General features: G+C 39.1%; 3 protein-coding genes and 1 long non-coding RNA gene across 4 annotated transcripts; 3 read left to right on the top strand and 1 right to left on the bottom strand.

The window, feature by feature from the left end:
* The first annotated feature begins 17,231 nt into the window (after positions 1-17,231).
* LOC141592382 (small ribosomal subunit protein eS17w-like) lies at positions 17,232-17,949 on the top strand. Its single transcript, XM_074413012.1, has one exon. It carries the CDS (start codon positions 17,368-17,370, stop codon positions 17,803-17,805), a length of 438 nt encoding a protein of 145 aa, XP_074269113.1. The 5' UTR covers positions 17,232-17,367; the 3' UTR covers positions 17,806-17,949.
* A 13,192-nt stretch (positions 17,950-31,141) lies between these two features.
* Positions 31,142-32,619, top strand: LOC141590383 (uncharacterized). Its single transcript, XM_074410980.1, has 2 exons — positions 31,142-32,317; positions 32,452-32,619. The coding sequence occupies exons 1-2, from the start codon at positions 31,142-31,144 to the stop codon at positions 32,617-32,619; spliced, it is 1,344 nt and encodes a 447-aa protein (XP_074267081.1).
* A 1,687-nt stretch (positions 32,620-34,306) lies between these two features.
* Positions 34,307-36,780, top strand: LOC141592381 (uncharacterized). The gene is made up of 3 exons (XR_012521146.1): positions 34,307-34,521; positions 34,612-34,735; positions 36,404-36,780. It is a non-coding gene; the product is annotated as an uncharacterized LOC141592381 (long non-coding RNA).
* Positions 36,781-53,064: 16,284 nt separating this feature from the next.
* LOC141592380 (uncharacterized) lies at positions 53,065-70,970 on the bottom strand. Its single transcript, XM_074413011.1, has 18 exons — positions 70,733-70,970; positions 68,995-69,475; positions 66,898-66,989; positions 65,463-65,624; positions 64,968-65,361; positions 62,793-62,911; positions 62,636-62,708; positions 62,318-62,538; positions 62,158-62,202; positions 59,811-59,892; positions 59,396-59,587; positions 59,018-59,118; positions 58,505-58,589; positions 56,877-57,023; positions 56,151-56,255; positions 54,105-54,275; positions 53,619-53,678; positions 53,065-53,548 (listed from the first exon to the last, which is right to left on the bottom strand). The coding sequence occupies exons 1-18, from the start codon at positions 70,771-70,773 to the stop codon at positions 53,429-53,431; spliced, it is 2,691 nt and encodes an 896-aa protein (XP_074269112.1). The 5' UTR covers positions 70,774-70,970; the 3' UTR covers positions 53,065-53,428.
* Positions 70,971-72,089: the final 1,119 nt, after the last annotated feature.

Here is a 72,089-nt window from a genome sequence, read left to right as displayed (position 1 = left end):
TCTCTCTCATTTTCCGATTTCATAAACCTTTGTCACCATTTATTCAATTCATATCATTCCTCAAGGCAAATCTCACACCCTCCAAAAATTTTTTATCAACTCATGTCATCACTCTCTTTTACTCTTGGTACCAAATTATTCGCTCATCATTCCATAAATCCCAACTCAAACATATGTTATCCCAAAATACTCGAGTTATACTCAATAAGGTCACTCTCACTTGTCCTTTAAATTCCGTTTGCTAACTATGAGTCCGAATAATCGCTAAATATCCAACCTCGGTCGCACTCCACTCCTTATTTATAGGTTGTCTCTCATGATCGACTCACTCAACTCAAAACTTTGCATAGGCTAGCATACCTTCCTAGGTTTCCCAAATTCTTAAAGTCGATGACTATGTCCAATTTCACACATCTAGTCGAAGACATATGCCTAAGGATTAGGGTGAGAAAATAATTCTATTAGGCTCACACAAAAACTCTATGCTCGGAGATCCCGGGAGCTTAATCACCGAAGGTACCACCGGCTCTTGGCGAACTTCCCTTACTTGGTTTCTCCTTGCGTTCCTTGATGGCTTCAGCACGCCGCAGAACCATTTCACATGTCAAATTCCGGATAGGAGTGACAAGAATTTAAACAATCCGGAACGGATACGGAGGAGGTAGGAAATCAAATAACTTGGAAGGGATAGAAAATTTTCCCAACGCTCGAATCAATGACCGACACTTTAAAAATAAACTTTTTACACGAGCTTGTCATTGAGATGAAGTTTACTTAACCCAAAGAATGGAATTACAGAAATTACGGCATGTCTTCCTTTGTGTTTAACCAAATCAAAACTTGTCTTAATTCCACACTTGAAATATGATGAACTTTGTAAAATGATGCAACTTTAAAGCTCAACTCTAGCAACTTTAGCAACTTTGTAAAATGCTCTTCCTTATTATGCAAATTTTACTCAAATTTGACTCAAATGTGAATTGCTATATTAAACTTTAACATAACGATCATTTGTCTGGAATTTCTTGAAAATTTTATGATGGAAAATTCCAACATAAGAGGAAACATGCTATTACAAACCAAGTTACATTATTAAGAAGCAATTAAGACGAGATTTGACTTGACAAAATTAAAAATCCGATAAGTATAATAGTCATTTCCAACACTTTAAGGTCTTTAAGACAGAAAAAGTTTCGATGTAAAGCTTCCCCAAGTATCATGGTTTGAGATTCAAGGTAATCATGAGTAAGTGAAACATGAGTGAGCATAAAAATCAAAATTTTGACATGGTCAGTACCAAATTTTTGAAAATTGGTCACATTTTTAAGACGAAAATTTCTTAGTTTACCTCATAGTATAACAATAACCATCAAATTCTTAGCTTAACAACATACTTAAACCATTTATAAGACATAAATTAAAATTTGTCAATGGTATATAGGGATTTCGAAAATTTTACCACGTTTTAAGACGAAATTCGTTTCGTTTTAAAGCAATATACCACATTACTAACAAAGAGGGTAGTCTTATATATAAGGCAAATAAACCAAGTTTTACTCATGAAAAATCAAAATTTGGGCATGACTTACCTATATTTCGAAAATTTAAGACGAAAATTTAAGACGAAATTTTCACATACTAAACAAGATCCATCAATAACAACAAAGGCTAAGCCTTTGTTGTTCAATTAAGCTCAACAACAAGCACCAAAAATCCACATACAAGCTCACTTTACCAAGCATTTTCGTGTTCTTCGCTTTAGGTGGAAAAAAATTGACACAAAATTTTGATATTTAGCAACAATAATGGTGTAGAAAGCTATTTATTACTATGAATTAAGTAAAAATATGAAATTAATTGACAAACCTTGAGCACATTAGTGTAGATCTAACTAATTAAGACGGAGAAAACAAGAGGAAGGATGGTCTCCTTACATTGTTAATTAGGAGAGATTTGAGACGGAAAATTCGAGTAGAAAGCTTAATCCAAGTAACAAATTACAACAATGGAGTTTTGGAATGATTTTTGTAGGAATTTTGGTGGTGAATAAATGAGGTGAAAGTAAGGCATGAAGAAGATAAGAAATGAAAGAAAGGGAATTAAACCCGTGTAAATCCCAGCCCAGCTCCACTCGGTAGAGTGGCGAGTTCACTCGGTCGAGTGAATTTTTCCACTCGGTCGAGTGCCCTATTTTTCAAAATATTTCCATCTTGTGGAAAATGGTCCACTCGGTCGAGTGTTAGGGTCCACTCGCTCGAGTGCACTGTACTCGGCCAAGTGTGAACTCGTACTCGGTAGAGTGGTTGCTTATGGTTGAGATTTTCGAGTCGAATTAGAATGATGAAGTCCTTGCAACACAAAGAGAAGGTTCGGGAGTCCACCGGCTATCGGTGACTCACCCAAGTTAGTTCATACGTCATCCTACTTACCGTCTTTGATACACAACCGTAGTACTAGTAACTACTCTACCAACATGTTTCACCAATCGTACACCATAGAAACACTAACATGCACTTAATTAACACACAGTGCAAAATTTAAAAAGCAATATCATTATTCGTATACCAACACATATTAACCATTTCTAAACATACTACTCATATTAATCTAGCATTCAACTTCCACACACATTCACACATCATGGACAATAACTAATATCATACAAGAACTTAACGCAATTCACATATTCATGCAACCATACAACTTTCCACATAGCGTTCACCCATACTCTTAACCACCCACGTAGTGACCAACCGAGACAATAGACACTAGTTTTGATATGAGGGCGCCTACTCATCCAAAACCGATATCCCATTAAACTCAAGTTGGGTTCAATTTATTAGACACACCTAGGTTCATTTTGATTCATTAATTTAGGTTGCAAAATCGTCGCTTTGATACCACTATGTAACACCCCCTTCTTACCCGACCAAGGTAATTGGGAGATTTTACCATCTCCGTTTCCCGAGGTGGTGAAATCGGAGTCGCAATTAAGAAACAATTAATATAAATAAAGTATTTAGTGGATTACATAACCATAAATGAATAAATGAAATAAATAATACAACTCTTGACTACTATACTCTTCTAATGAAATGACACTCGGCTTCAAGTCTAAGGCTCGTCCCGTCTCCCACGTGACACCAACTAAACTTGTACTCAACCTGCTCCCCATATGATCGAAAATATCATATGGATCGATACAGGCCATCCCGGAAATAGGTGACAATTACACAAACACACAACACGCCAGTTTCAATAAATAAATATAAGACACAATATGACGATTGACTGTGCAATATGCCAATGATGTGAATGAGATACTATCGAACAACCCTACCACGGTACCGGGTCACGCCCAGACATACTGACAACCACACTGGTACCGGGACACGCCCAGACATACCAACAACCACAAATAGTTACCGAGACACGACCAGACGTACCGGGTCTGGAAGCCAACCGGATCCCCTGCCAGACGTCATGTCTCAACTCTCAACCACACGAGTCCCTCTGTGACTCAAACCATTAATGTGCACATACCTCTTGGAGTGGGAAGTTCCAAGAGGCGACTCAAGCGTAAGACGGTTTCCCAACCGTCTTACGTCTCCTCATTAACAATCCATCCTCCGCATACACAATAATAACAATTACATGAAATGCAACTCAACATATCATAATCACCTTCTTAATGATACGATTAACCACTAAACATGTTATAATGCAAATGCCCTAATTATGTAAAACTAATTGCAACATCAACCTAAACAATATCACATCATTGAAACCGAGTTGGATTAACCTACCTTTTAGCTTTCTTCATGAGTTACCCGAATCTCATACGATTCCGTCTCGCAAGACCGTCTTAATTCTATACAAATCATGTAATACCATCACAAATACTTCCTATTCTATTATATAATATAAAACGCCTTATTATTATCCACTTATTACCCATATTACATATACTAATTGCTAATTAATTACCTAACCCAAAACCCCCAAAATTTAGGGTTTAAACTAATTCAAGAAGGGTAGATCTTAGGGTTATTTTCACTTTGGGTGCCCAAGGTTTCGTAAAATTCCAGTTTAGGTACCTCACATTTACAAAATTCAACTTTGGGTGCCCAAGTTTATAAGCAAATGTATTTTAGGTGCCCAAAATTTGAGTAACCCAGTTTTAGGTGCCAAATTATCCTGCTTGTGTGATTTTGCTAAGCTAACATGCCCAATTAATTACACTAATAATATAGAGCAAAATTAGGAGCCAATAAATAACAGTACTACACTAATAAGAGAAATGGAGTTACAAAATGGAATTCGTCTGTTGCCCCAAAGTCAAAGGAAATGTGTGAGCGGGCGTGGGACGACGGATACTATTGTATGTTAGCTATATATTTATTGGCTCCTAATTTTGCTATATATTATTAGTGTAATTAGTTAATTTGGCATATTAGCTTAGCAAAATCAAACAAGCAGGATAATAAGGCACCTAAAATAGAGTTACTCAAATTTTGGGTACCTAAAATACATTTGCTTATAAACTTGGGCACCCAAAGTGGAATTTTGTAAATGTGAGGTACCCAAACTAGACTTTTGTGAAACATTGGGCACCCAAAGTGAAAATAACCCTAGATCTTAACTTACAAAGGTTGAGGAAGATAGTAAAAGGATGAACATGTAACACCCCCATACTCCAAGTGCCTTACCAGGACCACTCAGGTATGAAGATATCACCATCTCGGTTACCCGAGGCAATGATAATCAAATAAACGATAAAGAAACAACGTTTAAATAGAAATACTTAGTGAAGGGTTACAATTCTCAAAACCAAAACCAAAAGTACAATACATGTTCTCAAACTGACTGTTTACTGTTCTAACTGAAATGTAAAGAACTACTAAGCTACAGCGGAAGACTTCTATCATCATATCGTGGCAATCCCACTATCCCAAAGACTCATCTCATACTGCTCAATATCCGCTCACCATCCCCGAATGGATCACCGCAGTTTACAAAACAACAACCGGGTCGACTAATCACACAACTCAATATATATCAACAATAAGATAAACAGACATCTTAACCGTCACACACACACAATCACACCAATCCCAACAATCTCAATCACCGATCGTCCCACGGACCACGACCCAGATGGGGGACCGCACCGTACCCACCAAATCCCCGCTCCTCATAATGAGCGATAACCCTGTCCATTAATGTGCACATCCCTTTTGTGGCGGGTTCCATAGAAGGCGAAACTAGTGCGTGAAGCCACTCCCGCAAGTGACCCCACTCAGCCGAGGACACGCCTCGAGGACCATAGACAACAATCACAATCACAATCACAACCGTCATAATACAATTACTACATAAAACAATCAATCTCAACACATCAACAATCATCCCATTATGGGACTAATACTGAGTAGGAAATCCTACCTGGAAAGCACACTATCAGACGGTCTCTACTGCTGTATCAAAAAGCTTCCTCTACGAAACCTCCTCCTATCATACAACATACAAATGCTACCAAATCACATACTACTCAAAAACCCCCAAATCCCTATACTAGGGTTTAACCAAATCAAAGGAAAGACAACAAAAAGGGTACATAGATCTTACCCTCGACGCAAGGATCTCAACGGTATAACCAACGATGAGAACCGACCTTCCAAACTCCGGGATTTGCTAATGATGCGATTAGGATTAAGAACGTACTTGCTTTCTCTCTTTAACAGTAAATTAGGTTTTGCAAAAGTGTTTAGAATAATGACGACGAAGGTTATATATCTTAATCGCATAATTAACAAAACCCGAGAAAACTCCCCGTCAGAATGGCTTACTCGATCGAGTACCCAAGGTACTCGATCGAGTACTCCCTTACTCGATCGAGTATCCTAGTTACTCGATCGAGTACCCAACAGGTCAGAAACTTTTCTAAAACGCAACTTACCCTTACTCGACAGAGTAAGGCCTACTCGATAGAGTACCCGAAGACTCATAAATACGGAGTATTACAGTCTTCCCTCCTTAAAAAGAACTTTGTCCCCGAAGTTCAAACCATTACTAAACAAAGGTACTCCCTCAACGCTTCCGACTCACTACCAAAACAAAACTCAACATAAAACATGTTACTAACCCAACTCATCCCAACAAACATACCGACACAACATACAAAAAGGGTATAAAACGGTTAAAAACTCTTTGCGATCATCTCCTACCCCCCTAAAAGAAACAAGGTTACGTCCCTGTAACCATACATACCTGATCAAACAGAAAAGGGTATCGCTCTTTCATAGCGTCCACTGGCTCCCATGTAGCTTCCTCAGTCTCGTGGTTAGACCAAAGGATCTTAAGCAAAACTGTCTCACCACTCCTAGTCTTCCTAACCTTTCGGTCAAGAATCTGCTTAGGCACCTCAAGATATGATAAGGACTCATCTAGCTCTAAGCTCTCTGCCTCTAACACATGTGACGGGTCACTCACATACTCCGATTCAGCGATTGCGATACATGAAACACATTATGCACTCTCTCTAACGCGGCTGGTAAAGCCAGACGATATGCAACTTCCCCAACTCGCTCTAAGATCTCATAAGGCCCTATAAACTTCTGACTTAGCTTGCCTTTCTTCCCAAATCTCATAACCCCACGCATAGGAGACACTTTCAAAAGAACCTTGTCCCCAACTTGAAACTCTATGTCCCCTCGCGATGTAGATCCGCATAACTCTTTTGCCTATCCCGAGCCGCTCTCATCCGTTCCCCGATCATCTTAACTGTTCCACCATCTCATGCACCATCTCTGGTCCTAAAACCACTGCCTCAGCACTATCGTCCCAACAAATCGGACTCCTACATCTCCTCCCATACAAAGCCTCAAACGGTGCCATACCAATACTAGTGTGATAGCTGTTATTATAAGAAAATTCTATCAAGTCTAACCTCTGTTCCCAGCTACCACCAAAGTCCATCACACAAGCTCGCAACATATCCTAAAGAGTCTTGATTGTTCTCTCAGTTTGTCCGTCTGTCGCAGGATGAAATGCTGTACTCATCTTCAAAGTTGTTCCCAACGATTCCTGCAACTCTTTCCAAAACCTTGATATAAATCTCGCATCTCTGTCAGACACTATGTCCTTAGGGACTCCATGTAACTTAAGCACGTTCTTTCGATAGGCCATAGCCAATTGTGCTTTAGTCCATGTATCTTTCATTGGAACAAAGTGAGCTGACTTGGTCAGTCGATCCACTATTACCCAAATCATGTTGTTACCTTGTTGACTCTTTGGCAAACCCACGATAAAATCCATGGAAATGGATTCCCACTTCCACTCAGGTACCTCTAAAGACTGAATCTTACCCTGTGGTCGTCGCTGTTCCCCTTTAACTCTCTGGCATGTCAAACAACGGGACACAAACTCAGCTGTCTCGTTCTTCATCCCAGGCCACCAAAACGTTTTCTTCAAATCCTTGTATAGTTTGTCACCACCTGGATGTACTGAATATGGTGTACAATGCGCCTCTGTCATGATTGTCTTTTTCAACTCCTCATCATTAGGAACACACCACCTACCATCGAACCTCAAACTACCATCAGAGTGAATGGAGAATCGAGACACTGTCCCTTTCTCTACTCCAGCTCTCCACTCAACTATCTTAGGATCCAACGCCTGCTTACCTCGAATGTCATCATAAAACTCAAGCTGCACTGTCATATCACCCATGGCATCTCCTTTCTGCATCATATGTATCCCAAACCTCGCTACCTCATCTCTCACCCTCATCAAAAATAGAGCTGTACACAGAGAATGTACACTCTTCCTACTCAAAGCATCAGCAACTACATTGGCCTTCCCTTCATGGTAGATAATTTCCATATCATAATCGCCAATCAGCTCCATCCACCTCCTCTGTCTCATGTTCAACTCCTTTTGAGTGAAGATGTACTTGAGACTCTTGTGATCAGAAAATACCTTAAAGATTGCTCCATAAAGGTAATGTCTCCATATCTTGAGAGCAAACACTACTGCACCCAACTCCAGATCATGAGTAGGGTAGTTCTCCTCATAAGGCTTCAATTGCCTAGAAGCATAGGCAATCACTTTACCGTTCTGCATCAACACACATCCCAACCCATTCTTTGAGGCATCTGTATAAACCTCAAAGTTCTCGATCCCTTCAGGCAATGCTAAGATAGGAGCTGTGGTCAAACGCTCCTTTAATGTTTGGAACGCCGTCTCACAACTCTCATCCCAACGAAACCTGTTTTCTTTCCTCATCAACGTTGTCATAGGTCTAGCTATCTTGGAGAAATCCTTCACGAACCGTCGTAGTAACAAACTAAACCCAGAAAACTCCCGATCTCAAAGAACATTCTTTGGGGCTTCCCACTTTGTTACTCGCTTCAATCTTTGCCGGATCCAGACCACTCCATCTTTAGAGATCACATGCCCTTAAAAGCAACTTTCTCTAACGTAACTCACACTTGGACAAATTTTTTAGCATACAACTCATGCTCCCTCAAAGTCCGCAACACAATCCTCAGATGCTCCTCATGCTCCTCCTTAGTCTTGGAGTAGACTAAGATATCATCGATAAACACCACTACAAACTTGTCCAAAAACTGTCTAAAGATCCTATTCATCAAATCCATAAACACTGCCGGTGCATTAGACAACCCAAACGGCATCACCACATACTCATAATGGCCATACCTCGACGTGAAAGTTGTCTTTGGTATGTCCACCTCTCTAATCTTCACTTGATGGTACCCCGATCTCAAATCAATCTTAGAAAAGACTGATGCACCACTCAACTGATCAAACAAGTCATCTATCCTTGGCAAAGGATACTTGTTCTTTACTGTCACTCGGTTCAACTCTCTATAGTCTATGCACAACCTCAAACTCCCATCCTTCTTCTTCACAAAAAGAACTGGTGCTCCCCACGGCGATACACTAGGTCTAATGTATCCCTTCTCTATCAGATCATCCAACTGTTTCCTAAGCTCCTCCATCTCCTTATGACCCATACGGTACGGTGCTTTAGAGATTGGCCCCGTCCCCGGTTTCAACTCAACCGTGAAATCTATCTCTCTCCTCGGTGGCAACCCCGGAATCTCCTCCGGAAACACATCCTCAAACTCTCCCGCCACCGGTATCGATCAACTGCTTCGGACCCTCGATCCGGTCATCTCTCACATGGCACAATATCAAAGGATATCCCTTCCTCATATATGACTTCAAAGTAACAAATGTAATCAACTTAACTCGGGTTTGACTAGAAACCCACGATAAGACACACTAACACCCTTAGGACCTCTTAAAGACACTTTCTTTTGATGACAGTCTATCTTAGCTTTATACTTTCCCACCAGTCCATCCCAACTATCATCTCAAAACCGTCAAAGGAAACTCTAGCAAGTCTACAGGGAAATCAACTTGCCCAACTATCATAGGTACATCCCTATATAACCTCCCACAAGATACGGACTCACCCGAAGGTATAAAAACTAGCTCACTTACAGACTCATATACCCTCAAACCCAACCGTTTAACATGACTCGAAGATACAAACGACCGAGAAGCCCCCGAATCAAACAAAACAAAGGTATGAATACCATTAACAAGAAAAGTACCGGTGATAACGTGTGCATCCTCCTCACCTGCTTTCTTCTCCATCATGAATAACTTTCCATGATCGGTCTTCGTCCACCTCCCCGGACAAGATCTGGGTCGATGTGGTCGGCTTAGCACCGACCCTTGGTTGTTGTTGTTGTTCGGTGGTGGTTTATGATAAGAATTACCGCCGTTGCGGTTGCCTCCACTCGGTAACTCGACTTCCCGGTTTGGCCATGACCCGGCCCCGGTCTATTGCTCGCATAGCTCTGCGCAGGTCTCTCGGAAAGTTCGGTGCACTTGTGCACTCATGTCTCTTGTGGCCTACACCACCACGGCTATAGCAGGTCACTCCCCAACTACCACTAACACTTCCACGGCCACGCCCAAAGGAAGCCCCAAAGATCGAACCCCGACCTTAAGAAAACCCTTTAGATCGATTGTGGTTGCCTTTCTTGTGATTAGATTGGCCACCACCCTCGCTCTCTGACTTCCTTTTCTCACCACCTAACCTCTTCGAGCCATCTCCACCAACCTCTCGCCTCTCCCATCCCTCTCATAAGCTTCCTTAACATCGTAAGGACTTCCACGGGTAACTTATCCATAATCTTAGGGGTCAACCCCTCTCAAACCTCGCCGCGATTCTCCTCACTCAAACCCATATCCTCATCATACCTAGACTTGTCATTGAATCGTAGTACTCGGCCACGACATCTCGGTCATCTTAAAATGTCAAACTCTTCTCTCAACTTACTCCTCACATGCTCCGGCACAAACTCCTTTCTCACAGCCCTACGAAACTCCTCCCAAGGTATAGCAGGTAAACCTTGGTTTGTATATATCTCCTTAGCACTCACTTTCACCGTATCTCACCACTTACCAGCTGCCTCCCTCAGATAGAACGCAGCTTGTTCCACTCTCATCTCATCAGGACAGTGAACCAAATCTAATATGTTCTCCATCTCTCTAAGCTAGCCATCAAGAAGGTTAGGCTCCCCAACTCCCTTGTACTCTTTCGGGTTAAACCTTGCTATATAGAGGCTGATTTTAGAGTGATCAACCTCTTTCTCCTTATCCTTATCCTTATCTTTCCCCACAGTCTTTAAAGCCTCGGTAAGAGCATCCTGATGCTCCAACATCTTAACGATGTCATCTATGTTCATAAGCTCAGCTCTCGCATACAACGCATTCTTCTTAGGCGGCATCTTGAAACTATAACAGAAAAAGGGGTGGATATAAACATACGCGCCAAACCTCAAAACACGAAAACAAACTGTCCAGACCCTACTCGATCGAGTTTTCAAACATACTCGATCGAGTAACAGGCTACTCGATCGAGTGCCCAACATACTCGATCGAGTGCCCCAAATCCAGACCCTAAACAGACCTTCTGATCTCTAACATACTCGACCGAGTAGCTACTCGATCGAGTGACCCCCTACTCGATCGAGTGCCCGAGGTACTCGATCGAGTGCCCAAAAACACGATTCTGGACTCAAAATCGTCAAAAACCCACCCGATCAAGTCAGTCCCACTCGATCGAGTCATGCTAACTCAGAAACGCTACCCGCATGCTATATCATATGCTAACATGCTAAAAACTTTATAAAACCAACATTATATCATAACTAAGCATATAATGCTACGCATCTTTTCATACGATCTACGAAATTATTATATCATGTTATTAAACACCACATTGTAAACATCCAACATGTTTTCATTCCAACAACGAGTCTACATATATCATCAACCTTTCTTTCATATTCTCAACTTCTACTGCATACATCCAACAGTTACACACACTTCATCACATTCACACACAAGTTAACCAAACAACGCATACGACCTTGACATACACCCTCCCATGTGACCGGTTCAAAATTGTAGGGCGAGTTCGCGACTTCAGGACGTCTCCCAAGCCTTTGCATTAGCTCCTACAACCTTTACCCCGGGTTTATTTTAATTGACTCCCTATGTTCATTAGGTTCATTGGTTACAGGTTTCAGGATCGTCGCTCTGATACCATTTGTAACACCCCCATACTCCAAGTGCCTTACCAGGACCACTCAGGTATGAAGATATTACCATCTCGGTTACCCGAGGCAATGATAATCAAATAAACAATAAAGAAACAACGTTTAAATAGAAATACTTAGTGAAGGGTTACAATTCTCAAAACCAAAACCAAAAGTACAATACATGTTCTCAAACTGACTGTTTACTGTTCTAACTGAAATGTAAAGAACTACTAAGCTACAGCGGAAGACTTCTATCATCATATCGTGGCAATCCCAAACTATCCCAAGACTCATCTCATACCGCTCAATATCCGCTCACCATCCCCGAATGGATCACCGCAGTTTACAAAACAACAACGGGGGCCGATTACTAATCACACAACTCAATATATATCAATAATAAGATAAATGATACTTAACCGTCACACACACACAACCACACCAATTCCAACAATCTCAATCATCGATCGTCCATGGACACCGCGCCGATGGGGGACCGCACCACCCACCAAATCCCCGCTCCTCATAATGAGCGATAACCCTGTCCATTAATGTGCACATCCCTTCTGTGGCGGGTTCCACAGAAGGCGAAACTAGGGCGTGAAGCCACTCCCGCAAGTGACCCCACTCAGCCGAGAACACGCCTCGAGGACCATAGACAACAATCACAATCACAACCGTCACAATACAATTACTACATCAAACAATCAATCTCAACACATCAACAATCATCCCATTATGGGACTAATACTGAGTAGGAAATCTTACCTGGAAAGCACACTATCAGACGGTCTCTATTGCTGTATCAAAACGCTTCCTCTACGAAACCTCCTCCTATCATACAACATACAAATGCTACCAAATCACATACTACTCAAAAACCCCCAAATCCCTATACTAGGGTTTAACCAAATCAAAGGAAAGACAACAAAAAGGGTACATAGATCTTACCCTCGACGCAAGGATCTCAACGGTATAACCAACGATGAGAACCGACCTTCCAAACTCCGGGATTTGCTAACGATGCGATTAGGATTAAGAACGTACTTGCTTTCTCTCTTTAACAGTAAATTAGGTTTTGCAAAAGTGTTTAGAATAATGACGACGAAGGTTATATATCTTAATCGCATAATTAACAAAACCCGAGAAAAACTCCCCGTAAACCGGCTACTCGATCGAGTACCCAAGGTACTCGATCGAGTACCCCCTTACTCGATCGAGTATCCTAGTTACTCGATCGAGTACCCAACAGGTCGGAAACTTTTCTAAAACGCAACTTACCCTTACTCGACAGAGTAAGGCCTACTCGATAGAGTACCCGAAGACTCATAAATACGGAGTATTACAGAACAATCTATGAAAGTAAGCTTGAATCCCATGTAAAAGTGTTTGTGGAGGGTTTAGAGAGAAGGGAGAGCATTTGGAGTGAGAAGGAAGAACATACAATGAATGAGGATAAAGGGATAAGATTTCCTTATCCTGTGTTCTTATTCAGCGCCACTCGGTCAAGTGGCGAGCCCACTCGGTCGAGTGTCAGTCACTCGATCGAGTGCCGAGTCCACTCGGTCGAGTGGACCTCACTCGGTCAAGTGCGACGCAGTTCTCAGCAATGACCAGTTTTCTTAAAACAGTCATATCTCACTCGTTTCTTGGTCATTTTGGGCGTGTGACCTACCGTTGGAATCGTAAGAGGACAATATATCACCTCCAGTTGTAATCACATCAATATCATATCTATATCTCAAGTTATTAGAATTTTAAGATGATCCTTCTATAGGCGGACGTTATAACAACTCTACTAATTCTAGTATAGGTCATACTCGGCCCACTTTATAGTCATACTTCACTTCCGAGTGACCTCTATTCTAGTCTAAGGTCCTCTCACGCATCCAAAGTTCCTTTTTGTGTCCCACAATATCCGGGTATTACAAGGATAAGGGTTTGGATAAGATGAAATCCCGAAATATCATTTCTCGGGTACAACATAGTGTCACTCGACCGAGTAACCGATTCACTCGACCGAGTGGCACTCACTCAATCGAGTATACTCTTTACTCGACTGAGTGTCAATCACTTGGTCCGCGAGGGATTCTACTCGGTCCACTGAAAGTCTACTAGGTATAGTTTAGGTCTTACTTGGTCTAGTGGAAGGGCCATCCTTTATTTTCGAGTATGCGTGGGTCCCCTCACGTGTCCCTAGGTCTTTTGTTAGTCCCAAATTTTCCAGGTATTACAGTGTCCCTGTTCATGTCCCTTCCAGAATCGGCCTTGTGCTTGTGTGCGAGTGTGCAACTGAAGCGAGTGAAGGTCTAAAAGTAAACCAACCCCTTGGACTACTGCAAAAAACCGAGGCTTCGAGAAAACTTGTGTTTTCTGAATTATATCAAGCCAATAGCTGCATGAATCAAAGCGGATACTGGAGTGGGATCCTCGCGCGCGGCCACCAACTTTCCATAAATAAGAGGATATTTGCTGCTTACTGCTCACAAAAACACAGAACGAGCAGAACATATGAAGCGAGCGTAGAGAAAATGCACGTTTCATTTTTCCTTCCCTTGATGTTCAAGCGGGATTGTACTTTATTCTGAGACTTGGGATGCAATCACTTCTTCCAGTAAGAGGGTAGGCAGAAAGAGAGATATCGTGAAGTTCCGTGATGATGCTATAAATGTTATCAGGGGGCTCTCCTGTAAATGGCACGACAGAGGGAGGTACGTTTCGATTACCTCCGTGAACTGGAATGACATTGTTACTTAATTATGTGGGTTTGATTGCTAATTGATCAATAATAGTTATTTTGGTAGGGATATTAGTTGTGATATTAGTTGTGGCTTTTACGCTTGATACTAAATTTGTAATGTTACGGAAAATAGAGGAGGTTCGGGTTTGATTATTTTTTGTAGTAGATTTTTTTTGAAAAGAATTATTATTGGCTTTAATATGGGAAGATTTATTATTTTTTTTATTATGATTTTGTGGAATAGATGTAGGGATTATACCATTATTCTGGGTGAAGGATTTTTCAATTGAATTTGAGTTTAGAATATCAAACCTTGATCCAGAATTATGGTTTCCGAAATTGAAGATTCGGTATTACCACTAGGATTTGTAGTGATATCATTTCCTGGTTTATCGGCCTTGGGAGCAGTCCTTTTACGCGGTGGTTTTTTACGGCCTTGGGAGCAGTCCTTTTACGCGGTGGTTTTTTAACGATCATCCAGTCCCCAAACTTATCCGTGACTGCTGGTAATTCACTACGGTTTTCCACCAGATTTATTTGACAAGCGGCATTTATCTCTGTATTGCCTTTTACTGGACCATTGATAGCATGCTCGTTGGTAGCTAAGGAACCCGGGCAATTCTCCACTACGTGTCTAATCTTACCACATTTGAACATATGGAGTTTATGGACTTAAGACCTTCATACTGAGTATGATAAATTTTTCCGTTGAGCCAAAATTTGGATAAGAGGCGCTTGCCAATGTCCACTTCAACACTCATACCTGTGAATTGGCCTCGTTCCGCGGATGCGGTATTCTTGTCAATTCTGATAACTTTACCAATTTTCGAACCTACCCGTTTGAGAAAGCCCTCATTTAAATTTTCCACTGGTTGATTAGGTATGCGTACCCAAGTCGTAGTGAACTTAATATTATCCTCTGATGGGATAAAATTTGGAACCCATTTTCGGATGGTAATATAGTGACCATCGATCAACCACGAACCTTGAGTGAGTACATGTTCATAGTCCTGCAAAGACGTAAATCGAGCCACATAATAGGAATCGGTAATGTCAATAAGGGTAAGCTTACCCTTAATTGGTCATTTAGTGTCCAGTTTCCGCATTTGCGATAAGTAGCCAAGCTTTTTGTCAAACTATTTTATAATTAGCGCATGCCTCCAAGGTTTGCGTAATTTGATTTTTTTCCTTTTTCGATACAAGAATTTTAGCACATGACAAGATTGATAGGGTATCTTCTACTTCTTCACCACTTTCAACATCCGAATTAATGTCTATATCATAATCCTCATATAGTTGATCCACTAAAATTGAATTGACATTCTGATATCCTTGAAGTTTGTCATGGATGCAGAGGCCTCCTTCGATTTCAGAGTTCGGGGGGTCAGTTGGAGAAATGGGAATTACTGCATTGATAGCCATGGAAGATGGTTGTTCCAAGTTTAGAAAATCGCTAATGGATAGATTTACATTTTGCGTTTTTTTGGTAAGGGTGGGAAATGATTGTCATTTGTTTCCGTGTTGGTACCTATTGGGACGTGAGTCTTGATGTTGTTTGTCTTTCTTCGGCCGATGACATGAGATTGGGTCGGGATCTTGCATTGGAGAGATTTTAGAGAGAGATATAATAGAACATTTAGAAACTAGTTTTAAATAGGGTTATTTGATAAGAATAATCCAAACTATCCCTCACCTTCTCATATTAATCTAAACTATACTTTAACCTAGAATAATCTGAATTATACCCTCATTTTTCTCATAATGCATCAGGTAACCGGCTACCTAATCTTCAGGTCACACATTTTATAATAAAATAAATCTAAAATCATTACATCATACTAACTTTCAAGACCCCTTCACCCATTCAACTTCTTCATCACCAACAACTAAACACCCACAACCTTCGTCACAACCATCTCCCTCCATCCTCCGCCTATCTACAACCTGTTTCTGTCTCTCTGCCGCCACCGCCAACACCCCTTACTCACTAGAAAACTCACTCATATGAGTCATATTCCGAGGCTAGAAAAATACATCCTCTCGAAAACCTAATCAAAGTTTGAATCTTTTATATTATAGCTATATGGCTGTTATTGGCGGAAGTGTTGGTGAATAACCGAGTTGAGGGGCCAATGAGGTGCTGAAAACAAAGACCAATGTTGCTGTAATTTTTGTTGTAATTGTAGTTGAAAATAATTAGGGTTCTGGGAGGGAATGTATGAATTTGAGGTTAGTGAAGTAAATTTGGGGGTGGGGGATCGTCATTGAAGAAGATGGTGAACCCAGATCTTCAATTTAGAAGTTGTTAGATGATAAGCAGACCACACAATTTTATGATTATGTCATTATGATGAAGATAATGGGTACATTTCAGTAGTGTTCGTGTGAAGTTTATAGCTTTCTAGACCTTCAGCTTATACAACCTGCAAAGTAGTGTTTGTTTGAATTTAGAAATTGTTGTGGTGAAAATGGGTTAAAGTATAAGAAAAGTAAGGTTGTACGAAGAAGAAGGAAGAAGACGACTTAAATAACCCACAAAGAGGTCATCCTTCACCTGTTATAACCAGTTAAAACAAGGCTGGTCTAATATTAGAAAAATGACTACAAAGATCAAATTAATATGAGTTAAAATATAGTTGGGATTAATCTGAGAAGGCGATCAATAGTTTGGATTATTCTCATCAAATAACCTTTTTAAATAAAGGTTAATTTGTAAAAAGATAAACTAAATAAAACAAAATTGAATTAAAATGAGTTGAAATTAAGTTCAAAATAAGCGTCTCCAATAAGAATGGTAAGGAAAAATGATGGAGGCAGTGGTATTTAACATAAGCCCAGCCCAATGTAATTTTGATCGAGAATGACAACCCTAAAGCCGCAACACTAAACCTGAAAACCCTAAACACAATAACACTTGGTAGTTGCTCCTCTACGGTCGTCCCTCAGTGTCGTCACAGCGCAGTCGCATCTTTTCTCCAGAAAATGGGTCGCGTACGGACGAAAACAGTGAAGAAATCATCAAGACAAGTAATAGAAAAGTACTACTCAAAAATGACACTGGACTTCCACACGAACAAGAAAGTGCTTGAAGAAGTAGCAATAATTCCTTCAAAGAGACTCCGTAACAAGATAGCTGGATTCTCAACCCATTTAATGAGGCGAATCCAAAAGGGTCCTGTTCGTGGGATCTCACTCAAGCTTCAGGAGGAAGAGCGTGAAAGGCGTATGGATTTCGTTCCTGATGTTTCTGCCATTCGTACTGATCATATTGAGGTTGATCGTGAGACTCTTGATATGTTGGCTGCACTTGGTATGTCTGATCTTCCTGGTCTCTCTGAGGTTGCACCTGAGTCTGCTGCTCTTACTCTCCCTTCTGGTGGCTTCGGTCGTGGTGGTGCTGCTGGTCCCAGGAGGTACTGAGATTGTCGCTTTGTGTTTCAATTTGGATTTATATATTTAGTTTTCAGATATGCTATGTTTTTAAGGATCTATCTATGCTACTACTCTTTTTAATCACTCTTGCTCTCATTATTCACTTTCAAATCATCTCTTTTTAATGCTTTATCTTTGATTGACTATGAATTGATTTGGTAGTTGGATAATTATATTGAATTGATAGTTAGGAAATTCTTAGTGACTGTCGTCATATGAGTCTTGCATGAGACGGTCTCAAATGTGAGACGAGGGGATTGTGTCATATGAGATCAATAAATATTTAGGTATTTTCATTTGACAGACCAATGATTAGTATAGACTATAGAGTAATACTCCACTAGTTAAGGTTTCAAATATGCAACCTCCCTCAACAGAATGCATCACTTATGCTCGCGCGTGTCCTTCACCACTGTTGAATATATCCGAAATATTGTGATTTGAGTAATTTTTGTTCATCTGGGCCGCATTGATTTTAGCTCAGTTAGTCAAACCTGAAGAGCGTAGTAGGTAATCAAATTCAAAGGATTGGGATTGGAGATTGAGTTTGAGATTGTATGCGCATCATTGTTGTTAATCTCAAAGCTACATTAACTTTGTATGTAAGTTTTGCCCATTATTCCTTTTATTGGCTGTGGTGTTCATACATCCCAAAGACCAAGTTTGTTGGTTGTAAATATAGTCCCTATTCGCTCCAAGAGCAGAAATGACTAATTAAGGCTACAAATATAGTCCCTATTCTCTCGGACGTTTGTTAATATATTCGAAAAATTGTGATCAGACTTAGACTTATGTTCGTTGGTCTGGCAGCGGTGACATAATTTCAGCCCAGCTCAAAGATTGTAGTAGATAATCAGTTTATAGACTAAAATAGGAAATGATTTTGAGCTTCTAATTCGTATGCATCATTGTTGGTATCTCTCACTGCGGCACAGCTCTCATTCATCCGCTTAATCGTTTTTGCCGATCGCTAAGAGGGGAATGAAATCGTCAACTGATCACTGTTCAATGACGATTCTCTTTTGATCAAAGCAACAGAAAAAACATGTACAATACTGTTTCAATTATTTAATACCGTGGTTGTCGGATAAAAGAGGTTACATTAACAAGTTTCTGAGCTCTCTAAACATCAAAGAAATCTGTGATATTTCTACTAAAATTTGTTTTAGAAATGCAAAATAAATGGCCGAGGGAGTGAAGGGCCCTTTGGCTTATTTTTATGTTTTCATAATCCGATGTTGGCAAAGAAAAGGTCAGTCAATGTTGAGTAATAGTAAGACTCTTTTAGCATGGTTGATTAGTTGTCAAATAAGAATCATTACATCAAAATGTCGTAAACTTAAATCAACAAAATAGGGAGCATTTGAAATAAATTATGTACATTGGTCCATGTTATCTTCGAACCTAGGCTTGTATTTAAGCTGCCTCACTAAGGGATCAAAATCTATGTGACTTCCGATTCTTTGGAACGGCCTCATTATTGCAGATAATCCTCACAAATCTTATAAAGTGGGGCAATACCAAAGAACCGAATGTAGTTGATGGGGCATATTCTGCACCGCTGACCAAGTCAACACATTGAGCAAGGTCAAGGATATCCACAGCAAAGTCAACGACTTAGACAGTCTAGCCGATGCAACCCATCGGCCTGTCACCTGGGTCTCGGCCTGGCAACTGATCAGCCGGGACACATATCCGCGTACTCATATCCAAGACCCTCGGCCGGCCTGACACGGGTCCATCGGCCGAGGGTAGAACGGTCTTTCCACCTGCTAGCCACTTGGCCACTTGGCCACTACGTGACAAAAGGTGAAAGTCTATAAATACTCCTCAACCTTCATTGAGGAAAGGATCCATAAATGAACCTAAGAATCACTATTCATCTGGTAATATCTTCCTTATCTCTCTACAATATATCCTTAGCCAAGTAACAGCAACTTATCCCACTAAGTTCACTGACTTGAGCGTCGGAGTGAGTACGCTTGGCACAAAGCCAAGCCCTCAGTTCGTTCATTGTTGCAGGAGAGGCCAAGAGGAACGATAGAGACGCGAGGAACCCAACTCGAGACATCATTCTACAAGCCACGGGTGGTAACAATACTTGCTCTGGAATTACACCCGGAACAATTGGCGCCGTCTGTGAGGATAGACACTAGAAGCTAGTCACATTCATTCCCAAACAAAAAAAAATACACACAAAAAACCCACCCCCAAAGCCAAGAAGATGTCGAAAGAACAAGAGGCATTCGTTACCGACGAAACCGAATTCTACCAAGATGATACCGTCCACAAACTGAGTTGTGCAGCCCTCACGGCCAAGTGATTCAACCGAGTACGGAATGCCAATAATACAGACACTCATTTGCTGTCGACAGTGTCACCATCATGGGACATGTGGTTGACGTAGCAAAACCGAAGATGCTCCTGGACCTAATTGGGAGTACGGCACACCGTCACGCCGACAAGAGCGGCGGAAACCGTCCAGGAGACTAGGGCCCAAAATGTGACCCCAAGAAACTTGAACGGAGCATTAGGAGAAGCGACCCGTCAAGACACCGGGGAGCCCAAAGTGGTCGTGGTGGACCTAAGTCCTTCTCGCACTCGTGAGAAGACTGCGTCGCCGCGGCACGAACGAGGCACACCCCGGAGGAGCGAGAGAAGCCCAACTCGTCAGAGTTGGAGAAGAAGCCCGACTCGCCATAGTCGGAGGAGAAGTCCTTCTCGCTACGAGGAGAGAAGCCGGACTAGGAATGCGAGGAGCCGATCGCCGCGTGTCGTCCGACATGTGGTCAGGCAACCCCTCAGCGCCTACGTCCTAGATACTCCGGTGCCGACTAAGCTGAAGTTACCACCTATAGCATACAAAAGGGAAGGTGACCCGACTGACCACGTCGAGGCTTACGAGTCTCACATGTCAGTATGGGAGCAACCTGATGAGGTCTGGTGCCGAATCTTCCCAACGACATCGCATGGGATGGCACGAGTTGGTACAAGGGGCTGCCCGACGGGTCGTGACATATGCGTTACGCCGACCTAAAGGACGCATTCCTAGCCCAGTATTCCTGCAACAAGAGGAGGGCCGTGGAGACCTCGGACCTCCTGACTATCAGACAGGAGGGAGGCGAGTCTCTCCGAAGTTATGTGAAGAGGTTCGACGCCAAGGTTCAGCAAATTCGTGAGCTGAACAGCGAACTGGCAGCCTTCGCGCTAATGAAAGGCCTCCCAAGGGGAGACCTAAAAGACGAGCTCATCAAACGCGGCGGCCTGACCTTTGATGCCGCCAGAAGATTGGCTGATCAAGCCATTAAAGTGGAGGACTACCACAAAATCTGGGTAGGCCCCAGCGGGGCCGACCACTCAGAGAAGAAGAGCCACCGGGAGAACAACCCGAATGAAGAGCGCCGTGACAATAATAGGTCACGGTCTGGCCAGTCTGCCAGGAAACAGGACTCGGTGGACGCCGGGGGGAGTTCGGCACCGTACTACGGCGCGACAATAATCACACCCCTCTGGTCGTATCCGCCGCCGAGGTCTTCACCCTGAGCAAAAACGAAGGCCAGAAGTGGGAAAGGCCCCCTAGGGCGAGAAGTGACGGTGACACGAGCCAGTACTGTGAGTACCACGGCCACACCGACCACTTAACAAACGACTGCCGGCATTTGAAAAACGCCATTGAAGATCTAATCCGAACGGGAAGTCTCGGCAAATACGTAGCCGGAGGCCGAAAAACAGATACCGACAAGTCAAATAAGAAATCCGTTTCTGAGCGAGTAGGAGTAGTCAATGTCGTCATCGGGGACAACGAGAACAGTGGGTCCGCTCATGGGCACAAACGGCACCTGAATGAACTATATCAGGCCATCAACTTTGTGCCCGACACAGCAACCCCCGCTTCCAACATCCCCGATATGACAATTGGGAAGAAAGACTACGAGGGAGTCATCGCCCCTCACAGTGACCCGCTTGTGGTCCACCTGGACATAGCCAACCACTTGGTGAAGAGATGCCTGATTGACACGGGCGCCTACACAAACATTATGTACAGAGAATGTTTCCTCGACCTGGCCCGAAGGTCAAGACTTGAGCCCCTACACCAAACCGTTGTACGTTTTTTGGGGCCGCCTGGTACCCCCGGGATCAATCAAGTGCCGCCAGTAATGTTCGGCGAGGGAAGTGCGGCGGGAATGTTATGTCCGAGTTCGTAGTTATTGACGGCTCGCTCCCGCCCACAACGTCCTCATAGGCCGGGTCACTTTGAGCGAGGCCGACGGTTGTGATGTCCATCCGGCCCTAACATTAGTGTATGTCTCGGACCGGGGGGAGGCGCATAAGCTCGTCTCGAAGAACGAGGAGGATCCCGCTTATGGGAGGTTTACGCTAACGGCCCTTCCACGACGAATAGCTCGAAGGCCGGCATCGTTATTATCAGCCCAAACGGAGACGTGTTTGAGCACGCCTTGAAGCTTACCTCATTGGCCTCAAACAATGAATCCAGGTACGAGGCGGTGATAACCGGAGTTGAGCTAGCTAAAACCGCCGGGGCAGAGCGTATCATGGTGAAGACAGATTCACTCTTAGTGACCAACCAGATCAGAGGAGAGTACGAAGCCCGGGACTACGGGACGATAAAGTATCTAGAGAGGGTGAGAGCTGGCGCTTCAGAACTAAAATCCTTCCAGATACAGTACACCCCCAGATACGGAAACGACCAGACCATCGGCATGGTCGAAGGAGCAGAGACCGAGGAGGTAGAGATTGATCCGGGCCGCACCGTAACTGTCGGTGTCAACCTGGAACCAAAATTCAGAGCCGACCTCCTGGACCTGCTGAGGAAGAATAAAGATGTTTTCGCCTACTCAGCGGCCGAGATGCCAGGCGTGAACCGGAAGGTGATTGTTCACAAGCTGAACGTACTCTCCACCGCTCGCCCAGTCAAACAGAGAATGAGGAACTCCTCGGCCGAAAAGGATGAGGCCATCAAAGCCGAAGTAGATAAATTACTAGCGGCGGGTTTCATCATGCCTTGTACTTATCCTGAGTGGTTAGCCAATGTTGTAATGGTGAAGAAGTCATCGGGGGCATGGAGAATGTGTGTAGACTTTACCAACCTTAATAAAGCATGCCCCAAAGATTGTTATCCCTTGCCTCGAATAGATAGTTTAATTGACGCCACGGCAGGCTACACCATGCTGAGCCTGCTGGACGCCTTCTCGGGGTATCACCAAGTATTTATGGCCGAGGAAGACATGCCTAAATGCGCATTTATCACTGCTAACGGCACATACATGTACAAAATGATGCCGTTTGGTTTGAAGAACGCCGGAGCAACGTACACAAGGCTGGTGGACAAAGTGTTCCAAAATCAAAAAGGACGGAACATTGAGGCTTACGTCGACGATGCTATTGTAAAAAGCAAGTCGACAAATGAGCACTTGGCCGATTTACACGAGACATTTTGCTCACTAAGGAAATACAAGATGAAGCTCAACCCAATGAAATGCAACCGGTGTCCGGCGGGTAAATTCCTAGGTGTACTTGTCGGTGCGAGAGGCATAGATGCCAATCCGGACAAAGTCCGAGCAATCCTAGACCTGCCGGAACCCAGGAATCGAAAAGAGGTTATGATCTTTGGCCGGGAGAATGGCGGCTCTCGCCCGCTTCATCTCTCGGTCAGCCGACAAAAGCACCCCATTCTTCAAAGTGTTGAAGGGGAATAAAGACTTGGGGGGAGGACAGAGCACGGCTTTCAAGCAACCGAAAGCTCATCTTCGACTCTCCCAACTCGTCGGGCGGTCTTTGGGAGAAACGCTATACCTATATATAGCAGATTACCTCGGCCACGGTCGATCTTTGTGATCATCGGGGAAGAGGATAAACAAGAACACCCAATCTACTTTGTCGCCCATACGCTGTTGCCGCCGAGAGAAATTACCCACCGATTGAAAAGCAGCCTTCGCCATCGTCGTTGCCGCGAGGAAGTTAAAACCCTACTTCGACGCACACCCCGTGACGGTCCTAACCGATCAGCCATTGGAGAAAGCTTTGGAAAAATTCGAACGATCTGGTAGGCTCATCAAATGGGCAAGTGGAACTCTCGCCTTCGGCATTCAAGACAAACCAAGGCCTTCGATAAAAGGGCAAGCACTTGCAGATTTCTTGGCCGAATGCACATATCAAGAAGAGCCAAACCCAGGTGTATGGGAGGTTTACACCGACGGCTCCTCCACGACGAACATGACTCGGGAGCCGCATCCTTATCATCGCCCAAGCGGGGACGAGTTTGAGTATGCCTTGAAATTCACCTTCTCGGCCTCGAACAACGAATCCGAATACGAGGCGGTGATAACCGGAGTCGAGCTAGCTAGTGGCTGGAGCGAGAACACATTGTGTTGAAGACAGACTCACCGTTGGTTACTAACCAAATCGAGGGGAGTTTGAGGCTCGGGACGACGGAATGGTAAGGTACCTGGAAAGGGTAAAGGCCGACATAGCGAAATTGAAATCTTTCCAAATCCAATGCGTTCCCAGATCCGAGAACAACCGGGCCGACGCTCTCTCAAAACTCCGCAGTTCAACCATCAAGAATATCACCGAACCGTGCTAGTAGATATCGGGACCGCTAAAAGCATCACCGACGCACTCGCACGGTGGGCAACATCGAGGCCGTGACAACGTGGATGACTCCCATAATGAAGTACAAACTTGCAAATGAGTTGCCGGAGGACCGCAATCTCTCGGCCAAGATAAAGAGGATCGCCGCCAGGTACTTGTTGTTTGAAGGAGAATTATACAGAAGGTCCATAATAAGACCACTCTTGAAATGCGTCGGCCCAGCCGACGCAGAGCTAATTTTTTGAGTAAATTCACGAAGGCATCTGTGGTCATCACATGGGGGCAAGAACGCTGGCCCACAAAGCTCTGCGAGCCGGCTACTTCTGGCCCACCATGCTTGCGGATTCCAAGGCTAAAACCAAGAAGTGCACGAACTGTCAAATGCATGCTCCGGTGATACACGCTCCTTCCCGGGACCTACAACCGGTGCTTAATCCCCTCCCTTTCGCACAGTGGGGGATGGATATGCTAGGGCCATTTCCAACGGCCTCCGGAGGAAGGAAGTTCTTGATCGTCGCCGTTGACTACTTCACCAAATGGGTTGAAGTCGTAGCGATCGGCAAAAACCACACGGCCGTCGAAAGGTAATGCGGGAAAATGTTATAACTCGTTTGGATTACCCCAAGTTATGGTATTTGACCACGGCCGGGAGTTTTGGAGTGACCGATAATGAATCGGCTAGAAGAGCTTGGCATCAAGTTTGCATACTCCTCCGTCTGTCACCCACAGAGCAACGGGCAGGCGGAGGCGGCCAACAAAACAATCCTCAACGGTTTGAAAAAGACAGTTGAAGACCTTAAGGGAAGGTGGGCCGATGAACTACCCGGTGTCCTGTGGTCCCTTCGGACCACGGAGAAAGAAGCAACGGGGTACACCCCCTTCCACTTAGTCTACGGCTCCGGCGATCCCCGCAATCGAAGCGACGGTGCCAACATTGAAGCGGCTACCTTCAACCCGGTTGAAAACGAGGAAGGCCTAAGAGCCTCCCTAGACCTGGTCGAAGAAAACCGAGATACGGCACGCCTCAACTTGGCAGTATACCAAAACCGGATGAAAAGAGCCTACAACCGAAGAGTCCACAAAAGGGACTTAAAAATAGGAGATCTGGTCCTAAGAAAGTCGGCCGCCACCAACAAAGGAAATATTCATGGAAAATTAACGCCAATCGGGAGGGACCCTACAAAGTAGTTGAAGAGATGAGGCCGGTACATACCGGCCGACGGACATGGGGGCGTGCCCTTGATGAGCCACCGGAACACCGACAACCTAAGAAAATACTTTGTATAAGCGGTGGAGGTGTCCAAAACCATTGTCGGCACCCCGGCGCGTGTTTATATCTAGTGAAGAAACATCCAAATTTTCCGTCAGTATTTATCTCCTCCGTCGGTCGATACGCTAGAAGAAACGTATACTCAGTGCAATTGAGACGCAAATCTAGCGATCAATACGCCTACGCGATTTAACGCTGTCAAAGCCGCAACCCGATTACCTCGGCCAAAGCCGAGAGCGACGGGAACACGTCGGTCGATACGCTAGAAGAAACGTATACTCGGTGCAATTGAGACGCAAATCTAGCGATCAATACGCCTACACGATTCTAACGCTGTCGAAGCCGCAACCCGATTACCTCGGCCAAAGCCGAGAGCGACGGGGAACACGCCGGTCGACACGCTAGAAGAAACGTATACTCAGTGCAATTGAGACGCAAATCTAGCGATCAATACGCCTACGATTATTTAACGATGTCGAAGCCGCAACCCCGATTACCTCGGCCGCCAAAGCCGAGAGCGACGGGAACACGCGGTCGATACGCTAGAAGAAACGTATACTCAGTGCAATTGAGACGCAAATCTAGCGATCAATACGCCTACACAGTTACGAACGCTGTCGAAGCCGCAACCCCGATTACCTCGGTCAAAGCCGAGAGCGACGGGGAACACGTCGGTCGATACGCTAGAAGAAACGTATACTCAGTGCAATTGAGACGCAAATCTAGCGATCAATATGCCTACACGATTCTAACGCTCGCCGGCCGCAACCCCGATTACCTCGGTCAAAGCCGAGAGCGACGGGAACACGCGATCGACACGCTAAAGACGTTAAACACGGTTGGGACATGCATTCAAACTGCCTCGGTCATGCCGAGGGTAAAAACGAAGGCACTCAATTAATAACGCAAAAAGACAAACGAGGAATTGTGATCGAAGCCCTGGCCAAGCCAAAGGCCGATAAGACGAACTTTATTGAAAACAATTACGAGAGAGTATCAGACGACGGCCGTCCCCATAGGGATAAGCCTAAACACAACCTACCAAGAGTTTTACTAACAAAACAAGGGAAAGAAAAGCAAAAGGTTACAAACATATCATTTGAAGCGCCAAAAGTGGCAGGGAGGAAAGGCTCAATAGTTGGCCCCGAACAGCCTAAAGCTATCCGAGATGTCGGGTGAGTCAGTGACGACCGCCCGTCTCCCTATGCCCTGTTCTTTGCCCTCCATCGTGGCGAAAGCATCTTCGGCGGCCGGCTCGAGAAGAGGGCTCGACACTTTCAAGTGACTTGACCTCTCACCCTCCTTCACCTTTGCATCGTAGGCCGCCTTGGCCTCGCCTATCCGAGCCGCCTTCGCTGCCTCCGCCTTCTCTGCAGCCGGCGCTTCAATGACCTCGACCATCTCATCCAGAAGTCGATCAAATTTGTCCCACGGGAAGGAGCCGTCGGGGACGAGCTTTTTATCGCTCTCCGGTCGCCTCCCGGCCTGGTCCCGTATTGGCGCACAGTTTAGGGAGGAGATCATCTTGAAGCATTTCGATATCCTTCTCCTTTTGAGCAAGGGAAGCCCGCGTATCCCTAAGCGCCTCCGCTTTCGGTTATGGAACAAATCTTTCCACTCGTCCCTCTTGCAACCACGGCCATAAGCGCCCTTGTACCGGTCTCGCTCCTCCATCAACTTGGCGGTGGCAACATCAGCATCCTCAACTTTGGCTCTCTCGGCCACCAGCAGCTTCTCAACTTCCTCCACACGCCTCTTGGCAAGAAAGAGGTCCGGCTTAGCCTTCCCGCTTCCCCCTTGAAGCGGAGAGATCAAGCTTGAGCTTCGCGATCGCCGGCGCAGATTGGGCCACGCTCTTTTCCGCTCCATGATGTGGGAGCCGGCTAGACGGGTCCACTTCGCCAACCTCTTATATATTTTCTCACCCTCCGCCACGAGCTCGTCGGAAGAAATCTTACGGACCGAGGAGTCAACGGTGACATTTCTATCGCCCGTCTTCTCGGTCGCTTCTCGAGCCGCCGCTCGGTGAGAACGGCTGCCGACGGCGGATCTACAAAAATTTACACGAGCATCCACGTCAACACGCATCGACACATCGAAAGTCGGTCATCGGGAATGTCCAACGAACCGGCTAGGTCTCGAACCGCAAGTTAGGTCCGTACCCGATCTGGACCCTCTTAGTCGGAGGGGGGTTGGGGGCGATCTTCTCCCAAAGAACGGTGGAAGCGGACGGTGGCACTTTCCTCTTCTTGAGAGAGAGGGGACTCGAGCAACGGTCACCACCCCACCAGTGATATCGACGACCTCCAAATGATCCTTCGGGACCGCTGGAGTCGAAGAGGGGCGGCACCGACGCCGCCGCCGTTTTGGACGCCGCCTTCTTCGTTCTCTTCGGCACGCCTCCGAGAACCGTGCGGGCCGCCTCCGGATCCAAAGCCTCACCACTCGTCCATCACTCGTTGGGAGCCGATCTGCGATCAAGCTTGTTAGCCGTAGGACGCCGTTGAACAACCTTCCTGTCCTTATCAAGCCCCAACCTCTTTAAGGTCTTCTCGGACAGATCCTGGCCAAACCGGTCTGCAAGAAATCAAGCAAGAATTACATAAAGGAAGCGAAACAAAGCTCTAAAACAGAATACAACAGTAAAGATGGGCCTCACACCGACCCCACTCACCCCGATTGAGGGCGGATGAGGCCGACGGGGCAAAGCGGCTCATCTGCAGATCATCCGAGTCGGGGCAGCCATCCCTTCTCAAAGATCAAACAAACACCGATCGCCCGTTCTTCCTCCACAAAGAAGAGGGACCATCGAAGCGTCCATCTTAACTTTACCCCGGGAGATACATTTCTCATATTCTTCCCGGTTCTCACACCGTAAGTAAACAAGGCTCTGGAAGGACCGAGGCAATGGGTAGTCCTCAGGCACTTGGACGTACACCCACCGCCGTTGCGGTCCTTACAAGAAGTAAGCTTGGACACGGATACAACGCGGCTCCGTCTCGCACGCTGTACCACCCCACTTTACCGGCGATCGAAGGCCGTAGATGGTGAAGGCGGCGGAATAAGTTTCTTGTTGGGATCTCCCCTAAAGAGACAAAGCCACACAAAGCCGACTATCGTCCTCATGGCCAACGGATGCGGTTGGGCCCGCGACGTTCATAGCTTTGATGATGGCCATGACGTATTCATTCGGAGGAAACGGAGCCCATACTCCGGTGCCCGATATACACGCCGATGTGACCGGGGGGAGGGCAGACCGCCCTGACCCTCCTCGGGGATAACGATCTTGTACTCATCACCGAAGGAGAAATGGCCTTCGAAAAGAGTCCCGCCGGAGAACAGTGGCGAATTTATTAGTCCAGTGCGATCAAGACCGATTGTGCAGGCAGCCTCGCCATGATCCGGGATAGACGGCCTCTCAACAACGAGAAAGAGTCCTCTCACCATCGAAGGAGTCCTCTCATCATCATCGCATCATCATCCTCATCCTCCCACTCCTCCAAAATTGGTGGATCAACTACGGGAGAGGGAGACCTAGGACCCCCAAACCTTATCGGAATGGCCTCTAGTATCCCCTCCCCATCAAGACGCGACGGGAACCCCCGGCAAGCGCTAGTCCCAGCGTCGGCGAGAAGACATGATAGCAATGATTATTTAACAAGAAGGACACGTGTCGGACATGCAACCACGGAATGTCAATCGTCGCAGCGATTAAACGTCAATCAACGCAACGGTGATCAAGCGTCTTCAACACGCCCTTTCATATCTCTCGCCTATCCATCTTCCTCAACAAATTCCTAGGTATCCGCTCTCCCGCCGCCACAAGATCAACTATGCTAGGGAGCACCGGCCTGGGGGCAATCAAAAACAACCGGCACTCCCAACCCCGGTCTCGGCCAGCGTCACTTTCTCTTCCACATCGGATGCCCTTTACACATCCATGCGAAGGGGGGATATATATGGTACGGCCTAATAAGAACCAGGCCGAGATAGAAGAAGCCGATACAGAAAAGTTTCAGAAGTTACTTTCGCAGAATATACGCTCAGCATACATCGGAGCCCATACCACGGCATAGACTACGCTGGGGGCAAATTGATGGGGCATATTCTGCACCGCTGACCAAGTCAACACATTGAGCAAGGTCAAGGATATCCACAAAGAAAGTCAACGACTTAGACGCAGTCTAGCCGATGCAACCCATCGACTGTCACCGGGTCTCGGCTTTGGCAACTGATCAGCCGGGACACATATCCGCGTACTCATATCCAAGACCCTCGGTCGGCCTGACACGGGTCCATCGGCCGAGGGTAGAACGGTCTTTCCACCTGCTAGCCACTTGGCCACTTGGCCACTACGTGACAAAAGGTGAAAGTCTATAAATACTCCTCAACCTTCATTGAGGAAAGGATCCATAAATGAACCTAAGAATCACTATTCATCTGGTAATATCTTCCTTATCTCTCTACAATATATCCTTAGCCAAGTAACAGCAACTTATCCCACTAAGTTCACTGACTTGAGCGTCGGAGTGAGTACGCTTGGCACAAAGCCAAGCCCTCAGTTCGTTCATTGTTTCAGGAGAGGCCGAGAGGAACGATAGAGACGCGAGGAACCCAACTCGAGACATCATTCTACAAGCCACGGGTGGTAACAATACTTGCTCTGGAATTACACCCGGAACAGTAGTATTTACCCGAGGTTAAGTATCATTACATTTCAGCATTCCCCTTTAAAAGCATTTTAGAGTCACATATCCATTATTATTTAAAAAGGAAAAAAAAGTTGAATTTTTTTTTATAGCATTTAACACAAAAAAGCGTGCACAACAAACGTTAAATTTGGTATTTTATTCTCAAAAAGTAAAAATTTGGCATTTTATTCTCAAAAAGTAAAAAGAAGAGCTATTAAATGAATTGTGTACCCAAGTTTTTCTGATATATGAGAAGCATCCCCATGAAAATGGAGTCGCTAAGTCATAATTTGTCGGTGTGTTATTTGCATACTGAGTTAAAGAATTATTATTAGAGGTAGTTTTAGTGAGATAATATGGGTTCCTACTTGGGTATTTCTACTGATGTGGGTCTCTCATGATGTAATAAAAGTAAAAGAGAAATTTTTGAGTTTATCATTGACAAGGTTAGGAAGCGATTATCATCATGGAATTGTGTTCTTTTATCGCCGGCTGGTAGATTGGCTTTGATTTCTTCTGTCTTGTCTTCCCTTTCTGTCTACTTTCTATCGGTATTTAAATACCGATAAGTGTGACAAAAAGATTAGATGCTATATTGTCACATTTTTTGTGGGCGGGTCAAAAGAAATCTCTTTCTATTAGTTGGTGTAGTAGGCTATTCCTAACCAACTAACCTGAAGGGAATGGTGGTTTGCGTATTAGACGTATGAAAGAGTTCAATTAAGCTCTCTTAGCAAAGATTGGATGGAGAATGATCACCCACCCAGATTCTATTCTTAGTAAGTCTATTGGTGCTAAATATGGCCTAAGGTGGCGAGATGGCGATCTGTTTTTTAATAATGGTAAGAGTAATTCTTCTTGGGGATGGAAAGGTATTGCTTGGGGCCTTCAACTCATTAAACCTCTTCTAGCTTGGAACATCTCCCCATTTTCCGATCTTAGTGTTTGGAACACTAAATGGGTTAGTGGAAAGGTGCCGAAACCACGATGTTTAGAGCTTCTTACCGATCCCCCTAATTTGAGTAACTTGAGAATCAAAAACATTATTTGTAACAATAGCTGTTGGGACCGTAGATTAGTGTCTATGTTTTTTGATGAAACCTCTGTGAAATACATTCTTGCTATTCCGATTCGATGCTCTGAAGGCAGTGATAACTTCTTTTGGCCGGCTTCTTTGTCTGGAAATTACTCAGTTAAGATTGGCTACCGCATTGCACTAAAAAACTCATGGAATACTTCAGCTACCCCGAAGGACCTTTCAAGAGTTCCAACTGCGTGTATGGGTGTCTTTCAGAAAATCCTATGGAACCTACCAGGGCCGAAAAGCTGGATCATTCTTATTTGGAAAACTCTCACTGAATCATTGCCCTGTGGGGAAGGCTTCTTAAAGAGGGGTTTTGATGGGCCATTTACTTGTGTGCTTTGTGATTCACAAGAAACGGAAACGCCTGATCATCTTTTCCGTGATTGTTCATTTGCTAGTAGAGTTTGGGCTGGAAGTGTTTTGGGGATCTGGGCTCAATCAGGGGATAATTTGAACCTCCAGTCTTGGATTTGCAATTGGCTTTCTGTTCTTTTTAAGGCTGATAATAAACAAGAGGCTTGTCTTTCCTTTTTTTGTACTATTTGGACTATCTGGGTGGTAAGGTGCCGAAAGGTCTTTGATAATTTTGAGTGTTCCCCTACTGGTGCTATCTTACTATACCAAGATTCTCTTAAATTGGCTCTTTTGGCCGAGGATAAGAAATCAGGGTCCATAACTTTCCAAACACCTTTGGAGGAAGACTTGACTAACCTTAGGAATGGAGTTCTCTTTCCTTTGATCCAGGGTTCTCTTAACTCCTCACAGTCTCATATTTATGTTGATGTTGTATGGTCAAAAGAGCTTGTTGTTGGTTTGGGTGGGTGTATCATGTTTGATAATGAGGTTGTGTCTGAATTCTGTATCAAAGGAAGGCTGAGAATGTTGAGCAAGCAGAAGCTTTGGCAATTAGGGAGGCCTTGAAGTGGGCGCTCTCTCACAATATCTTTCATGTTACCATTTTCTCTGATTGTCTACAGGTTCTTGCTCAAGTACTGAAGTATTCTCAACTCAAACATTGGACTAGGAATACTGTTGAAGATATCATTGAATTAGCGGCAAACTTTCACTGTGTTTCTTTTGCTTATGTTCCTAGAATTTGTAATAAAGCCGCTGATAGGTTAGCTAAGCGTGCTACTAAATTGTAGAACTCGTTAACCCGATTGTCGAAAAAAAAAAAAAAAAAAAAAGTTATCAATATATGAAGTTTTTGAGGATTAAATTCAAAATTCAGTCTAAAAAAAACATAAAAACTCATTAAATAAATTTTTCGGAGAAAGTAAATTCAAACTCTCATATACATTTGAATCAAGTATTAAAATGAGAAAAATAGAAGGCTAACTTCACGTAGTTTCGATCAATTTGTAGTCTCGAATTACGCTTTTATCATGGATATGAAATACAAAGACTGCATTCAAAATTCAAATGATGGTTATGATACTCAATCATATAAAAAATCACAAATAAACAAATTAGGAAGGTAAGTAGTCAAATTAAGGCAAAATATAGTAACCCTACATTTTATACATTACAGAATATAAAGTGAGAATGATATTAGATTTTTATAAATGATGAGAATAATAACAATAATAGGTTGAGCGAGCAGGAAGCATGGAGATGAAATATATCATTGCTAATTTGATCACGGAAAAGAAATCTTTTGAAAATATATTAGACAAATACAATCTAGGGTTTTAAGTCTTGGGCGGGAAAATTTTTAATGTGAAGCCGACACGTATCGATCTGATGTGGAGTGGTTCTTTTATCGCACGTGACCAGTCCAATATGGAGTGGTTCTTTTATAGTTTTAATATAGACTAGTATTGGTGCTCGGCCCCGTCCGGGCTACCTCTATTTAGCATTAAAATTTATTTACAATTAAATAAAATTACTTTAAAGTTGCATAACTTATAAATTTATCATTAATATATTTTTCTATGACACTTTAAATTGCGATGAAATATGAGACAAATTCACTAATGTCGTTATTAATATTTTACTTAAATCGATTGATTAATTAATTGTTTCTATATCTGTACTTTCTTTTGTTGTTTTTTTTTTTTTTTGAGGAATACTTTCTTTTGTTGTTAGTATTGTTACTTTTATCACATCCGTTATTACTACTGTTACTTTCACTCTCCCGCCGTTTATTGTTACTTTCACTACTGCCGCATTAATATTGATAATTTCACTACTCTCGCTGTTACTTCTATTACTCTCACTACTCACGTTCGCTGCTAATATGTTACTTTGACTATTCAAATGAGTGATTATTATCATATTATTATATCAAATGTTACTACAATTATTTTCACTACTAATAGGATTACTTTTACTATTTAGGCATACAATTTTAAGAGGCTTATATATTTTTATAAATATATTATATATATGCATTAAATCAAATCGAAATAATTATGGAGTATTATATTTTTTTTGGAAATATAGCTTGATTTATTACCTTTTAATAGTTTCCAAAATATAACATTATTTTATTTTACTCCCTCCTAGTCAATCATTTATTCCCCCTTCTGCACAAAAAAATAAGAAAAAGATTTTGGATCACACGAAACACTCTACCTCACATGCAAATAAATTTGGACCACACAAAACTTACCAAAAAAGAAAAGAGGAAAGAAAATTCGACTAGCATGAAAAAGGAAAGAGGGAAGAAATCTATATCTATATATATATATATATATATATATATAGAATTAGGATCTCGTGCGAACTAAAAGTTCGGTGCGAACTTACGAACCAAATAACAACCATTCAGATGGAAACTTAGACGGCCAAGATCCTCTCCTTATCCTCTCAAACCAAACCCCCAAATTCACCTGACTTAGTCTCACTACCACTAACACACCCAATCTCACGCATCACTGACCTGCACCGCTCTCCGACAATGGCCGCTCTCCGACGACGATGACTCTCCGATGGCGGGATCTTTATCTAACTATTTCCCAGAAACCACACATTCGATCGTGTTTCGCTCAAATTCATGACATCAATCCTTCAATTTCGATCAAATTTGGGAGATTCTTCGTCATGTAAGCTTATTATTCGTACTAATTTTCATTGTTTTCGTTAATTACTTCCATCATTTTCTTAATTTCTCCCAAATTTGCCCTAATTTGAAGAATTCCAACCCTAATTTCATTCCTGCCTCATTCCACTCAAAATGGCGTCAACAACTTCGCATTTGCTCGCCTGTCATTCGTCTACTGCGGTTCTTGATATAATGTCTCCAATTTATTCACAAGTGTAAGTTTTCTTACAATTCTACCCCTAATTTTACTGTTTTTTGCTAATTATTTCTTATTTTGTGCGTATTGTAACATTACATTACCAGCGATTTGTTGCGTTCCTCCTTAACAAGCTCATTATCGTCCCCACAGTCTTCGTTGTCTCTATACATAAGCATACACTTTGGTTCTTCTCCATTTATCATGTTTTTTTCTTGTTCTCGATCAATTTTCGCTGACTTGTTTGATAATTTATGTGTTACATGTGAATCATTGGAGTGTTATTGTATTTACGCTGTTTACTAATCGATTGGTATCCGTGGATTAGATAGTAGAAAATATCCTCATTACCAGTTTAAGAATAATGCTAATTACTTGGTTTCTTATGATACTGTCGCTGCATTATTTGGTGTGTCGAAACAGTCAATTACTTTAATTTACTATATACTTGGTGGAAGTGTTGGGCTATGAGTATGTATTTGGAGGTCACCCCAGTTTGAGGGTCGAATCCCAGGTGAACTCTTTTGGATCCGGCTAAGCTAATCTTTCTATGATTCCGTCTGTGTATAATATTTGTGGGTTTGTTGGTGTAGACTCCATGGTAAATTGCGTGGAAGATAATCAAAAGTGAAATAGTGATCTTCACTAGAATAATTGTATCAAGTAGTAGACAACTTTAACCATGTACTGCGTTCTATGGTTCCGTCTAGTGTTTTTTTTTTTAAATGGGGGGTTTTACTTTCTTAATTTTTGAAGGCAAAGCTTCGACTATTCCATGTCTAAATTGGGTATGCTAGATTTTTTATTCATAGCATTTTTTTCAATTAGGGGTTTTAAATTAGTTAGAGCAATTTTTAAATGTTGTATGTTCATTATTGTTATGTTGTCTTACTTAGCTATTATCAGACTTCATCACCATTATTGATTGCCTCTTTTCAATAATATCATGTGTGGAGTTGGATTTCGGGATTTTTTGTTTTCCAACTTGCGTTTTATGTTTTGATGTGATGAATACTGTCTTCCGTAAGTCAATCTGAGGAGCTTAAGGATTAAGGGGGACCAATGATACTTGGATGACACGGTTTCAAAGAGGTCATAATTCGACTAACGAAAAAATGTAGCACCCAGAATGAATTACAACAATGTGAATCTAATAGTGTAGTTGTGAATTGTGATATTTTATTTTGTATAATTTATAAGCGTAAGTTTCAAAATGTGGATTCCTAAGTTGAAACATTCTACTCTTGGTTTCTTCGAGTAACTTATAGTAAACTTCATTTTGATTCTCACTAGATATTGGTCTTCTTCTATTTGGTTCCATAAATTGCAAGATGCATTGCAAGAATATTTGAAAAGGCCAATACATTATAGATGTTGCAGATTATGGATTAGTAATGTAGTGTACAATTTGGATTAAAATTATAGTGTATAGTTGAGCAAAATCGGGTATGTGCCTCCATTTTAAAATCAACTTGTCAAGAATATCAGAACTTTCAGGTTGAATGATTCAGATGGAAGTTTGGATTCAAGACGGATACTTTGCTCTGCCCAAGCTGTATGTGAACCAATGGAGTAGAGTGGATTGTACCTAGAAATGTTTAGGCAGATGGCACAAACTCTAGCTAAGGTGACCTAACAAAGTACCCCGCATGATACAGTGTTTTTACAAATGTTATTGACTGTGCAGGATGACCTGAAGTACCTGTTTAAATTGATCATTGGCTCAATTCTCGGGGCAGCTGTGATTAAGTACGGCAGTGCAGCAATACCAACAATCAACAGACCTGACATTACCGTGGCTCTGTATTATCATTTCAACTCCCATCAGTTATAGTTGTTCTACTTTTAGCCAAAGAAAATCGTAAAGACAAATTCGTATCACGTTAGACATCGTATTATCTTGTAGCCAACAACAGTGGCAGAATATTATCTTGTAGTCGACAACACTGAATTCACCCCAGAGGTTTGTTTGTTTTAACAGTGTAGATCTTACTTCAAACTTTGAGTTCCTATACATCTCCAGAATAGTTGAAAGAAACATTACTAGACACTCGTTTATTGAAATCAATGAAGTCCACCACTGCATATCGGATTTCAGCATCCTATGTATTAGAGTGGTTATTAGCAAAAGTGTAGAGTTAAACATTTAGGCTTTAGGACATGTGCATCAAACAAGGGGTCGAGGTTCTGCATAATTTTGGCAATTAAATTTAATTAATGGGAACAAATATCTAAGGCATTTTTCAAGACTTTTTGTTTATTAGTTTATTACACTGGATGGATAATGTCCCTCGCAAGCTAGATATACTTATTTGGCAAGCTAGATACACTCTTTTATCTTGTTAGATACATAAATTACCTTACTAGATACACATTTATATCATGCTAGATGCACTCATTTAACTAATTAGATACATTCCTTTTACTAGATACATACTCGTAGCTTGCTAGATACACGCCTAATCCAACCCTAAACCCTTTCCCGTCCCGTTTTAAGATACCCGACCCCCTCGTTTAATCCCTTTACCTACTAGGTACATTTCAAAAGAGTCCCGGGTTCATTTTATATCTATAGTAGGTTCAATTATTTGTTTATTTTTGATTAAAACACTCCTAGTTCATTTTATATATATATATATATATATATATATATATATATATATATATAGTAGGTTCAATTATTTGTTTATTTTTGATTAAAACACTCATAGCTCATAAGAAATAAAAAAGTTAGATACACTCATTTACCTTACTGGATACAAGAAGTTAGATACACTCCTTCAATTGCTAGATACGAGTCTTTATCTTGGTAGATACACTCATTTACCTTGCTAGGTACACTCTTTTAACTTGCTAGATACACTTCTTTAAATTGCTAGATACACTCATTTGTCTTGCTAGAGACACTTATTTCCCGTGTTAGATACATTTCTTTATATAGGGTCGGGGTCAGGTGCGAACTAAAGTTCAGTGCGAACCGTACGAACTAACCTAAAACAACACAATTCCAAAAGCCTAAAGTCATCGCCTAAAAAAAAGTCATCCCCTAACTTTCGCTTCAGAAACGTCCTTTTATCAGTCACACATTCAAACACCACGCCTACCATCCCTCTCCCTAATCTACCACCATCACCACCACCATCGGCCGCAACAACCTAGACGACCGCCGAAGTCGTCTATCTCATATGCCAGCGACGCTGAACCCTCCTCTTCGTCACTTTGTTCACCGACGACCTCGTATTGATTTACCGACAATGGTGATGAAGACCACTTTTTGACTCTAAATTTCCCGATTGTATTGCCTGCATAGTTATTTTTGTGAAATTCTACTTCCTTTTTTTGTAGATCTAGAACTTAGAAGAAATTTCGAATAATGGTGACACGGTGGTTTAGTAGTTTCCGGCAGGTCTGTGTCGTGGTCGCGGGATAGTTATATGGGGAAATCAGTGGTTTAGGGGTTTCTGGTGGGTCTGTGTCTTGTGAGATTTGTCGTGCTGCAAATGGCAACTATAAATGTCAGTCTAGATTAAGGATGTTTACTTGAATTGAATAGGAGCCCCACGGTAAAGTGGAACGGAATTGAATAGAAGCCCCACGGTAAAGTGGAATCGACAAGACCAGAAGTCGACCTCCCTGTCCAGAATGATAGCTCTATGAGAAGAAGGAGCGGGAATCCTACATTAAGGATGTTTACTTGAATGGTGCAGGATAGAGAGTTAAATGGTGAAGGTAGAATAAAACAAGGAGAAGAGTATGACTGTATGTGTAGTGTTATCGGTCCATCCCTTCCTTGAAAACGAGTACGAGTACGAGTACATTACATGAGATTAGATTTCAGCTGAGCTAAGCTACTGCAACTGCTAAATGCATTTTACATCACTGCTTTCCTCTTCTCTTTTTGTCCCTCACTTTAATTTAAAGCAACATCTATGTATACGAGTTAAGATTTCAGCGGTTGGGATCACAAGCGCACATTGATAAGAAAATATTAAGAATGCTCATTGATTTCCTAATACGCACAAATGTTCAACCATCATCAAAGAGCACCAGTAGTGTATAAACATACGAATTATCAATGTAACCAGGTACCAAACAGGCAAACATAGGCAAGTCTAGATAATCACCTGTGGAGTATTATTCTGCAACAAACATGCAGGAAATGACGAGAACTGTCATCAGGTGCATTAAAACCTAGAAATCAACAGAAATTGAAGCTTTCGCTCTGACAATAGCTGGTGTACCAAAATTTTGTCCCCTTTATCAAAAATTCCCTCGAAAAATGTAATCCTAAAACATAGCATTCTTCAAGGATGTCTGACCCAACTGTCCAGTGTACTGAATTGCCCAGAATGAGAAATGGTTCTCATCAGGGTTCTTAATGAACGAATTTTCCGAGTGATTCCAGTGATGGAAGGCAAGGGGGCTCTTCAGAGTAAACACAGATTATTCTTTAACAGAGCTATACATTCTGCATAATAGCAGAAACGCATGCAACTAGACAATAAGAAATGGTGTAATGTACACTGCACCCGACGACGTAGTTATTTCATACCACTATAATTCTAGTTCTGCCAGGAGTTTGATCACTGCGCATCGCTGTTAGGCTCAGAAGCATCAGCATATATGGGTGCAGATGATGTGTTTCCACCTGGCAGATAAGACCATATCAACGCTGCACTGCCAAGCGTAATTGCCGACGCAATTGAACCCCACACCCACTTCTGTCTTCTTCTCCTCTTCTGCCTATCATGTCGTGCAACTTCTGCAACCCAGAGAGAGAACAATTGAGCTTGACATTTCAAGAAGATATACAGTAGAGTGACAGACACACAGCAGAAGCCAGTCAAAGAAGTTAGTTATTAAAGTGTATCTAGCAATTTAAATGAGTGTATCTAGCAAGCAAGAGATGTGTATCTAGTAAGATAAGGTAATGTATCTAACTTGCCACATATGTGTATCTAGAAAGATAAGGAAGTGTATCTAGCAATCTAAATTTATAGTATGGGAAGTATATCTAGCTAGCTAGAGTTATGTATCTAGTCAGTTAAAGAAGTATATCTAGCTAGCTAGAGATATGTATCTAGCAATTTAAAGAAATGTATCTAGCAAAAAAGAGGTATGTATCTAAAAATTTAGAAGAGTGTATCTAGCTATCTAGAAGTATGTATCTAGCAATTTAAAGGAATGTATCTAGCAAGTTCGAGGTATGTATCTAAAAAAATTTAAGGAGTCAGATCTACTTTAAATTAAATGTATGTATCTAGCAACTTAAACGAGTGTATGTAACAAGTTAGAGGTATGTATCTAAAAAATTAAAGGATTGTATCTAGTTAGTTAGAGGTATGTATCTAAAAACTTAAATGAATGTATCTAGCTAGCTAAATAGTTACTTAAAAATCCGTTTAAAAATCAATGTTAAAAATCACTGGTTTAAGTCCCAACACAAGGCAGATATCGAATTTTTCTTCTGGTAAAAAATGAGGGAGAAAACACCTGATGAACACTTAAATATGAGCATGTGGTTTGCTGACAGTGTAAACAATTAGCTGGAGTAATGCTGGGTCGCTATAATTCCATCCAAACTGTACTAACTCACATACTCGTGTTTATCTTTGCTTTTGTACGTGATTTTTTCGTACAAACCCCTTTCTGGGGACCAGATTCCATCATGCTCCACTCTTTAAACCATTGTCATCTAGAACAGACAGCAAGTATCGAAGCACGGGCCTAGTAAAGCGTTTAAAATAGCCACTGTGGAGTATTGTTTAACGTTTTAGGTCAAGATTGCGATATATCGTGTTGATGTACAACACAAACAGTGAAGTTTTGAACTGATATTTTCTATGTTTCTATTTTTTTGTTATTCTCTACTGCCTCAACATACATCTAATCTTTAATACGGTAGGATCGTAATCAACATAATTAACATAATCTTTAATACGGTAAATTGTGCAACAATATTAATCCGTGGTCCGGAATGCAATGGGAGTTTGGATATGATCTCTACAAGCAACTTGAGGGAAGCATGAGAATGGAAGAAAATAGCTTCATAAGTTTGAAGTGATATTTGCTCGGAAAGACTATAAATTCAACAATAACATGGAATAAAATCTTTAAACTGTATGAAAGGATTGAACAAGTCTAAATCTGCCTGAAAGACCTTTCATAATTTATAGTACAATGTAAAATGGGAAACATAGTTGGAGGGAGTTTAATTGTAGAGGTCGTCTTCATCAGCAGCACCAGCAGAGGCGACAAATGCATCAGTTGTGGAGGGAGTAGTTATGCTTGTATTGAAATGGAACTCAGAGCCAAAGCCTCGAGACTGCTGCAATGTCTGAGCAAATGCCTGGTATTTGCGGATATCGGCATCGCTCACACCCCTTCGAGCGTACTTAATTGACTCTTAATGTGGTAGGACATGAAATGTTGAAATGCGCATTGCAGGAGCCAGAAGGGTGCACTCAAAATTCATTTGAATCATACTTTAATAGCTACTCATGTTATTCATGTGGTAGGACATGCAAGTGATAGCAAATATAGTCTCCAATCAATCTATAGACGCTGAACACGAGAACATTCAGAGGGTTATATATTTTATTCAAAAACTTTTGCATTCCTCCATGCCCAGATTGCCCAAATAGTAGCGAGAAATTTGCGTTTCTGGTCACCGTCTAACCTTTGCAGCAGCCAATCAATAGTCTCAGCACAGCTGTCCATGGGAGCTTCATTAATAACACTCAGAAAATCGGTGTTATGCCACACTCCCCTAGTTTCATTATAATGGAAGAAAATGTGGAGACTCGTTTCCTCTGCATCGCTACAAAGCCCACAGATTGGATCGTCACAACAATGACGAGTGACAAGCCGAGAATATCAGCGCAAGCTCTCCCGATAAAATGGGCCAGTTTTGGTGGGATTTTCATCCTCCAAATGGTCTGCCAAATTTCGCTCTCTCCTCCGCCAACACGTATAGCAGCTGATCCCCAATATCCACCCATACCCAGTCTATAAGCGGATCGAACAGAAAACACACCATTGAACATCACCACGTTACAGTAGCGATAATCGTCATGAAATTATAATATCGTAGTAGAGGTGTGGACGTGTGGTGACTAGTCAGATACACAAATTAGTACACCCAGATACACAATCAATTTGTGTATCTTTAGCACTATATTCGTGTACCTGGGGTAGTATTGTGTGTATCCAGAAACTACCAGCCACCCCTTGGACCTCCACTACTCACTACTCACCTGGCCGTCATCCACTATCATCCCCACGGGAACCACCACACTCTCGGCCTCTCACCCGATGACTACCACCACGACTCATTCTTTGCGGAACCTTCGAGCATCCGAAATACATCAACTGCTGCCAAGTGCCACTTGACCCACGACCAATATCACCACCGTCGCCACAATAACCACAACAATTACACCCCTACTACCACTACTCACCCCACCTCTATACATCACCACCATTGTCAGCGGCGGCCGACCAGGCCATCTCCGGCAACTTTTTCGACAATGAACTCAGATCCGCAAAACCGTACACACTTCCAGCCCAGCACCATCGCAACTTCATCCCCACGACTACCACATAACCACCACCTAACAACATCCTCTCGCCACTACATCCCCAATCTCCGTCAAATATCACGCACCGCCTTAAATTTCATTCAAATTAGCCTCGCACCACCAGTGGATTGGTCACGCGCCTCAACCACTATACATCTCGTTTATTTTAAAAAAAAAAGTTGTGGTCTAAATCATAGAGCTATGAAAATTTTAAAAGAAATTAAAATAACTAACCAAATTAATGACATTTTTGTACGATTTTGAGCTAAATAGATCCAATTTTGACCAAACTTCAGTTTAATTGTGGTTGTGTAGCGATAAACAGGTCGACGACGGTGGAGTAGCAGTTATTGGAAGCAAGATGATGACGGAGCTCCGACAACGGTGAAGACATGCGGTGATAGTGGTGGATAAAGCTGAGGGAGGTTAGAGGTTTGGGAATTCGTTTGAAGGAAGAGGAGAAGTGACGAGGAGTTTAATTTAAACTTGTGATTAATTTGATCCAAGGGCTGAAAATAGTTCGTAAGTTCGCACCGAACTTTAGGTTCGCACAGGATCCTATTTATATATATATATATATATATCTATATTAATAAAGGAAGCTTTTTTCGAGCGATTACAGAGAGTCCAATTATTTCAAAACACGTTTTTTTATTTTTATTAATTATTTCACTTAAAGATAATTCTACTTAGCAAATAAAATAAAATAAAATATATTGTAACAAAAAGATTGAATTTTGTATTTGTTCATAGTATACGACTCTTACCTATTAAACTCTTATTCAAAATTGATCTTTAAAGTATTATTAAATACACTATGAGAGTCTTACGACTCTTTACCTATTTTTGTTGAAATATGATAATCTACCTTATAAAAGCCTTGTTATTATACGTCCCCTCTCCCGACTTAATGTATATTGTAGATTGTAGTTTTAGATTTTAGATTTAAATAGCTTGATCTTTGAATCATTATGTTCTATTTATGAGATTTGATTTTTTTTTTCCAGGAACTAATGATACATCCGAGTTCGTGACTATACTCGAACATATTATTCATTGAATTGATAAGCATCAATTTGAGGTGAGAATTACTATATCTATTTGAACAACCAATCTACATATAACAAATCGGATTTACTATTTATAGCCACCATGTTAAGTAATGTGAATGAATGTTGTGATTAGAGGAGGAATGCATGAACAGGATAAATTCATATAGGAAGTGTGTTTCATAACGAAGTTAATACGGAGTATTTCATTATCTTATGCTGGCAGAATATGAAATTGAAGAAAACGCTTTAGATATTGTCATTAAACCTCTTCTATGCTTTTTGAAAACATATGATGACAAACACCTTTTTGAAAATACTCTCGACCAATCTGATAATATATAAAGTGTATATAATTGAACGTGCATATCTCAAACCAAAAGAAGTCCTTGCTACAATGGAAACATGAGTACGTTAGACTTCTTATTTGTTTGTAGGTATAAATATCCCTTAAAAATTGCAACTCAACGTGATTTTTATTTTCATTCTTTGCTTTTGTATTTTATTCCCTTTACTAGCCAAATAACATATGTGATCATATAGTTTTTTTATCCCGTTATGCGTGATCATCACTGTTGTAAAAATTTTGTAATTTGAATGCATTATTTTTTTGTTAGGACGTTCACTTTTATTTTGTTTTTTTTGCGGGAATTAAGTATTGTTACATCGAGATTATATGGCGGTCGACCTAGAAACTTCTCTCAATGTGATCAAGTACAATTAGGGTAATACATATTGCTTTTGTTCTATTCCTATTACTTGAACCGTCTTAAGCGTATACCCATCTTATGTGCATGGTTTTATTATACAATGAGATCTAACTTTGTATTGTACGAGTTTAATAATTGCAACAATTGCAACATCAACATTAAAATTAGTTTTTTTTATTAGAGATAGATAAATTTTCAATTATTTCCTTCTGACCTTTTTTTTTTAAATGAAAGTTCAGCTTTTAACAAAATATAATGATGGATAATTTATGTAAATATTGAGGGTGGTGCAAAAAGTGATTACTAACAAATAGCAGTATCTCATCTTCAGAAACGTTAAGCTACTCAAATTGACAACTTACATTGAAGCGCTTAAAGATAGAAGTGGTGGTTTAGTGTGCACACAATTGTCATTTACAAATTAATAATTCGGGTCTCATAAATTAGATAAGAAAATGTGACGTGAAACTTATGAATTTGATTGGAAACAAAATTAGACAAGACAAGAAGTCTATCTTACATTGTTAATGGTGTAAATTTGCCGGTATTATGAGATAAGATCTTCATCTTATATTCTTATTTGAATTGGAATTGGTGTTATATGATGACAAACACCTTTTGCAAATTAAAATAATTATTAGACTATGATAATAGTCCAACATTATCTAAGTGAAAGATAAACGGATGACTCTCCCCGATTCACACCAAAGATAATATTCACTTTTTGTTTGTCAAACTTCACAAACATTGACCACAAAATTCCGTTAAAAATATGAAACTTTGAAAGACGAAAATTATATATATAGTTTTGGTATGAAAAAGCCTTTCATAAAATTTTTATTATTTTTTAAAAAAGTCGCGTATTTGTGAAGAAAAATACGGCAAAGTACCGTTTCGAAGACCACCCAAAAGCCGGTGTTACCTTAAATGTGGATCGGAGGGAGTAATACATAATCATACTAATATTATACGGAGAAAAATTGATATAATGTAAAGACAACATGAAAAAGAAAAAGGTAATATTATTTAAATATTAAATAGGCAGTTAAATATTTAACCAACCGTCTTACATTATTAATTATAATGTGATAAATCATACGAGACGTTATAAATGAAAAAAATGGATGAAACAAAAAAAACTCTACCTATTATGTCACAAATTTCATGAAATTGCAAAAGTTAGCAACTCAACAACAGAAAAATAACACATTGCACGACCTTAATTACTTGAGAGAGACTCTAAAACTAATTTGTCGTTCTACTACGGGCCCTGTATTGAAATACACAACCGTCAATCCATGAAATTTTTTTGGGGGTTAGGCCCTATTCTTTTAAACTTATTTTTAGCTCACTTTAATTTAGTTTAGCTTTATTTAATTTTTAGCTCCATTTAGTTCAGTTCAATTCAATTCAGTTAAGCTTATTAGTTTCATTCAATTCACTTAAGTTTAGTTTAGTTCAGCTCTAAAAGGCCAAAAAGAAAAGGGCCTTAATGCCACTCCTTTAAGTTTAGTTCAGTCATTATAAGTTTAATTAGTTGAGAAAAGTTAAGCTCTAATAAGTTTAATTCAAAAAAATACTTAAGTTGTTATAAGTTTAGTTCAACTCCTATAACTTCAGTTAAGAAAAGTTATGCTTAATTTATACCCATTTTTATATAAGTTAAACTCTTATACGTTCAATTCAGCTCCTATAAGTTCAGCTCAGAAAACTTAAGCTCTTTTGAGTTCAATTCAGCTTCTATATGTTCAGTTCAACAAAATTAAAAAAGAACAGAGCCTTAGAGTATTGTTACATCATAATCATAGGATATTACAAATAGGCCCGGGCATCGCCCGGGCATTAAATCTAGTCTATATTATTAAAGGAAGCTTTTTTCGAGCGTTTATAGAGTCTCCAACATTGCCGAAACACCTAAATAATTTTTAAAGTAATTTTTATCTATTAAATTCCATTTTGTTATCAAACACCGATAGAGTTTCATTGTTAGGATTCTTATCAAATAATATAATTAATTAATACTCCGAAATACTATAATGAGTTTTATACCGCTTCAACGACTTCAACATGTATTTAACATATATATTATATATATATATATATATATATATATATATATATATATATATATATATATATATATATAATCCCCTAGGTCCCCATAAATCAGACGTACAAAAAAAATTAACTTTATAACCACCATATACCTCTTTAGTTTTTGGTTTATTTTCTTTGATTTGATTTAGAATGAAAGTTGTGATATTATTGATTGTGTATTATTTGTGTAACCTAAGTGATTGTTTGCTTATTGCCTTATGATTATGTTGTCTCATATCTTTATTGTATAGTTTATCTAAAGTACTAATTGGTAATTTGTTTGTAATTTCAGGTACAATGAGCTTTGATATGAGATTGAGTGTATAGCTGATCGGTTATTTCAAGCACAAAAAAAAAAAGTTAAGGGTGTAATGAACTATAGTTTTGATATATTTCTGCTGGAAAAGGTAATTTTCAATTAACCCATATCGTTTTATAATTTTTAGTGTTATTGGAGCTAATTTTGAGTATATATGAATCATATTATATTTCATTCAGTCTGTTTTTATTATCATATTTTCAATTTGATAATTAAGAGTATTTATTTTATATTGAAAATTGATGTGTAAAAATCCTTGACCAACCAACGTAACGAAGTCCCACCGCTCCCTCCTCACATTCTCCAAACAATGAATTTATGTTATGATTCAACTTTTTTTTTTTTTTGGGCGTAATTTACTTCCAATTGTTTTGTTTTCCGGCCCTTTAACAATTCTATAATTTGGTGAATGTAGTAGGTACTCCGTGTATTTTAATTTCATAAATGATAGGTTCAACTACTGTTCAAGTGTTCAATATTATCCTCGAGTATATGCCTACGTTCACGTCTATATGTAGCCTTTTGAAACCGATATTGCGAGTACATGGGAGCAAAATTTTGTTGTTTTCATACAGGTTTTCATGTTCATGGTTGAGTAGGAATGTAGGATGATTTATGATTTTTATGGTTGGTTTTTACTTTCTCTTTGTTGTCTATTATTTTTTGAATCTAACATGTTTTTATACTACTGTTCGTTTAGGTCTTATTGTGTATGGTTTATGCGTAAAATCAAGGCATACGAGAAGAGTTGGTCATCATCTTATCTAATACGAAGTACATATTATTATTAACACAAAGCAAACACCTTTTCCCTTTGTTTGAAAAAACATTCTCTCATAATATAAACGGTAAGTTTTTTGAGAGACCGTCTTCTAAGCATAGTACACCCTCTGTCTCCAATCATTTGTTTACCTTGAGTAGATTGTTAAATTTAGCTATGATAGTTACATATAATTACATACACTCTTAAAATCGTATTATATGATACTTATCTTATGAGCACTCAGAACAACTGATAAAAGGTTATTTTAGCGTACTAAACCGCACTAAGTGACAACGTGAGTATTATCTTGCACGATTTCACGGTTTTTGCAAACATATAGGAGTTCGACTAACAACAACAAACAAACACAAGTCTTGCAGTTACATTATACTTCCATATACTGCTGTTTTGTATATCACGGATTGCATTTTTACCCTTTGATGAATATATGTGGTGACTTAATAATCTTATAGGTCCTTAGTCCTATTATATAAAAGAAATTCAATTAATTAGATTAGTAATAATGATAATCTACATAATTGTGCTCTTCTATATATAAGACATAGAATTCATCACTTTTTGAATTAATGGGATAATATGTTAGTTCGATTGTCAGGTTATACGGGTTAAGTGGAAGATTTGCTTAAATATAAAGAGGAGAGTTGAAATGATTGATTTTTTTTTTTTTAGTTTTTCGGATTGAGAAGATAATGATCGATTTAAAACTGGCATAAACACGAAACTGGCACGATCTGCAAGGTAATGATCATTCTCTTAGTCAGACTTACAATTTTATAAGTCCTATCCCAAGTGAAACAGTTAGACGGTCCTATTATATATAAAAATATAAGACATACGGAGTAGAATTTATCCCAATTGATCATCTTATAGGTCCTAGACTCCTATCCCAAGTGAAACAGTTATACTGTCCTATTGTCCAAAAAAAATTCATTTAATTATATTAGTAATAATGATAATGATTTTTTTTTTAATCAAAATACTCTTATAGGTTATTCTCCCGTGAGGTAGTCTTATATAAGTTGTGCCAAACGGATTTGTTAACACAAATGTTATAATTCACTTAAACGAAGATGTAGTTCTTAAAATAATCTTTTTTAAAATTTTCTTATGTAAAGTCGCTTATACGGTAATTTGTTTACACTTACCCACTAGGCCACTAACAACCAATTTAACTTCATGTTTCACGTGATGACTACAAGAGTAAAAATATACAATTAACCTTCAATATGAATAGAACACGACTCAAACATATTTTGCTATTTTTTTTTTTTTGAAGAAATACAAGCCAAATTGAAGAAATACATATTTTGTTTTAGACGAGAGGAAAGTAGCTAGCTAAGTGAAAACTAATTAACAAGAAGTAAGCTAAGAAAAACCTTAAAAAAACATGTAACATTGTTTTCATATAAGACTGTTCTTTTTTCCGTAGTTGCGACATAGTGAAATGCTAATTTAGTTAATATACAACAATCTGTTATCATATTACGATTATTAAGTTAAAGCGGTATTGTTTGAAAACATTTTTTTGTTACTATATTATATACGACAGAGCACTACAAACAAGCCCGTGCATCGCACGGGCATTAAATCTAGTATATATATAAAAGAGAGTTTTTTCGAGCGATCTGAGAGCGTCCACATCATCAAAAATCAATTTAGGAAAGTATAATTTTTGATGTAAAAAAATAAAGTGGAAAATCTTTTAATTATTATAATATGTATATTTCCTAAATTATATTCAAGTGATATTTCCAATTTTTATATCAAACTTTTACATTTCATTTGACAAAAAAATATCGTTAAAAAAATTATGAAAATAATATAATTAGCTTTGTGTTAAAAAATGCTATCATTAGAGTATAAATTTCATATTATTTGCACATGTTAATGATGGTGTACTTCTTAATACGTAAAATTGTATAATTTTTTAGTATGTTTTGTCCCACATTGGAAAATAAATAGGTGTGGTGAATATACTACATATAAATAGTAGAATTGTCCCACATCGAAAGATTAGTATAAGGTGATGTGATCCTATGATTATAAATAGGATGCATATTTGGAACTTATGTATCCACCAAAATTTTTTGAGGCTCATAAATATTGTTTTAAAGAGCTCTTAAGATTTTCTATCGTTATCTACGATATGATATAAAAATAAAGTGGAAATCGTTGGGAATTACTCGGGAAAGAGTTAAGAATATGAACAAGAAAATCAAAAAATAACTAAAGGTTGAACAAGAAAATCAAAAAATAGAAAGTTTTACTAATGGTAGTCTCCTGACACAATATAAAACTAAAGATTTTACTAATGGTTGTCTTCTGAATGCAGTAATAGAGCTTTAATGAGTCGTTATATGCACGATGTAGAGATCCATATCTAATGATCGAGACTAAGTGGTTTTTACCTTCAAAGAAAAATAATATGTATACAATAGTGGTTTTTTAAGAAGAGACATGTATTTCTTGGTATGTTATATCTTTCACATTGAAAAATAATGTAGGCATTATGAACATACTACGTCTAAATAATTAAATTATGTATCTCACATTGAAATAATAGTATACGGTAGGGTGATTCTATAAATATAAATAGGAGGCATCCTTGAAACTTAGGTATTAATCCAAAAAATTTTTGATATAAAAGATATAAACTTTTTAGTATGTTATATGTCTCACATTGAAAAATAATGTAGGTGTTGTGAATATATTATGTATAAATAATAGAAATGTCTCATATATATATATATATACATTTTCTATATTATATTAAAGTGATGTTTATTATTTTGATATAAAAACTTTATATTTCATTTGAAAAAAAATATCGTATGAAAATTATATAATTAGATTGTGACAAAAAAATGCTATCATTAGAGTGTATATTGTATTGTATTGTATTTTCTCATCATTAAATCGGGTTGATCTCAAAGTAGGTACAAAAAAAATGGTGTACTTAGTAGTTAGTATGTTATTTGTCCTACATTGAAAAGTAACGTAAGTGTGGTGAATATACTATGTATAAATATTAAAATTGTCCCACATCGGAAGATTACCGTAAGGCATGGTGATCTTATGATTATAAATAGAAGTCATAACCCAAAATCTTTTGATTCCCTTAAGTATTGTCAGAGATAACTCTTAAAAGAGTTTATATTACTCTTTCTACAATAATGATTTCTAACCTAAGTTAATGTTTGGAAAATCTTTTAGTTATTATAATATATACTATGTATTTCTTATTTTATATTCAAGTGATGTTTCTAATTTTCATATAAAAACTTTTAAATTTCATTTGACAAAATAATGTCGGTAAAAAAATTATGAAAATAATATTATTAGATTCATGGTAAGAAATGCTATCATTGGAGTATATATAGATTTCATATAATTTGCACATATTAAAGATGGTCTATTTCATAGTATGTTATATCTCCCACATTGAAAAATAATATAGGTGTGATACATATACTACATATAAAAAATAAAATTTTTCCACATCAAAATATAGCATAAGGTGGGTGATTCTATGAGCATCCTTGGAACTTAGGCATCAACCCAAAATCTTTTGAGTCGCTTAAGTATTGTCTTGGAGAGCTCTTAAAAGTTTATATCATTATATTTTCTACCTATAGAATTTATATGTCCCATATTGAAAAATAATGTAGGCGTGGTAAATCCGTAAATATACAATTTTTAAATAATATAATTAAAATTGTGTTAAAAAATATTCTATCATTAGAGTATAGGTTCTTATCATTTGCACATATTTTAATTATGATAAAAAAATAGAAAACAAACGTCAATGGTAGCATGTGAAATTTTCAATATTATAATGATATAGTTAATTAAATTTGCATTTAAAAGAGAGATATCCGTACCAATAAAACAATAAAGGGGGTATTATTTTTTAATTGTTATTTTATTGCCACGCCATCAAACTTAACGTCCATTTAACAGCCTTTACATTAGAGGGTACCATAGGCAAAAAAATGGAACCTCAAGGGTACCATGGGCAGAATTTTAAAAGTAGGGGTAACATGGAAAATCTAACAAAACTAAGGGGTACTACGGGAAATTTCCGTATCTCAATTATTTTAATTTTTTTTTTGAAGAAAAACAACGTACAAATATTAATGGAGAGTACTTGATCATATTATTAAATTTAAATATAACTATTAGATATAATGAGTAGCAATTGTTGTATTCGGTATTCGAGATCTGGTTGGATGTCGAACTAAGTGCAAAAAAGATGGTGTAATTCTGAGTATGTTATTTGTCCCACATTGAAAAATAATGCAGGTTTGATAAATATATATTACGTATAAATATTAGAATTGTCCCACATCAGAAAAAAAATCCAATTTTTGTGAATATATTACTTATAAATAGTAGAATTGTCCCACATCAAAAGATTAATATAAGGTAGGTGATTATATAATTATAAATAAGAGTTAACCCACGTATATATTAATCTTTTTTTTTAAAGAGATATTTTAATAATATGTAAATAAATCATTAGACATATAATGTAAACATTTAACGCTTATAACGGGTTTTTTTTGCATTATAAATAAGTTAATTACCCCGTTGCAACGCACGGGCATTCAAACTAGTGATTAACTAAAAGGGAATATTTGTGTATGTTCCTTATACTAATTAATACTATAAGGGATTTGCTAAATCCAACACAAGTTTTTACTACATCCAACACATATTTCCGTCTTATTCCGACTCTATCCCTCTCACTTTCCCACACAATAGAGAGCAAAACTAAAGAAAAACTAAAATACACCACATATAACCCATCAATGAGAGGCATCGTAACCGTCTCTCTCCACCTAACCACCCCTCCCCAGCGCTGGGCTAAAATTTTCCGGTGACCCTATCAACGCCGACCACAGCCTCCCATCTCTGTCACCCCAATTCACGGCTACACAAACTCACCGCCTGAATGGAATAAGCAGCGCTGGCCAACCGCCGCCGCACATGACTCCTACAGCGTCAACTCCCACAACGTCAAGGCCGTCAACTCCCACCGCGTCGAGTCCATAGGGCCGACCACTTCTCCCCAGCCACCCTATTCCGGCGAACGAAAACTAACAACCATCCTCTTCAAACCCAATATCTAAACCCTAATTACAAAATAATTTTTTACAAAAAAAATTAATTCAATCGATCAAAAGACACATGTATTGATAAAATTGTTGACGGAGAAATTGCATATGATATGTGTAAATTAATTGGTTCCATAGTTGTGGAATTATTGAGGAGTTAGATTAGTTTTTGAGAGAGAAAGAGGGATCAATTTTTTTTTTTCCAATTTTTTTAATGAAGGGTAGTTTTGGAATAATGTGAGAAAATGTGGGGGATATAAGTAAACTTATGAGCGGGATATAAGTAATTACGTACTATAAATGGTGCATGCTTATTTTAAGAAAAATCATCATATTCTGGTATTCTCTGAATTTATACTTTAACCAAAACTGTATAATATTTAAATTAAAGTCCCTTGGCCAGGTCTATCACACTACACTATCGATTAAAACTATATAATATAATTAATTTGTATAGATATAGAAATAGATAAAGTGATTACGCCTTTTTCCCTGATCATTACCATAGATCATGTGATTACGCCTTTACATAACGCATGACTGAGCCTGTGACGGTCTATGTTTCCTATTTTCTTCTCTAGTAATTTGAGCGATTTCACATTGGTCAGCAATCAACATTTTGTGATCTTTGGTATGTGAGATCGTTTCTCATTCAGGGACTAGCTATTTTAATTTCAGTCTACAAGCCTACCTAACAGTAATATCCTTTTTTTGAGAAACATGCGCTTACATTGTTGTTGACTATTGACACAATTCTATGCAGATCAAGCGTGCAGTTATCATTTACAAAATCAGCATTTGTAAATAGTTGGAATAGAACATGGTATACAGCCATACAGATGAATACTTGCAGAGAGCCGGAGACAGAATGTCACCTGAGAAGAACCAAAGGTGACAGATTGAAGCTTCCGCGATGACGGTCGACTTTTTGAACCAGTGATCATACTCATCCATCCATCGCAGCCAATTGATCCACAACAGGCTGTGGGAGACTAGCCGTTGGGTGTCCTCCAGGAGTTTCAGAAAGAATTCACAACATTGCATGTAGATAATGTTTCATCTTTCAGCAGATTCCTCAACATTATCCTTAAGCCTGGCATCACCACGTTCTGTCTGTTTCATTATCTCCAGCTGCCTTAGAAGCTGAAGCCTTTCTGACCCATACGTCGACGGTATCTGCATCAGTTCATTGTTTAGTCCATGAGGGTTTATGTGACACTAATCAATATAATAGGATTGAACATACCAAGGCCGGAACATATCTTTGGATGGCGGCCAACATAGCCGCATGCCCAACTGCAGTCACCTGCCCAGAATAAGAACCACCAACTCAATGAATAAAATCTCCGTGTGACTCCCAAATTATTTGTAATCTTATCAAAACAATTTATGGAATTGTTTTCATTTATGTTTGAAAGAACATTTGAGTTGCCACACATCAATTTCACAACCTGCGGATTTTAAAGTATGTAATCCCAACATATCCATATTCTTTTTAGACAACAACATACATATCCATATTCAAGCATGTAAAATCAGGAAAAATTGCCACTACAAGGTTTATTTTGCAAGCATGTTAACTGACTAAAAGCATTAGTATGCAAATTATTTTGCAAAATCAGGAAAAATTGCCACTACAAGGTTTGCTACAATATTCAAGCATGTAATCCCAATATCCATATTCGTTAACAAAATTTTGATTATCCTAGCAGTAGGCAAAAAAGCAACTCACCGGAAGGAGCATAAGAACTCCAATAGGAACAACTGATGCTAGGTCAGTAAGAGTTCTGCGGAAAAACTTCTTTTCCTTGTCAGTTAACTCATCCCCAATTATTGCCCTCCTGAGGAGCCCTGAAGCAGCAGCAGTATCAATAGCTAGAAGTTGAGTGCCTTGCCAAACATCCTGCAAATAAACAATCGGTATAAGAAAATGTAGATGAAGTAAAATGTGAGGGTTAAACATAAACCAAACCCAAACTTCAACCCAGAAAGCAGGTACCACAATTGACAAAATGACCTGGTTCGCATTAAAGGTCAACTTTTTTGCATTAAGGTACCCTAAACCACACCTGATTCAAGGAACTTTTGCCATTTTTTGTTGGAAGTACCACTGTAAATATTAAAAAGACATTCAAGAGCTTACACATTTAAACATTTTCAACTAATTATACAAGAAATGGTATCAATTCTCAACACAACTAGAAAATCTGGCTGCCTATTGGAATTTTGAATGAAAACAGGTACCCATTACCTGAACCGAAACGAAAATTATGGTTCAGGTAAGGATCGTATTTTTTGGGAATGTCAGTTCAGGTAACTTTTGTGAAGTGGCTGCCCTTCTTTCTTTTGTGAAGTAGCGGTCCTTCAACGCAGTTCTCGACGCAATTTTCATCTTGGGTCATTCGGAAACAGCCTCTTTGAGGCTGCGTACATCGGACCCCCCCTTACCCCGCAATTTGCGGGAGCCATTGTTGTTGTTGTTGTTGTTGTTGTTGTTGTTGTTGTTGTTGTTGTAACTATTTAGTGAGCACCCTTTAACAAGCAGATCATCCCTACTCCAAAGATTTAGTGAGGCTAATGTCTATGGTGGGGCGTTTTGAAAACTCAGAACTCCTGAAATACTCTGTACAAATTCTGAGGTCCAAGACAAAAGGTAGGAGATATATTATACATCCACAATACCACTAAGGCAAAATTTTGTTTTGGGATATAATTCGAGTTTATTTCAGACGAGAACCCAGCAGAACTAGCAACAAATGCAAGACTCCATATCTGGTGTTCAAAAGCATCTCAAAATAGTCAAGTTTGTCAGGAGTAGAACATAAACACACAATTATAACCATTGTTCACTGAAACGTAATTTCAGTGTGGTGCAAGGAAATGTAAAAAATTGTTAACCAACTTCACGAAACAACTTAAATTACTTTTAATATCCAGAAAATGATTTCTCTTTGCATCTTTTTGACAACATAAATGCATTTTAATTCATATACTTTTATTCCGCAATTTTCTTAGAGCCAAAGACTCAATATTCTCTGGAATAATACAAAATAAAATGACTCACACAATTGCGTGCACTTCTTATAAACATGACAAAACAAACCTGAACGCAAAAGCAAAATAAAAATAAAAAATTGAAGACCCAAATGGAGTAACTTGAATTGAATCAAAAACCTTATATAACATAAATTGAATCGAAATTGAACCAAATCCGGCACATGCCCAAATAAAAACCCAAACGCGAATTGAACCTGAACCTAAGGACACGAATCAAAAAACTTATTTTTCTTATTAACACCCACTTATTATATGATTTGGGTAATTATGGCTTGATTCAACCATAATAGTTCTAATTTTGAAATATTATTAATGTAATGAAAATAGTATGGGAATTGACATAATTCGTTCACATCCAACCTAATAATGATTCAATTTTAATCTAACCTAATCCGACAAAATCGAAACTAAGGCCCGCTCAAGTGAGATCGATTAGATTTAGCCCGATCTAAAACCAAACCGAATGACCCGTGTGTCAAATCTTAGCTTGACAGCAGTTAGTCTTCTTCCACCTGTTGGTGCAAATTTCATTTGGGTCATTCAAGAATGCCTTGCGTGGATTCAGCATCGATGAATTTTGGAGGGGGTTACATCCCACTATCCCACCCTCTACCCCTCCATATGTTTGAGGTATCCTCAATCTTTTCATACTTTAGAGACTGTAAACTCAGCCACAGCATATATCACTCATGCATACAACTCTGATGGAAGGTATACATACCGTGCTTGTCTCTTTAAGCTTTTCAAGTGATTTTTCAATTAAGCTCCCATTCTTTTGCACTGGCACAAGTTCAGAGCCTCTAGCGATACTAACACACTGAATATCCTGAAATGATTGAAACAAAGCTTCATTAGTAGTCTCATAAATTCCTACCAAAAAGTTTACAGCATGTTATTTAAGTGAGTCATCTGAAATACAAGTATATAACAACCCAACTGCAGTCGCCAGCACTGAAAAATTCAGATCCCTTCCACGACATCATTACACAACTCTTTATAATATAGTTGTGCCAGTTACACCAGACAGCTTTGCAAAATCTTACATCCACCGATGCTGCAAAACATATTGTTTTCTGTCTGAGTATACGCTTGGCCCTTGTATGGATACCAAAATAGGAGAAAAAGGGAAGAGTGGGGGAAGCTGGGAAGGATGAAAAGAAAAGGGAGGGAGAATATGGAGCAACATAGATTAACCCTTTGTTTATATGGAAGAATTATAGGATTAACAAGACTGCCTCCCATCACTTCTTCAAAACATAATCGCTGCCATTTTGTGAAGGCATTGGTCAATAGACAGTCTAGAGACTATGCATATTCGGAAACTGTTACATCACATCAAGGTATTGCTGAACTATCAGCTATGTCAAACACTAGGTTTAGGTAAATGATTGGAACATCAAGTCAGCCAAGAATGCATGTCAAAGAAAATAGCTTAGCCAATAGGTACCTCTTCACTTTCAGACTGATTTGTGCTTTTTTGAACTCGTTTTTCAAGCTCTATGAGCTCACTCCTCAATAGTTCAAAACGGTGAATTTCAGAAGTATCTGACGTTTCGGAATTTGCACTCGACAAATTAGACAAGGATGTATCTTCCTGCATTACAAGAAAGCAAAACTCAAAATCACATTTCCTGTAAATAAAGCTGGCACATCAAAGTTAGATCCCACGTTCAGCTACTCGGATTAAAAAACAAAAATACGAAACTAGACAAGCCCACATGAGAAACATTGGGACTAGGGCGATACAACCTGTAAGGAGCAGAGGTGAACAAGTGGATGAAAAGGGATGCCTATCAAACATTTTTACAACCGAGAAACACCCTTATCTTGGGGTGTCACAACAAGTCAGAAAGTATCACCACATTTTGGGGAAAAAAGTAGCTTGCATACATGATAGAAAGTTGCATTAGTCTTCTATATATCTGAGGTTTCTCTTTCCCACACAATATGTTGCCTCATAGTCTTAAGACATTAAGTCCCTTGTAAATACAGCATGTCAGGAATCAACTACTCGACCAAAACATTCCACACCTACCCCAATTAGCACATGATTCAATATTCAACGAAGTGAAAAGAAAACATCAAAGAAGCTCATCCATGTCAGGACCTTAAGCAACATTCAGAGATCTAATAATAGCATATATTAAGACAGCCGACTGATAGAAAACAGTTAACCACTACACAACACCAAGCCCCGTCAAGTAAACCAATCCAAATATAGACAACTTGTCACGGAGATCTCTCAAAACCCAACTAGAAAATGAAAAAGAAAAAAAAAAACTGGGGAACAGGACACGACAACCACCTTCTCAAGTAAAAATAACGTCAATCCAACAAGAGAAGTGTTGGAGAATATTGAATCAAATCACGGGTTAAAGCTTGCAAACAGCACTCATTAAACTTCATCTTAACCCCTCTTCCTCCAAGTTAAGCTTACTGATGACAGTGGGATTCATGCTTTAGACTAAGATTATGAAAGAAAACTTGTCCAAAATACAAGCTCATCAAAGAATTGAAACACAAAATTTAGGTTAACAGGACAGCAAGCCAAAACTTACGTTCTTTCAATCTACTTTTTTTTTGTCCATATGCTCTCAAACTTATCCAATAATGATTCCTTGACACGAGAGAGAAGTCTGGTCTTAAGAGGCTTTCAACTAAGAGTTGCCTTCCTCTGTTATTCACTATCAAGTTACAGGTTGGAGGAAAGAAACACCCCAAAGCAGCTGGCTATAAAAAAATTTCTACTATGTAGAAAACCCTTCTCAGACGTCCCCCTTTAGCGAAAGGAGAGTTCTGCACAATTTCAGCACTCAAACAGGTACCAATCACTCTCTTTCTAAGACCAAATATCATCTCTCTGTACAACAGAATGTCAACCTTCCCTCCCTAAATCGAAATGTAGCCAGAAACCAACAATTTTAGACTGGAATAACTAACGCTCATGTTTTTACCCATCAGAGAATCATAGGACAGAAGTACATTTGAGAATCAAGGGATTTCTGTATTTTAAAAAGCTTATAAATGCTTGGAAGCATCAACCAATCAAAGAATATAATGAGATGATACACATACATTAATATTTGCAGCCTTCAAAGATTCACTGGAAGACTTCTTCATTGGAGGACGGACAAGAAAGGCCCACAAGCCACGAGGACTACTGAACTCCAAAGACAAAGTTTCATGTGTTAAGTCTCATGTCAAAAAATGGAAAGGCTTTATGTCATATTTACTATTAAGGTATAAGAACCAAATATTGGGCTTCAACCATCAGCTTAAGCTTTTGGTTAAAGCCCAATAATTGGTTATATGGTATCAGAGCCTTAGGTCCCAAGTTCAAATTTTGGTGGACTCCTATTCTCACCTCTGGAATTTCAGCACAAGGTAGGTGGGCCTGTGCATTAACCACGCTTCAAGCCCACAGGCTTTGCGTAGCCTACAGGCTTTTGCGTGAGAGGATGTATTAATGTATAAGAACCAATTATTGGGCTCCAACCATCAGTTTAAGCTTTTGGTTGAGATGGTTCTCTAATATTTATGATTATCATTAATATTGTCCTCATGAAACTTTGATTGCTGATTGCATACCTGCTGTTTTTTTCTGCATCAAGTACACCCTGGCCTCTATCTATGTTATTTGTAAATTTGTCTCCTTCATTATTAGCAATCGATTCAACATCATCATTTTCCTAGTACATCAATACAGCATGTAAGTGCAAAACTAAAATGGTATCAAGGACAAGAAATAACACATCCATGATCACATGTATATTTTGCACGATTTTATCTAATTTTTAGTCAAACTAAGTCGATTGGTTAAAACCCTCATCCAAACCTACGTGTCAAGATTGGGCCGAATCAGTTCTCATGCTGGTCTGATTGATAATTCATGAACATGATACAGGGACACAGAGAAGTGCATGCAGAAACATAAGCACCTAAGCACACACATAAAACATTCATTACCTCCTGAAGACAAGCTGCCTTAGCTCTAAAAGTTGCTTCAAGAAACTCTGCTTCTTTCTTAAGTTTCCTGATTTTCTCAAGATCAGAGCAAGCAGCTTTCAATTGTTCTTTTCCAGAACCAGAACTGGACACATGCATCTCCTGGAGCAACTTCTCCAATTTAACCAAAGCTGCTTCTACATTTTCTAGTGCCTAATATGGAGGCATAGTCATCAAAAGCTAAGATTGTTCTGATTTCTTCACTAGCAGGCGTAGGAAAAAAAAAAAACATTGTAAAGACTTGAGGGAATCTTAGTTCAACAGACAACATCATAAACAATAAATTGGGGTGGTATACAGTTACTATTACCAAGAAGCTTGCTAACGAGGGTGCCTGTATGAAAATTAGATAAGTAGGCAAGAAAACAATATATACCTTGTTAAAAGAATCAGGCTCCCCCCTAGATTTAAAGCTAGAAACCGGTCCGGCACTCTGAACAGAATTGTTCGGCTTACTCCTGCCAAAATAAGCCAATTCAAGTTTGACAAACAATTGACAATAACTAGCTCATTTAATGGGAATAAAATAAAACTATAAGCGGGTTGCATGCAACATTAGTTTATTACTACAATGCACACCTTCAAGGCTTAGTTTGACAAGGCACGAGACGCACTGAATCGATGGGTTCCCAAGGCGGAAGGGCTAAGACACGTGCCTTATGGGTTACGAGGTGCACTGATTTTTCAAACGAACATATATACTTTAGAGTTAAATTTTGTGCAACAATAGTCCCTTTATTTGTTTCAAAGAGGGCTAACAGTTTGTAAGTGAAAATTATGGATGAGGGGGAGAAGAGAAAATTAAAACAAAAGAATTTGGAAAAACAGTGGAATTGCATGATAATGCGAATTGAGTGCGCATTGTCGCGCCTCGTGCACCTTAGCTGCGCCTTTTGAAACCCATGTGCCTTAAGCACCCTGAGGCGATGGCTGGTGCCTTAGTGCGCCTTGCGCCTAGGCGTGCCTCAGGCCCGCTTTTTTAAACTCAGCTTCAAAGTTAAATTAAAGTCCACACCAGTTTTATTGGATACAGCATAGACATTCACTAAAACTAAATTTGTATCTGATGTAATTTGGCTGTTAATAATTTTTTTGGTAGTTGTTATAGACATTTATTTTTTTGACATATTTAGTGTTTTTATTTAATTTAAAAAATTAAATTATTTGTTCTTCTCTCCTTTATTACTTTTTTCTACTGACCACTTTCTTATATATTTTACTTGGTTCACTTTTAAGGCATTCCGGATCCTTAATTCTATTTCGGTTTTCAAAATCGTTTTAATCTTCCCTCTCGATTTAAATTTTAAGTTTTTATAAAAGTAAGCTGAAATTCGATTTTAAAACCTGTAAGCTTTGCCTTGACTTTCCATTACATTTTCGCTCCCCCTTTTGTTTTTCATTTTCCCTTTTCTATTCGCTTTTTGAGGTGTGCGTTCACCTATGGATGGTTCTAAAGGATAATTCATGTCAGCCGACCCCAAATCATTTTGGGATTAAGGCTCTGATGTTGTTGTTGTTGTTATAGTTGAAGATGTTGGTGTTATTACATCAGTGATCACCCTAAGTGTCACACAAATAAAACTAATATGTACTAAAATTAACCCATAACCCTAAGATGGAGTCATTGATACAAAATTACAGGTTGGTTGAAATCCATAGAAGTGTATTTCAGACATCCTTGGTTGTAACCCACAGTCAAACTTGGTATACTATCATCTTATGGAAATAGCTCGTGGCTGGATGTGTACAAAATCAATGGGGAATTCCTCTCTTCTATTTATGCAGGAACACCTCTAGAATAGACAACTCAAGGCAGTTTCCTCCCTTACTTCTACCCAAACCCATATTTCTGCAAACCCGCTGCTTTTCTTGGAAGCCAACCAGCCTGAGAATGAATATGCCAACCTTTGTAGGGGATAACATACGGGACTTACGCTCACTACTTTTCTAACATGTAGCAAACATCTAGGCTTAAGCAATATCGGGGAATTGAATGTCTTACATTATGTGATATAACTCCGCCCAAGGCTAATTGCACCCGAATTGGATTCTTCGGTTCAATTAGGTTGATTTCAATAGTACATCTTCCAAATTGTCCATTACCCATTCCAAGCATCACAGCATGCACATAGTGGTAAAGTTCCTAATTCCTCAAATTCTATTAACTTTATATTATCTCTGGTTTAAAACACTAATATGATCCAGTGTTACATTTTTTTTAAACAAAAAAAAAGCGGACTAAACCAAATTTAGAAAGATTCACTCTAAAGCTAACGTTGTCGAGTTGGTATATTGTCAGAGAAAGCATAAAATGATATTGCAAGCATAACCAAGTGTTGTGAGTGCAGTGGAGCGCGGGTCACCCTCAAAGCATGCAATGGCATGAATTGCGAGGTCTCAGGTTCGACTCCCTGCATGGGCAGTATGCGGTTATTGCACGGGGACCTTCGGGGTCTGTTAAAAGAGAGTGTCGGCTTACCGTGCTGTCGCGTATCTCTCGGGGTTTGGTCGCTCAAAGGTGTATCGCCCTAGGCTGCTAATGAGAGATGTTCCTCATTACCAAAAAAAAAAAAAAATAAAAAAGATATTGCAAGCATCTTGAGATGAATAGTGAACCATGTAAGAATATTTTCAGCTGCTTGCTGACTAGCTTTTTCTTTCATTCAGCCATTCCTGTCATCATTTACACACTATGTACAGATATAAGAAGAACATTAACTCACTTCAGCAGGCCTAGTTCCTCCATGGAACTCCCGAGTGTGTTCAATCTATGACAGAAAAAAGAGCACAGCATTAAGGAATGTAAAAGTCTAAAGGCGCTAGCAGAAGATAAAAATAAATAAATAAATAAAGGATACGAGTTCAATTAAGAACATATATTACCCTTTTGAAAGAAAATGTGCTGCCTTCACATTTGAAGGGTTTTCCACCCATTTACTATGTTTAATGAAGACACGGGTCCATCTCGAGCAAACATCTAATGCCTTTTGAACAGCTTCTGAATTAGGAGGACCATCAGACTTCTTTTCATGCCCGTGCGTGTTTTTGAGGGTGTTACTGTAGCCTGGATAGAAAGGAAGCCAATCGAGCTCTTCACAAACTACCTGCGGAATCAGATTACAAATTTACATGTTTTAACCACTATATGATGGCGTCATTTTTTAATCAAAGCAAAGCTTGAACACAGTGAAGCATGCTTACTTCAACATACAGTTCATACGAACTGATCGAAGAGAGCTGCGGATAATACAGCACACACCCACTGACAAAATATCTGATAAATAGCACGCAGTAATGAAGGTCAACTAGCAATGAAAAAAATTGAAAGAGCTTTAATAAAATATACTATAAGACAGACCTGATAAAGCATTCAACTGGTTCGTCAATTTTATCATAACCATTAGCAGCTAGGAAAGACCGTGTACTTCTGCCAAGAGCAACAAAAAATCCAAATATCGCCAGATCCTTCTCCAATACCTGTATTGTCATAAGATAACATTCCTCCAAAATATTTAAAACATAACAATTTATGAAAACTGCTTTTGTCAACGTACACTATTATGAAAGGTATTTATAAAATAAAATAAAACTTAACCAATTTCAGACAAAGTTAAGCCTAAAGACCAAACATCTATACTACAACCAACTACTAATCCATCTGTAAAGCAAGTCAATTGCTCGCAGTCCTCGCATTTGCCCAACTTTAGGGGAGTCATTCTCCACGGGAAACGTTACTATTCCCCGGGAATTACAAATGCTCTACCTAAAAAGCCCCTCCCTCAACTTAATAGTTCACTGTCACTTTCGCCACTTCAGCTCTTTTTATTTTTGTCAATCCTCTCAGTAATTTGTAACTTGCTTCATTGCCAATATGCCATTATTGTTTTTGAATTGATCCAACAAAAGCACTCCATTTGAACATGCATGACGCACCAATGGCAACTAAATCAACTGTCTCTGCCCATCACTTATACTTGCTCAGCGTCCACAATCTTGTTATGTTTTCCCAGCTATGAGCTATTTGATAAATCAAAAAAAGAAGACCCACAATTTCTTTGCTTCTTTCCTCCACCCATCTGGCCATCTCACTCCAATATGAGCTATCTACTTGTATTAGTATTTCTATTACCGTATATTTTCCAACACGAATATAATGAAGTTTGTTTTAATTTTTGATATGCCAATATCAGACAACAATCACAGCTTTAATGGAAGATCTAGTTAGACAGCATTTTAGGCCTATAGCTAAATGGGTGTCAATGTATCTTGTATGAGGTGAAGACGATGAATTGAAAGAGGAAGAGAGAAAGAGAGTGTAAAATGGAGATTTGCCAAATGAGTGATTTAGATTCTTTATGTTGACTTTTCTGTAGTTAATGGGGAGGGAAATCTAGGTAGAGTTTCTAATTCCCGTGGATTTAGGTCTACCCTAACTTTACTGCACCAAAATATCAATTTCAACAGATACTGCACCAATCATGAACGACTTTTGTAACTTCACAATATCTTGCAAAGCTTCCTTCCTTTTCACGAATGAGAAAATAGTAGAAAACTGTTAAGAGTGAGAAGAAGGTTGACATGTTAAAATCGTATGTCCTGTAAGAAGAAGAATAAAGGCTGCTTTTAGTAATTTATTAACCTCCGAGGACTAAGAGTACTGAATGACCATACTTACAAAAGCTTTCTAGTCACTCACCGGAAGTAGTGCATTGGATGAAAGAGGGTTCCATAACCGAAGGAAGAGAATTTTTTGTTTAGTACTTTGTTTAGTAAAAGGGTAGGGTACTGAACGCAAATGTTATGAAAAAGTGTACATGATTAAGTAAAATGTGTGCTGGAAAGAGCAATACACAGAAAATTGGACCATAGGTCTTAGCAGTACTGCTAAGTCTGCTATTACATTTGAATAATGGTCCAAAACATTTTCTTACAAAGTCTAGCAAAACATTTAATTAAAAAATGTTATACAGCAACATCAAAGCCTTAACGCCAAAATGATTTGGAGTTGGCTGACATTAATCATCCTTTGAAACGGTCCATGATCGACTGCATACATAAAATAAAATAAAATAAAAGGGAAAAGAATAGAGAAAAGGGGAAGGGGAAGGGGAAAGGGGAACATGATAAATAGTCGTTCTAAACATATAGCTATGAAAGTCAGAAAATGAGAAGAACTCCTTTTTCTTTTACTTTTCAAAAAATTAAAATGTTACAAAGGCGAGATTTCTCCAAACTCCAAAAACTCTCTTCAACAAGACCTAGACCATATTTTGGATGTTAACGTTGTGCAAATATATATCATCGGGAAAAGAAAGGACATAACGAGATTACATTCTTAGTCCGCCCACACCCTTGATATGCGCCCAGCAATTCGATCTCCTTTAATGCCCCCAACACAAAGTTACATATTGGTGTATATTCGCAGTTTAATTGGTATCAGACAGCCCATTATGCAAACAAGAAATAAACCATTCAGGCATTCAGCTAACCCTTAACTTAAACAAATATAAAAGTTACTCTGGTTGTTACTCACTTCAATACTTTCTGATGTGGTGAGTTTTGACCATATTTTTTCTCTATCAATAGCTCTTTGCAGCTGCTTCTGCACAAGATCAACCCAAAATATCATCTCATCGATCGAGCAATCATCAGCTACCCCACAAGCTGCAGCTCTAGGTCCAAAATGAACCAAGAATTCTCTCTGTAGACCAATTTCCTTTGCAGTATGATAAGCTTCATGTATAGGAACAAGACCAACAAGAACATCCATCAAACTACCAGTTACATCAGGGATAATGGAGAAGAACTGTGAACAAGAAACCTTTGCTGATCCAAGCTTCGTTATCACTGAAGAACAGACCAAAGCCAGCACAATGAGTGACATATCTCCAGCATTACCTGATCCAGAAGGTGTTCTTTTCCCAAACCTGATACACAGTCATCTAGTTTTATTACAAATTACAGGTTTAAGAGCAGACCAACAAACTATCAACAGTGTGCATAATTTAAACAGAAGGTGATCACACACATTGTGGCAGCCTTGAAACGAGGATCCCTTTCAAAGTGATTGACAAATGTTGTTACAACAACTGGTATTTGTTCAGACCAAAACCAGTCAAAAAGTTGAGGTTGTTTGCCAGATAATTTCTCCCTGATTATAGTTTCCAAAGGGGCAGACAGCCGTAATAAGCTGCATCATCATAAAGCAAAACGTCAGTATATATGAAAATTCGAACACCAGGAAATGTGCAAATTAAAAATGAAAGAAAACTACACAGGATTTATCATAAGAAAATAATGATAAAAGAAAAGAAGCCAGCGTACATAATATTTAAGAAACCACAGATAAGGAGCAGGCCTTAGTATCACCCACCCACTTACTTTAGTTAGCTGAGCCCACCAAAAATACTCCAGCATTAAAAATTGTTTTCAATGGCAAAAGAGAGGTAATGCAAGTACCAAGGATTGCTTCACTATCAAGGACCTAGAATTCCAAGAAAATCTAGAAGCATGTGAGCCGCTCTGTCACTTAATTTCTTTCCACTGTGTAGTTAGTTAGGCAGAAGGTCAAGTAGAGATTTGCTTGAGTTAGTTGAGTACATCCAAGCAATGAAGGAGTCCAATGGCATGAAACAGATACCAGCCATTCTAAATTCTTATAATCATTCACTCATGATCAACAAAATTGAGTAACTTTCATATCAGTAAATTAGACCAGATATCCCAAAATTTCACCATTCAGATGAAGAATACTTTTTACTTCGGTGTTTTATGAAGTTAGTAAAAACATTCCAATGATATCCTCTAAACCTCCTTCTATACATCTATAACTCAATGTTAATTTCCTAGAAAAAGAACTTAAAAGTGTAATAGTTAGCTGACTAAGCACCATTGGTCATTTACACAATTCTCCACTTTTAAGAGTCAATAAACAGGGCAAATAACTCCTACATTATTAATAAAAATATTGTATACTGCACAACTTAAAAGACAAATGAATTATTCAAAATCTCCAATATAAAATTCCTTATTAATTGCATAAAAAATAGTAACTTATCACAGTTCTATGCATGGAGTAAAAAAGTAGTACACGCGACTTCAAGCAGGGAAGAAGAGAAAGATATGATTTTGTTGAGGCAGGGTAGGGTAGGGAACTTTCTCAGATTGGGCAGGTTTTGAATTTCAGCTTTAAATTTTGAATTTCAACTCAAATACCAATATTACAAGTACACGCCAGATATTTGAAACATGTCCTTACATGTGACGTGACCTGCTCGCTTCACCACAATCCCCTCCTCCCACACCAAATAAAATAAAAGGAAAAAAGGTCTCCGTCATGTTAAAACCCTACCAGTGTCTCTGTGACAATTATTGCTACAAACTTGATTGAGATATTTGATCACGTCAAAAGATACCGCTTAGTACCTACAATGTGAAAGCACATATAAAAGAGGAACAACTACCTTCTTTGGACAACAACATTTACTTCTTTATCTCCTCCATCCCTGCGTGATGCAACCTCATGTGCAGCTTGCAATAACGCATAAACAGATGCCTGAGAAAGTAAAATGTACACACCTAATAAATGGTTCCGTGCCAATTGAAACTAAACAGCAACAAACGTAGTAGGAGCACATAACTTTAATATTTAATGCAGCTATAGCCTACAGGTTCTTCTGGTTGTCGTATTAACGCAACTTTCATATGTATCTGAAACAATTTTATTGGCAGCAATGGACCAAAAAGGGGTTCAAAAATAATTGGCCAGAGCAAAACATATAGGAACTGTAAGGCCATCACGGAACATCATACACTCAATTAGAGACGGCCTATGATAGTCAGATTTGGGTACGAGTGTTGGGTACAAATCCGAGTGTCGGATTCGGCATAACGAAAACTTTGAGACACGGGGACCCTGTTGTAAAATGAGGACACGGGTGAGGGGACACATCTTCAATGCAGTACTACACTTCTATATTTGTAATATTAAAAAAAAAATAGTATAATTGAAGGAAAGAACAACCATAAGACTTAAAATCGTTAAATATAGTACTAAGTGTCATATAAACCCCTCTTCCCCTACTTTTGTGGTGAGAGCCTCACTAGTTAAATTCTCTTAGGAGAACTGTCAGACTAATAAGTGTCGGGTACAGAATCCGTACTCATATCCATGTCGTGTCGACAGAGGTACCGTCCGAAGAATGAAGAGTTGAAGTAACATAAGAGATGGCAATGGGTAGGGTCTCGGTAGGGTCCTATAGGATCCATATCCAGACCCATACTATATTATATTGGACCCAAATCCGAGTTCCGACTCATATCTGCAAGGTCCAAAATTTTGGGTAGGGTCTAGGTCCCCGATTTTTTTCAATTTGTTTTATTAATTTCTTCATCTTTTTATGTAATTTTGCTATTAAAATTACATACAACACATTAGTAAGTTCAACAAGATTATAGATATAAAATAAGTCAAAACTTATCATGACTAAGTTATTATTTGAATGATGAAAAGTTATATGTTGTTTCTCGAATATTTAATCTATGTTGTAAATTCGTTAATAGCCTATGAAATAAGTAAAATGACATGAGAGTTAAAAAAAGGATAAGAAAACAGACTTTTTTAGACTTTAGTTATTCTTATATATTTAAAAATAAAATAAAAATTGAAAAATATGGGTCCATGGGTAGGGTCTAGGTCTTAACCACCCAGATCCGCATAAATTTTTCTAGACCCATATCCGGCCCAAATCCATTGGGTACATAAAAATGAGATCCATATCTGGCCCCTCAAGGTCCAATCCGAGGATCTAGGCAGGATCCTGGACCCATTGCCATCCCTAACTCAATGGGAAGTTTCCTCTTCGAATGATTTGAGTTAGTATAGTGATGATGGACCTAGCGAATAATAAGAACATAATGGACAGCCGTTCCTACTTCCTACTTCCTAGTTACTACATGTAACAGGCTATGTTACTTCGACACTTCATATGAGCTCGCATACCCGTGCCCAACACTTGAGACTTGGACATTGGTATGACACTTGACACTTCATTTTAGACCAAAAACTTGACAATTTTTCATAAAATAGCCGGGTCAGACATTTGGGTCACACGCCCATGTCCGACGCTTCGAACCAAGTCTGCGTAACATAGAACATAGGTCCAAGAATTAGTTTACTCAATCCTTTGCACTATATAATATCGATTCACACAAATATTAAATTACGACAAAAACAGACAAGCAGCCGACATTTCATGTATGATTTCACGACAAGACTTAGCTTGTGATATCACCCAAAATTAACTAAAAATCATTTGCAAGACTATAAGTAATACTCTCAACATGAAACCTACCCTTTGGTACACGAATGGATAACAAACAAGAAAAATAAAACTATTGCTAAAATGTTGAAGACTGCAATGATCCAACTTACATTGATTGACCTGCTATCGCGTAAAATAGAAAGCATATTCTTATATAGATGCGCAGAATGCAGAATATAGTAAACAACCTAAATTTTATAAAATTAAGTCAACATTCAAAGAACCTTTCAAGGCAACCTGATATGATAGTGCCTTTGCCCATGCATTTTTGTCAACACCCAGCCATGCTGCTGAAAACCAGGGTATTTTCCAAAGTGAACTTTTTTCTTTTATTGACAGCTCAAAAACTCTGGCTGCGTCATATAACGATTGAACAAGCCCGTCATTATAGTCTTCATTTTTCAGTGCTTGATCAAGTCTCATTCTCATTGCTTCAACATCTCTGCTCATGTTAGCTTCTGGATTGCCGTTGACCTTTAAACCGTCGTCAGCAGAAGCAAACTGAATGATGTTCCCAGCTCTTTTTATTTTGTTAGAAAATAGTGTTTGTTTCCGAACCCTTAAATACCTACAACTAAATCTATAACTTCTGTTCTCAAGTTCTGTACATTTCAAGAAAGTCTTTCCAATAACAGCGCAATCTGTCTGATCCAAATCACCCACTTTGTACAAAATATGGACTTCATTTGATTTGCGAACAGATAATCGGGTAGAAGTGCTGGCAATATGAAACAAGTCAGAAAATAGTAAGCAAATCGTTTAGACTTCTAAGAAACAATTAATGCTCATGTATAATGAAAGAGATTTTAAATTTAAGTAACCAACTATGACAATTGTAATAATACATTGACGGCCCATCTGTAAGATAATGTAGTACATTTTTCGGGAAGAGCTAGTTATACCATTATGTTCATCAATCAAAGGCAGTAACTTGCTTATCTTTTTCACTGCAGCAATACTCTTGGCTACTAGGGCATACAAAGGAGTAGACCCACAAGCCAAATCCTACTATATTTCAGTCAATAATTTTTTTTTTCTAGGTAGTAACACACATCTAGTAGCGAAGTACATTATAGGGAATAGTTTTTCTTGTCAGGAATGATGTTCTGGGTTACCTATGAAGTTTACGGCACCAAGAAACACAAGATATTGGTGCAAAAATTAGTACCGGTCTGAGCAACACCAGAAGGACCACCTCATAAAAGGAACAGGCCATGATGCCTATAACAGAATGGAGCACAAACATCCTCCCTTTTCAAGTGTCCTAGCAAGTAGCACCCATTCATTTTCTTCATAATTTGAAATTTTGTATCAAACGATCCTTGTCTGTATATTATGGTTGGATGGATAATATGAACAGGCCATGATGCCACACCATAATGTGGAAAACTTGTCAGAGAAATGAAAATTGGTCATACAATTCCCCTTTTATTTTGCTTTATTGTACTTCAACGCACAATCACGTGTCTCTACCAACTGTTACTGACTGATTAGTTATTTCCAATACTTCTAACACAATCTACTAGTTCTTTTTTCGAAATTTAATCCTCTATATCCTACTTTATTTTCTTATTTACTCCTTTAAAGCCCCCAATCACCTCTCTCTCAATCGAGTAATTCTTATCACCAACCTCAAAAATCGTCTCATTGACTATGGATACAAACACCTCTCAGTAAACAAAAGTACAACTCCAAAATTCATTTGAGTAAACTTGAAGAAAATTCAGATTAACTCTGATAAATTGGATCAAAAATAATTCTAACTCCTACATACATAGATGAATGATGATACATAAAATTAAACGGAGCAACAGAAGATAATGAAGAAATGCAATAATATAAGGTAAGATACATACAGTAAATACGAGGAAAATCAGACAAAATAAACAAGGAATTGAGTACAAGTGGTGGACTAAAAACCCTAAGTTGAATTATTAACAGCGGAAAATGGATGAAGAAGGAGAAAAACACAGACCTTGGAGATAAGAAGCAATGGTGATGAAATTTAGCTGACATTTGGGTAAGATGGATTAGATGAATTCCGCGGGGAAAATTAGATGAAAGATAAGAGGACACAATGTGTAGAAACTTGTTACTTTTGTCAAGGGGGTGAGAGATCCACTACGTGGATTTTACGCCTTCACATAACGCTTTTCCTTGCCCCTTCTCTTGAGGGCTTAGCAAAATCGTATGCCCCAATTTTTTTGTATATCTGGTTTTCATATAACCGGATACGAATTTTGGTTGTTCGCTGTTCAATTTCTTGCATTGGCGATAAAACAGGTACATCCTAACAAATTTAATAATAGGTTACTTGTTCAAGTAATCAAAATTTTCAACACTCATCATACAAATGCATTAGGAAAAAAAGAAAGTGGGGAAATTAATGTGATTATGCAAATTATTTAGTTTATGTGAGATTTTTTTTTTTTGTTTTTTTGGCACTTGTTTGGTAACAATGGATTAATTTCAAAGATAATGATTATGTAAAAAGCAGATTATAAATGGCAGATTTTATCGAAGGTTTGGTAGCATATTATAATTAGCGAGAATTGATTTGAGTGTTTGGTAATTTGATTACGATTAGTAGATTGTTAGTTTTCTTTTTGTAAAATGGAGAAAAATTTCCTATTTTACAATATGCATACTAACCAATATCTTTGGGTAAGTTAAAGATATTGTAAAACAACATATTGACCCCAAATATGTTGTTTCAATATGTTGTTTATCAAACACTAAAATTAGCATATTGATTGGTCAAAAGCATGCTAAAAGCCTTGAATATCTAAAATTTGGCCAATATCTTTTTACCAAACAAAGGCGCCTATGGCCCTGTTTGTAAACAATGGATTAATTTCAAAGATAAGCGATTACAAAAGCAGATTATAAATGACAGATTTTATCAGAAGGTTTGACTAGCATATTATAATTAGCAGAATTAATTTGAGTGTTTGGTAAATGGCAGATTACGATTAGTAGATTGTTAGTTTTCTTTGTAAAATGGAGAAAATTTTCCTATTTTACAATATGCTAACCAATATGCTAGGGTAAAGATATTGAAAAAAAGATATATTGACCCCAAATATGCTGTTTCAATATGTTGTTTACCAAACACTAAAATTAGCATATTGATTGGTCAAACATGCTAAAACCCTTGAATATGCTAAAAATTGGCCAATATGCCGTTTACCAAACAGCGCCTATATCTTTTCTAAAACCGTATCAGAAATCGTATACCCAGTTCTGTTTTACCCGACCCGTACCTGATATGGTTTATAAACAACCATATCGTATATAAGGAATTCGTATCGTATATACGAAAATCCGTGTAA

This window comes from Silene latifolia, chromosome 7 (genome assembly GCF_048544455.1).
Source record: "Silene latifolia isolate original U9 population chromosome 7, ASM4854445v1, whole genome shotgun sequence".
Lineage (NCBI taxonomy): Eukaryota > Viridiplantae > Streptophyta > Magnoliopsida > Caryophyllales > Caryophyllaceae > Silene > Silene latifolia.
This window is presented reverse-complemented; position numbering and strand designations above follow the sequence as displayed.

Coding starts and splice junctions, on each gene's coding strand:
- LOC141590383 (XM_074410980.1), top strand. CDS start 31,142: ATGATCACCCACCCAGATTCTATTCTTAGTAAGTCTATTGGTGCTAAA. Junction 32,318..32,451: donor GTATCATGTTTGATAATGAG/GTTGTGTCTGAA, acceptor GATTGTCTACAG/GTTCTTGCTCAAGTACTGAA.
- LOC141592380 (XM_074413011.1), bottom strand. CDS start 70,773: ATGTCAGCTAAATTTCATCACCATTGCTTCTTATCTCCAAG. Junction 69,476..70,732: donor CATTGCTTCTTATCTCCAAG/GTCTGTGTTTTT, acceptor TCATATTGCCAG/CACTTCTACCCGATTATCTG. Junction 62,912..64,967: donor CCACATCAGAAAGTATTGAA/GTGAGTAACAAC, acceptor ATGACAATACAG/GTATTGGAGAAGGATCTGGC.
- LOC141592382 (XM_074413012.1), top strand. CDS start 17,368: ATGGGTCGCGTACGGACGAAAACAGTGAAGAAATCATCAAGACAAGTA.